The sequence below is a fragment of the Euleptes europaea genome, chromosome 1 (genome assembly GCF_029931775.1).
Source record: "Euleptes europaea isolate rEulEur1 chromosome 1, rEulEur1.hap1, whole genome shotgun sequence".
NCBI lineage: Eukaryota > Metazoa > Chordata > Lepidosauria > Squamata > Sphaerodactylidae > Euleptes > Euleptes europaea.
The window spans coordinates 27196158-27266339 of NC_079312.1; the positions used below are offsets into that span (position 1 = coordinate 27196158).

The 70182-nt window shown below is 46.4% G+C and overlaps 3 protein-coding genes, 6 non-coding genes and 2 pseudogenes across 10 annotated transcripts in view; 9 read left to right on the forward strand and 2 right to left on the reverse strand.

Annotated features, from left to right (window-relative positions):
- Positions 1–15438: 15438 nt before the first annotated feature.
- Positions 15439–23830, reverse strand: PPP1R11 (protein phosphatase 1 regulatory inhibitor subunit 11). Of its 2 annotated transcripts, none has more exons than XM_056864311.1 (3): positions 23743–23830; positions 20233–20341; positions 15439–15696 (listed from the first exon to the last, which is right to left on the reverse strand). In XM_056864311.1, exons 1-3 carry the CDS (start codon positions 23794–23796, stop codon positions 15476–15478), a joined length of 384 nt encoding a protein of 127 aa, XP_056720289.1. In that variant the 5' UTR covers positions 23797–23830; the 3' UTR covers positions 15439–15475. The 2 variants fall into 2 exon arrangements, with proteins under 2 accessions (XP_056720289.1, XP_056720281.1); XM_056864303.1 differs by having other exon boundaries at positions 23731–23830.
- A 1629-nt stretch (positions 23831–25459) lies between these two features.
- LOC130493607 (5S ribosomal RNA) lies at positions 25460–25578 on the forward strand. Its single transcript, XR_008933986.1, has one exon. It is a non-coding gene; the product is annotated as a 5S ribosomal RNA (ribosomal RNA).
- Positions 25579–26480: 902 nt separating this feature from the next.
- On the forward strand, positions 26481–26599 carry LOC130493598 (5S ribosomal RNA). Its single transcript, XR_008933982.1, has one exon. It is a non-coding gene; the product is annotated as a 5S ribosomal RNA (ribosomal RNA).
- A 1249-nt stretch (positions 26600–27848) lies between these two features.
- On the forward strand, positions 27849–27967 carry LOC130493597 (5S ribosomal RNA). Its single transcript, XR_008933981.1, has one exon. It is a non-coding gene; the product is annotated as a 5S ribosomal RNA (ribosomal RNA).
- Positions 27968–28906: 939 nt separating this feature from the next.
- Positions 28907–29025, forward strand: LOC130493605 (5S ribosomal RNA). Its single transcript, XR_008933984.1, has one exon. It is a non-coding gene; the product is annotated as a 5S ribosomal RNA (ribosomal RNA).
- Positions 29026–29955: 930 nt separating this feature from the next.
- On the forward strand, positions 29956–30074 carry LOC130493602 (5S ribosomal RNA; annotated as a pseudogene).
- Positions 30075–34728: 4654 nt separating this feature from the next.
- Positions 34729–34847, forward strand: LOC130493595 (5S ribosomal RNA). Its single transcript, XR_008933979.1, has one exon. It is a non-coding gene; the product is annotated as a 5S ribosomal RNA (ribosomal RNA).
- A 2284-nt stretch (positions 34848–37131) lies between these two features.
- On the forward strand, positions 37132–37250 carry LOC130493608 (5S ribosomal RNA). The gene has a single exon (XR_008933987.1). It is a non-coding gene; the product is annotated as a 5S ribosomal RNA (ribosomal RNA).
- A 917-nt stretch (positions 37251–38167) lies between these two features.
- LOC130493600 (5S ribosomal RNA) lies at positions 38168–38276 on the forward strand (annotated as a pseudogene).
- A 9486-nt stretch (positions 38277–47762) lies between these two features.
- On the reverse strand, positions 47763–52926 carry POLR1H (RNA polymerase I subunit H). The gene is made up of 4 exons (XM_056866413.1): positions 52797–52926; positions 51419–51519; positions 50351–50460; positions 47763–47807 (listed from the first exon to the last, which is right to left on the reverse strand). The coding sequence occupies exons 1-4, from the start codon at positions 52924–52926 to the stop codon at positions 47783–47785; spliced, it is 366 nt and encodes a 121-aa protein (XP_056722391.1). The 3' UTR covers positions 47763–47782.
- A 10341-nt stretch (positions 52927–63267) lies between these two features.
- LOC130482099 (olfactory receptor 2G3-like) overlaps positions 63268–70182 on the forward strand; it is a 10495-nt gene continuing 3580 nt past the window's right edge. The window contains exons 1-2 of the mRNA XM_056854918.1: positions 63268–63283; positions 65347–65358. Coding sequence (XP_056710896.1) covers positions 63268–63283; positions 65347–65358 — 28 coding nt within the window. The remainder of the gene's footprint in view (positions 63284–65346; positions 65359–70182) is intronic.

The window sequence follows — 70182 nt, forward strand, 5'->3', positions numbered from 1 at the left end:
TCTTCCGCGACTGAATCCTGACACTGAAAACAGACTCCAGGTCTTGACTTAGCCTGAATTTAAGCCCGGCCTCCATGAATGGTCAGAACAGACTTTGGTCGGACTAGATCAGGGAAGAGTGACTGGTTTGGCATAAGGCCAAAACCTTCAGATCAGTTGCACAGCATCCTGGGAAAATCTTATCTTGGTACCCTACAAGATGTCAAGTACAAGAGATGACCTGCATTGGCAAGCAGCTGCCAGGCCTTGGAGAGGAACTGCTGATATCCGGCTAATACTGCTCAGTCTACATAGTGAGCTGGTTAAGTCAATGTCTCCTGTGTCTGTGGTATGATTTTGCGACAGTGTATGAAGGGAGGTCAGTCTTAATTACTCTGCTTGTGATCCCTGCGATTCATTTACCAATCATGAGCCACAAGGGAAAGGCGATATAGATATACAGATTTTAATAAATGTAATGAATAAAAAAATCTCTGATACCGTTTGCTCATGTGTCTTAAAAGACATCTTGACAAGAATCGTATTGCTTCTGTGGCCTTCACGGTGTCTGGTGTACTCTTAGCACTGTTTTAAATGTTGGAAGGCAATAACGAAAGTGGCTCTTAAATATAAATTAGTGTTCACTGAATAGCACGGCACAATTATTCCTTAAATGCTCAGTGCCATTTTTCATTTACCTCTTTTGGCTAATGGTATACCTTTAGGCTGGGGTTAGGGTTGCCAACCTCCAGGTAGTAGCTGGAGATCTGCTATTGCTACTGATCTTCAGCCGATAGAGATCAGTTCACCTGGAGAAAATGGCCACTTTGGCAATTGGACTCTATGGCATTGAAGTCCCTCCCCTCCACAAACCCCGCCTTTCTCAGGCTCCGCCCCAAAAACCTCCCACCGGTGCTGAAGAGGGACCTGGCAACTCTTGCTGGGGTGGATGCTAAGATGGCAAAGAAAAGCCTCATCTGTCGTGGATGCCAGTCAGTCTCTAAACTTGAGTGAGGCACCACTTGAGGAAGAAACGGGAAGTCTCCTTCTCTTGCCCTCATATGGAGTTCCCAGCGTCCTGGAGGAAAAGTGTCCTGACCCTTTAAGAGAGGCTTAATGGGATGTTGTTTACTGTGTGTGTAAAGTGCGGTCAAGTCACAGCCGACTTATGGTGACCCCTTTTGGGGTTTTCATGGCAAGAGACTAACAGAGGTGGTTTGCCAGTGCCTTCCTCTGCAGGGCAACCCTGGACTTCCTTGGTGGTCTCCCATCCAAATACTAACTTGGGCCAACCCTGCTTAGCTTCTGAGATCTGATGAGATCAGGCTAGCCTGGGCCATTCAGGTCTAGGTGGTGCTATTTACCTCTGGGCCATGAAAAGCTTCCACTTTTCATTTCCACACATTAAGCCTTTATTGAAGAAAAGGACGGAGCATTTCCCCCCATGCCTGCATAGAAACATTATTAATGTGTTTTCTTTTCCTGAAGCCCCTCTTCTCAATGTACTATGTACTACATTAAGATGCAGTTAAAATCCAGCGTATTTTTTATTTGTGGTGTACCAAGTATCAATTTTAGATTTTTTGTGTATGCATAGCTACTGCAGTCCTTCACTACAATGGACTCACAGGTGTAGAACTCCAGGTGAATAAAAACAGTATTGCAAAGGAAATCAGATTTGTTTCTCTTTGAAAGGGGAGCTGGTTTCACAGCCAGCAAAGACTGAGGACCGTCCCAGTGTAACATCATGTATATAATGTTCCTTCCCACCCAGCAATAATTCATACAATTGAATTTTAAAGTACTAATTTTAGAGCACATTAATTTAGCAGGTCCAGAACATGGTTGCCAACTGGTCAGGGAGGAAAAAACACACGCATACATCTAGTTGGACTTTTTTCTGTCTCTTGAACGGAAGCATCTGGTACAGAATTCAGCTGGTTAAGTTGTGTTTTTTTCCTGAGCACACAGCCAAACATCACTGTTGGCTAATTGTTGGTAATTAAATTTAGGCCTTTTATGCAGGGACATTTCCCCGCAGTCACCCCGCCGACTGCTTCGGGGCTTCCTTTTGATTATGTGTGCCTTTTCTGCCTCGCTCTCCCCATGTGCTTTGCCCCCATTTGCCAAATTTTGGCTAAAACAGCATCTGGAAAACACGGGCAAAATGAGGAGACCTCTGACAGGTGGAAAAGGCATGTATAAGCAAAAGGAAGCCCCGAAGCAGTGGGCGGGGAAAATGCCCCTGCATAAAAGGCCTTAGATGAGGTTGTGGGTCAGTGGCAGAGCATCTGCTTGGCATGTAGAAGGTCCCATCCCGGTCCCCTGCATCGCCTGTTAAAAACATCAGGTGGGAGACGATGTGAAAGACCTCTGCCTGAGACCATGGAGAGCTCCTGCCAATCAGATTAGACAGGACTGGCCATCAACAGACTGAGGGCTTGACTCAGTATGAAGCAGCTTCATGTGTGTTCAAACTGCTATCTAAGGGACAGTTCTTGGAGGAAGGCAGCTTTCTTTCAAATGGCAACCCTAGTTTAGAACCTCAGAATCCTGATCAGGGTTGTTATTAGGGTTCCCAACCTCCAGGTGGCACCTGGAGGTCTCCTGCTATTGCAACTGATCTCCAGATGACCAAGATCAATTCCCCTGGAGCAAATGGCTGCTTCGGAGGGTGGACTCTATGGCATTATACCCGGCTGAGGTCACTTCCCTCCCCAAACGTCACCCTCCTCAGGCTCCACCTCTACAATCTCCAGGTATTTCCCAACCCGGAGCTGGCAACCCGAGTTGTTATCCTTTCTGCTCTCCCAGCAGGGCTCCTGATTCTTTAACAGCAGCCTGATAACGTAAAAATAAAAATGAACAAGTACAGCTTTTCCCACGAGCCCATCCTAAAAAAGGCTCATCAGTTGAATTCCTACCCAATACTGCAACTTTTAAAGGTACATCATCCAAAGAAACGTAAATATGCAAACTAGTACTTTTGATACCATCTCAGAACAAGCAGCTTAGGGAAATGCAGGGGCCAGAACTGACATTTAGGTCTTTCTAATCCAGTTCTGGGGGTAAGGTGTAGACAACTGGGAAAGGCAATGGCAAGCCGCCCCATAAACATGGTCTGCCTAGTAAACGTTGGGATGTCACCCCATGGGTCAGGGGACTACCTTTACCTTTAATCTAGTTCCAGTCTCTAAAGAAAGATCTTCCGGACTACATTTATAACCATATTTAACCCACATCAGTCAGACTGCCATGTAGCAAGGTGGGGAGGGACCATGGTTGAGTATAGGGTTACCAGGTGCCTCCCCTCCTCTGGTGGGAGGCTTATCTTTGTAATCGCACATGCGCACGCCGACGCACGCACAGCACTTCCAGTTTAGAACCGAAAGTGCCTCCTCACAAGGGGCTTTTACCTCTTAGTTTGAGTGGTAAAGCGGCCCTTTACCACTTGAACTAAGAGGTAAAGGCCCCTTGCGAGGCGGAACTTCAGGTTCTAAAGAACTTCCGGCAAAGAAGCCCTCATGGTGGCAAGACGGAGAAGAGGTGCCAGTGTGTGTGAGGAGGTGAGGAAGAAGCAGGAAGGAAGGAAGTGTTCCCTAAGAGTAGCAATCTACACATCAAAGGGATAGTTCAGAGCAGTAAAGATGCCCCAGTGTCTAGTCTAGGGCTGCCAACCACCAGATACTAGCTGGCGATCTCATGCTATTACAACTGATCTCCAGCCGATAGAGATCAGTTCCCCTGGAGAAAATGGCCACTTTGGCAATTGGACTCTATGGCACTGAAGTCCCTCCCTCCCCAAACCCCACCCTCCTCAGGCTCCACCTCAAAAATCTCCCGCCGGTGGCGAAGAGGGACCTGGCAACCCTGGTCTTGTCCCTTCTATCTCTCTGACCAACTAGTCTTGTCCCCGCTGGAGTCTGAGGTTAAGAGACAGCGTAAAGTCCTTCACTTCCCACACCTTCTGCACGTTGAATTGCTAATAAAGACACAAGAACGGGACTAGTAAAAACTGGCAAAGTGACATGGAAGCGAGTGCAGCTTTTTGGGATGACTTCATACATCAGAGTTGACGTACCCATGTCCTGGGTCTGATCCCTGGCTTAAATGAAGCTGTTAACTGAAGGCGGCGAAAGACGATCGACCGGCACGATAAGGGAGTGTTGACAATCTCTGTGGGAAGGACAGGTCTGTAAAATCCTCTGCCAGGGATTCCAGAGATGAGCTAGGCCCTATCCTCTCCAAAAGGTTCTCAAGCTGCAGACTTTCAACAACATGCATTCCTGGTTGGACAGCAAATGGCTCTGGCAGAGTTGTGGGCGTGTAGGGGAGGAGACAGGGGACTACACTGATGATATTTCTAGGGTCCTGGTCACTGATGGAGGGCACAGGCCTGGACAAGTCATGTGATTCTCACACAGAGCTTAGGTTGGGTTCAGGTGCTGCTCAGGAGCCCAGTGGGAATCTACCTGGTGATCCCCTAGTGAAACTCCAAGGCTTCAGAGGGAGATACTGGAAGGGCCAGTTGACGTATAAAGGTTACTTCTGGCTGCAGGTGAGGAGTTTGCCTTGGAAAGCTCCCTGCCTGGAAAAGGTCAAGGGTTGCCAACTCCAGATTATGAAATTCCTGGAGATTTGGGGGTGGAGCCTGTGAAGGGCACGGTTGAGGAGGGGAGGGACATTAGCAGTGTATAATGTAGGATTGCCAGCCTCCAGGTACTAGCTGGAGATCTCCTGCTATTACAACTGATCTCCAGCCGATAGAGATCTGGAGAAAATGACCGCTTTCGCTTGGAGAAAATGGCTGCTTTGGCAATTGGACTCTATGGCATTGAAGGCCCTCCCCTCCATAAACCCTGCCCTCCTCAGGATCCACCCAAAAAACCTCCCGCCAGGGGCGAAGAGGGACCTGGCAACCCTAGTATAATGCCATAGAACCCACCCACTGAAGCAGCCATTTCCTCCAGAACTGATCTCTGTATAGGGTTGCCAGGTCTTTCTTCGCCACCGATGGGAGGTTTTGGGGGTGGAGCCTCAGGAGGGTGGGGTTTGGGGAAGGGAGGGATTTCAATGCCATAGAGTCCAATTGCCAACATGGCAATTTTTGTCCAGGTGAACTGATCTCTATCAGCTGGAGATCAGTTATAACAGTAGGAGCGCTCCAGCTAGTACCTGGAGGTTGGCAACCCTATTTCTATAGTCTGCAGATCAGTTTAATTCCAGTATCTCCAAGCCCCAGATGGGGGTTGACAAGCCTAAAAAGTCTCTCAACAACAACAAAAAGCAACATACCTGGGAGAAGGAGTCTGTCAAAGAAGCAGTTTTCCCCATTGGCCCTGTGAACATACATCTTCTCTCATCACGTTTGGAAGCGCATTCTCTCTCCAAGTATGATGCAAAACTCTGATCCCTTCAGGCTGGGTCTTGCCAAGGTAATTAACACCCGCGCTTTGTGAGAATGGTTGAAAACTCAGGGCTGGCGACTGCTCAGAAACACCCACCTGGATTCTTCCGACATCAGGCTGCTCTGCCTTAGCACATGGGGGGGGGGAATGGGATGACGACGACTTATAAGGGAAAAGGGTTGCACAGCCAAGTGTGGGGCCTAGAAAGGATCCCTCTTTTTGCAGATGTTTGTGTGCTAGCTGCCGAGAGAATGCACAACAGGCCCCGAAAACCAGCGCTGTTAAGACGGGAGTTCCTAGTTTTAGCAGCACCTTTAATTAGGATTGCCAGCTCCGGTTCGGGAAATACCTGGAGATTTTGAGGGCAGAGCCCGAGGAGGGCGGGGTTTGGGGAGGGGAGGGATGTCAATGCCATAGAGTCTGATTGCCAAAGCGGGCACTTTCTCCAGGTGAACTAATCTCTGTCAGCTGGAAATCAGATGTAATAGCAGGAGATCTCCAGCTAATACCTGGAGGTTGGCAACTCTACCTTTAATACCTGTGCTACAGGACTGTATATTCATTTCCAAAGCAATGGGAGGGGGGAAACCCCTATTTGTTGCCTTTGCAAATATGACAAAAATGAATAACCAAGTACAATAACAGAACTAACAACAAAACCCCACTGAACATAGAACATGGGGGAAAATGACATACCATTAGTAAAGTGTGCCACCTCAATGCATTACCATGGAAAAAACAAAGGCTTCTCCTTTTTATTTCTACCATACTACTCTTAAAACCACACATGTTCTACCAGAGAGTGCAAACTATTTATAGTGGGTATCAGGCCTAGGGTTGCTACCATTTGAAGCAGCCCCTAAAGCAGCAGTTCCCAAATGTTTTGAGTCATGGAACACTTTCCACAAGAGAAATTCGTCACGGAGCACTACCGTACTTTTCACCTAGCACCTATATATTAAACCGAATGACAGTCGTATTTTTTCCCCCAATCTCTTCATAGAGCGCTAGGAGATGTTTCGCGGAGCACCAAGTGCTCCATGGAGCACAATTTGGGAACCACTGCCCTAAAGCATAAGAAAAGCCCTACCAGATCAGACGAAAAGTCCATCTAGTGCAGCATACTGTTTCTCACTGTTCCTACCCAGGTAACCTAGGAAGTCCATAAACAGGGCCCAGAGGACAAAGCCTCCTGCTGATATTGCCCCCTAGCCACTGGTTTTCAGAGATATACTCCCTCTGAACATGGACTGATAGCCATTGATGGATTCCTGAATTTGTCTAATCCTCTTTCAGAGTTAAACCATCAGCACACCTTGTGGTAGTGAGTCTCACGATCATGCAACAGCAGAAGAAATGCTTTATCTATCCTGAATCTTCTGCCTGTTATTCTCACTGGGTGCCCCTGCAGATGTCCCTTAAAACAGCGGCTTGATCAGCCACAATTCACCAGCAATGAGGTTTCCTTCCATGCCATAAGAAGCTCCCCTTACTGATTTCTGCAGCTGTTAAAAGGGCAGCAGTTGTTTTATCTTCTCCAGGCCAGCTGGAACTTCGAGGGAAGGAACATAGGGTTGCCATGTCCCTCTTCGCCACCGGCGGGAGGTTTTTGGGGCAGAGCCTGAGGAGGGCAGGGTTTGGGGAGGGGAGGGACTTCAATGCCATAGAGTCCAATTGCCAAAGTGGCCATTTTCTCCAGCTGAACTGATGTCTATCGGCTGGAGATCAGTTGTAATAGCAGGATATCTCCAGCTACTACCTGGAGGATGGCAACCCTACAGCCTGAACATAACCGTGTAGTCTTCAAGTGGCTCTTTGGATTAGCTGGTGAATAATGATGATGATGATGATGATGATATTGCAGGATTCATTGAGATAGCAGGAGACTTTGGCATAAAACTTCAGATATCACAACAACAAAAATATTATGAAAATACAAAATGGTTATTATAGCAGTCCTGTAATGCTTCCCTGCTCAATATGAAGCATTGCAGATTTTGGTAAAGGTTCTTCTAATTTTGGAAATTTGAGTTTCTGTTTTTTATTACTGAACTTAATAATACATTATGTAATGCCTTGACCTGGATGACCCCGACTAGCCTGATCTTGTCAGATCTCACAAGCGATATCAGGTCACACCTGGTTAGTATTTGAATGTTTTATTAGTGGGATGGTGCAAGCTACATATGTTAACGTTTTAATTTAATATTTGTTAGCTGTTTTTATGTTGTTTTTAACTCATTTATACTATTTTAATGTTGTAGGTTGCTGCAAGACCTTTTGGGTGGGCAGCGACTAAAATTTTAATAATAAATAAAAAAGGTTTCCATATGCAATATTAAAGCTGTGAATTTATGTACTGTCTTGGGAACCAGGCCTGACTTAAACACAGCGTCAGGGCCTCATTCATTCAGTGCTGTATGCAACTGCTTAAACAGGGCCCTCCCTCAGATGCTATGCATGCATCATTAGCACACTGGCAAACGGCCCATACGGGCCATCAATCCCTGGTGTGCTAATGCCACACAGGTAGGCGAGGCCGCCCCATTTAAATGAGACATAGATATAGGGTTGCCCAGTCCCGGTTGGGCAATTCCCAGAGATTTGGAAGCTGGCTCCTGGAGAAGATGAGGTGTGGGGAAGGGAGGGAACCTCAGCGGGGTTTAATGCCAGTTTACCCTCCAAAAGCAGCAGCACAAGAGTTGGTTTTTATACCCCACTTGTCTCTATCTTTTTAAAAAAGAGAATCAAACTGGCTTACAATCTCCTTCCCCTCCCCAAGACAGACACCTTGTGAGGTAGGTGAGGCCAAGAGAGTTTGGAGAGAACTGTGACTGGCCCAAGGTCACCCAGAAGGCTTCATGTGGAGGTGTGGGGAATTGAACTTGGTTCTCCAGTTTAGAGTCCACCACTCTTAAACACTACACCACACTGGCTCAAGTCATTTTCTCCAGGGTTGCCAGGTCTCTCTTCACCACCGGTGGGAGGTTTTTGGGATGGAGCCTGAGGAGGGCAGGATTTGAGGAGGGGAGGGGCTTCAATGCCATAGGGTCCAATTGCCAAAGCGGCCATTTTCTCCAGGTGAACTGATCTCTATCAGCTGGAGATCAGTTGTGGTAGCAGGAGATCTCCAGGTAGTACCTGGAGGTTGACAACCCTAACCACCGACCACCCACAGGAATAGTGAGGATGTCCAAATGCCACCAAATCCACAAAGCATCATTTGTAAATGCTGCATTTGATCTGTTTTGAAGCTGAATCTATATGAACTGTCAAATTACACAGCCCTGGAAATGCAAAATACAAAAATGTTAAAAAATCATGCCTGGGGCATAATTTGTAAAAACAACAACAGTCTGTCACCTGGTGACAAAGGAGCTGGGAGAAGAAGCAAGGGGTGTGTTTGAGATTTGGAGCACAATACAGTCATTTTATTACAGCAGCCCTGCAGCCCTATAAACTCACACCCTTCAATAAAAGGAAGTGGCTGCCTTGGAAATGCATACCAAAGAAAGCAGGACTGACAACACCCCCCTCCCTGCAACGTTCTCCTCCAGTCCATTCTCAGAGAGCATGTGGAGAGATACAGGATCCTGAGCAACTGGGCACAGGCCTGTCAAACCATCTCGTTTTGTGAGCTGCCTCAAGTCCCCTTGCAGGGAGAAAGGCAGAGAGAGAACTATTTTACAACTCAAAAGATTAACAAGTAGACTGCTTCAGTGAAGCAATCTAGCAATCCATACTATAGATGATGATGATGAAGAAGAGCTGGTCTTTATATGCTGACTTTCTCTACCACTTAAGGGAGACTCAAACCAGTTTACAATCACCTTCCCTCCCCCTCCCCACAACAGACACTCAAAGAGAGCTGTGACTAGCCCAAAGTCATCCAGCTGGCTTCGTGTGTAGGAGTGGGGAAACAAATCCAGTTCACCAGATTAGCCTCTGCCGCTCATGTGGAGGAGTGGGGAATCAACCTTGGTTCTCCAGATCAGAGTCCACCGCTCCAAACCACCGCTCTTAACCGCTACACCACGCTGGCTCAGATGTGCTGCCCTGAACTGAATGGAAGTAACCCACAGGTACAATCTCCTTAGGAAAACCTTTAGATTTAACTTTAGACATGGAATGGAACTATGCGGATGTTCCCCACCCCCCCATGTACCTTCTAAATAGGATGAGAATAAAACCTTTAAAATCACTTTCTTTGCTGACTTGCACAGCATTTGAGATAATACATATTTAAGATGTTTTAAAAGGACCCTGGGCATGTGATTCTGCAAGTGCACAATATACAGCATTAGGCGGAGAAGCCAGCTTCCATTAAAAGATACAGTATGCTTCTAGTCCTTATGAAATGTTTGAAAATGTATAGTGTGGGCATATTTGAATCCAGAAGGTTGCTCATTAAGATTTCCGGTGGCGGTGGTTGATTATATAAGCTCTTTGCCTTCCCCACTAGCTAATCAGAATAATTTATGCAAAACAGTAAAGCTTAACTACAGCATGCTAAATAACTATGCAAAACTGCCTAAATTTATACATCACACGATAAGTCTGTTCTTGGTGCAGAATTTACCTTGCTCGGGCATACATAGGCCTGAATATAAACCATCCGCTCATCAGTGAACAGGGAATCTGGACTTTGCAGCACAGAAGGGCTTCCCTGTGCCCCAGCTCCAGGAAACTGCTCTATGGCGAGCAATCTGTCTTCTTTCAATTGCAGCAGTTCCTTAATGCTTCAGGCTGAAGGATTTCACCACACTATTACTTGATATCCTTTAACCCGAAGGCACTAGGGACGATTCTGGGACTTTTGACGTGGACGGTCTGTTCTCTCCCACTGAGCCACAGCGTAATCTCCCAGTTATGGGGGGACGGGAGACAGAGGATCAGGTTGCTTATGCATGGGAGTTCTACCTGAGGTTCGTTGCTGGCTGGACCCACACTTTCCTGATGGGCATCTATGCACCAGCGGTCTTCAAGCTCGAACCAAATCCCTGCCCCTTTACATGCTGCTTTGTAATTGGCTTACTTGTAGTGCTTACTGTGAGAGAAAATTTCCCCTCACCAAAACCCAATTGCCACATAAAAAAGCATTTTAACAACAACAACATGCTGCTTTGTAACTGGCTGTGAGAGAAACCAAGCTTGCATGTTCCACACTTTGCCTTATGCATGGGGATTTCACCTGGGCTTTGCTCAAGGAAGATGGAAAAGTCAGGTTAACAGAGGAATGGGAAGACCCGGACATTGCGAGGGCTGGGCACGAGGTTATCTCTAACGGATGGAAAACTCATGAATAACTCCAAGGAACAACTGATTCAGACCAGGGGCGAATGTGAGCAAAAGTACCCATGCATAAACGACCCCAGTCTTTCTCCTGATCGGATCAAACAGACTAAGAGGAACTCACACCTCCCTTAGACTTTCTCTGCACCTCCTGCTCTCACCCCCTGGGAATTAGGGTTGCCAGGTCCCCCCGGGCCACCAGCGGGGGATGGAGGGGTAGGGTTCCAGATCCAGGTTGGGAAACTCCTGGATATTTGAGGATGGAGCCTGGGGAGGACAGGGACCTCAGTGGGATACGATGCCATACAATCGACCCTCCAAAACATCTATTTTCTCCAGGGGAACTGATCTCTGTCGTCTGGAGATGAGTTGTAATTCCAGGGGATCCCCAGGTCTCACCTAGACGCTACCTTCCCTACTTGGAATACTGAAGTTCAACAAACCAGCTGTTAAAGGAAATAAAGGGATTAACGTTGCCTCTACTGGAAAGCTTTTTTTCTTTTCCCATCAATTCACAAACAATTTACAGTGACCCCCATAGGGGTTTCAAGGCAAGAGACTAACAGAGGTGGTTTGCTATAGCCTGCCTCTGCACACCCCTAGACTTCCTTGGTGGTGTCCCATCCAAATGCTAACCAGTGCTGATTGATCAGGTTGTCCTGGGCTATTAGAAGGCCTTTCCTTATGGAACTTTCCTGCCCTCTAGCGGCGAGACGGTTTCATCATGTACAGTACTATTTGCTGAATTGACCTTCCCCTCCAGTTTAAAAGAGCATCCAGTTACGGCTCAGACTTCATAATTGCTTGCACATATAAGCAAAGGCCCTGACCTGGATGGCCCAGGCTAGCCTGATCTCGTCAGATCTCAGAAGCTAAGCAGGGTCAGGACCCCTGGTTAGTATTTGGATGGGAGACCACCAAGGAAGTCCAGGGTTGCTGTGCAGAGGAAGGCACTGGCAAACCACCTCTTGCCATGAAAACCCCAAAAGGGGTTGCCATGAGTCGGCTGCGACTTGACCGCACTTTACACACACACACACACACACACACACAAGCAAGGACCTTTCTTGGCTCCATGACCTCTATTCTACTAAGAAATCACATGTAATTTTCAGGGTAAAGTCTATTCATTAGATCAGTGTAGTTTTTTTTTTCATCTACAAAAAGCATATTGCTAGCCCTCGCTGTTGATTTAAGAGAGCATGTTGGCTGTCGAGGAAGAGAGCAGATGTAAGTAGGATTGCAATTTGCTAGCACCTTCTTCATTCTTTGCAGCACCCCGTCATCCGACTTCCCAGCACAGCGGTTCTTTCATATGCTCCATTTCTTCTGCAATTGTGGTATTTTATAGCTAGGACAATCTCACTGGCAGAAGGCCTTAAAACCTTCATCCAGACTACGGCTGAACAAGATCTCATGTCCAAATTCATCGAACTTGACTGATGTATCAGTCAACCTATGCTATTGCGAACATGGTTAACAGGGAAATTGTCTTCAGCAGACAATGGGTTAGATCCGGCACATTTCTGTTTGTGACAGAGCTCTCGTGCAGGTAGAAACGCAAGGAGAAGCCTGCAGTCGCTTTTTGTGCAAAGTTAGACTTCATGTATCACCACCTGCTTTTCAGCTTGCATGAGATTTTGTGCAACTAGTTTCTGGGCACAGAGAGGAAAATGCTGGGTGTTGCACAAGATCTTGTGCAAACAGAACTGCGCAAAGTCCATTTGCGTTTCTGCTTGTGCATCGCTGGATCCAAGCCAATCGCTTTTATTAAAAACAACAACCCAGAGAGGTGTTGAAGCAGTTTCCTTTTACAAGAGCAGACAGAAAATAGCCACGTTACTGGTGAGGTTCTTGTCCAGCATGTTCTTGCTCATCACTGTTATTTGAAGCAGCAACACTTACTGCGGCATGCTAGAGCAGCCTGCCTTTCCCTACCAGCCAGCTGTAAGGCCGTGGTGAAGCTCCATTCCCCAGGTGCTGTCTGGCTTCCCTTTCTCCAGCAGGTGGACAGAAGCAATGTCGTCTTGTCGTCGTCCCCCCCCCCCCCGGAACTGGAGCCTCACTACTTTCTATATTGTGTCCCAGGCACACTAGGATGTCACAAGAAATAAACTGATAACGGCTTTACCATGTTCAAAACATCCATCATAGATGGCTGCCCGCTGCATCAAACACCAAGCAAGAGACACGCTCAGACTGGTGATTCACACAGAAATCCATGGAATGGGCATTACCCTCCAAAACACCAAACCTTTCCTCTTGAAAGTGAGGCACGCCTCCAATTTTAAATTCGGAATAGGAAGAGGGCCTCAGCCAGCAGAAGGGAAACCCTGCGCTGAGGAGTATATGAGTTAGCCCTGAAGTCCATACACAGGCAGCAGTGTTTTGTGAAACCCTCTGCTACAGGTAGATTATCCCTTATCCGGACATCCCGTATCTGGACTGATCCAAAAACTGGACCCTTTGAGCCAGTATGCGGGCAGATCCGTGCTGCCTGCTTTCACGGTTTCCTCTCACCTAAAAAAATAAAATAGTGTACACTGCATCGTAGGTGGAGACTGATATCTTGCTGTCTGTCTGTTTGTTGTTGTTCATTTAACAGCTGATACAGGTATTCTGAGAGGGAAAGAGTCACTAGAAAAGACAGTCATGCTAGGAAAAGTTGAGGGCAGCAGGAAGAGAGGAAGACCCAACAAGAGATGGATGGACTCATTAAGGAAGCCACAGCCCTCAATTTGCAAGACCAGAGCAAGGCTGTCAAAGATAGGACATTTTGGAGGACATTGATTCATAGGGTTGCCATGAGTTGGAAGCGACTTGATGGCACTTAACACACACACACACACAGGTATTCTGGTGAGATAGTTACACCTTTGCTTTCTGATGGTTCAATGTACACAAAATTATTAAAAATATTGTTTAAAATTACATTCAGGCTATGTGTAGAGAGTATATATAAAACATAAATGAATTTGGGTCCCATCCCCAAGATACCTTGTTATGTGTATGCAAAAATTCCACAATATTCCAGTATATGGAACGATCTGAAATACGGACCACTTCTGGTCCCAAGCTGTCCGGATAAGGGATACTCAACCTGTACTAGGCTGTGCTTATTGAGAGTTATGAGCTTTTTAAGGAGACACATGCGGACAGTGGTGCACGGTGATCTGTGGGAAATTCTGAGGATGTACAGACATCCGTTTTCATCATACCATAAGTAGAAAGGACAATTAGGTGATGTGAGCTATGCAAGAGGCAAAACAGCCTCATCCCTGTGTCACGTCTGCCACAAACATTTTGGATCTGCACGCAATTGCAGAAAGCAGCCGTACACAGGAAGAATCTTAAGGAAGGTGCTCAATGCAAGTAGAATGGCATCTGTCCTCTGCTGTAAATTATTTTATGCTGCTGATTTAACCGATCATTGCTTTATCACCGAAATGAGAATTTTAGTACTTGGAACTTCTTGAATGGCCTCGAACTCGTCATTTACTTTCAAATGTGTTTTTATTGGTTTTATCTTTGTTAGCCAGCCCCGAGTCCGATTTTGGAGAGGCAGGATAAAAAATATTCTAAATAAATAAGAGTGACAGCATGACCTCCATCTTGCCGTTCAAGACGATCGATGGTTTCTGTTATGGCTCCTAGACCCGGCATCTCATTTTGTCTTGCCTTGCGATGCAAACCTCAAATTCCACAGGGGTATAGAATTGTTCACACCTCCTTCCCCAGCTTACTGGACCATACACATCACCAAGAAACACTGACATTCTCTACAAGCCCAGTCCCATCACATCCAGTGGACCCCGTTCATCTTCCAGATTCCCCTTTACTTCCATCCTCCCAAAGACGACAATCTCTTACAGGCTTCTACAGCATAACAGGGAGGAAAGCACTACCAAAACAAAAACAAAAACAGGGAAATGGTATCCTCTTAGAAAGACACACTTGTAAACAACAAAGGTATCCAGGTAGCAACAAGGCAGTGGAATCAAGGCTTATATTTCTGGGTTGTGGGAAAATTTAGGGCAGTAGGGGGAATTGAAGGCTACCCCCAAGTAGGCAGTTGTGTGTCACTCTGAACTCCAAAGCTGTGACTGAGCAGCAAGAGGGAGGAGAAAGGGGGGAGAGACCAGGAAAGGGATACTGATGGAGGCAGTGGGGCTCATACCCAGAGGGGTCTTCACAGCTGAGGCACAGAAAGAGAGAGAACACAAAAGTGGGGTGTGGAAGGACAGAGAGGCACAAAAGGAGCCGGGTGATCTAGAGGTCTGTTGGCAGAAACCCGAGGCATGGAGGACGGGGCTCCGAGACAGGGACCGGGGAGAAGGGACAGGGGCTGCCTGCGCCAGCAAAAAGGGGAGCTCCGTCACCGCCCTTCCCAAAGCAGCACCCCTTTCCCACCTGGTTCGTCTCGAATTCAAATTTTTAATTGAGAGGCAGACAAAAAAATAATAATAATTCAGCCAAGGAACCCGGATGGCTCTGTCGATACATTCCACGTGGGGGGCGGGACAGACAGCACCAGACGGACTCACCAGCCACAGATAAGACGACAACAGCAGCAGCACTGGCACGAGACAGACAGGGAGCGGGGTGCATGTGCCCTCCCTTCCCTCCCCCCCCCCAGAGTTGGCGTGGCGTGAGCACCGGCACAAGACAGATGGGGGAGGCTGGATGCGTGTGCCCTGCCTTGCCCTCCCCTCCCTCCCCCCTTTGCCCCAAAGCTGGAGTGGCATCAGTCCCTGGTCAGAGTCGGGGCTCTCCTCCCCGTTGGGGCAGGGTGGGGCTCAGTGCTGCATGGCCCCAGCGTGGTTTTGGTCAGGCGGCTCTGACTTCCGCGGGGTGCCCTTCGAGGGGCCGGCGTCTCCCGCTTTATCTTGCGCTTTCCCCTGCTGGCCTTTCTTGTGGCCCCGGATGCAGTGAGCGTTGCCACAGCCTTCATCATCCTCGTCTTCGCTTTCCGTCGAGCTCTCGCCGAAAGCCCGCGGCTTCTCATAGATGCAGCAGCCTGCGATGGGGCGGGGAGAGAACAGCAGGAAGGGAGAGTTGGGAGGCAGAGCCGCAGCAGGGGCCGCGGGGGGTGGGGGGAACAAAAGGAGATGAGGAGATGGAGGAGAGGGCGGATCGTTGTCACATAGAAGGATGAATGGGTGCGTGTGAGGAGCAGCATGTTTGTTTTTTTAAACGAGTGGTGGGATGAAAAGAAAATCCCATAGACGGGAGAGGGGAGAGAAATTGCAAGAGAGAAGGTGAATATGAAGCAGTGTAGGAGGGTAAGCAGGAGGGAGAAAAGAGACAGAGAAAATCAGAACACGCCATCTGCCAACCATTCACGTCCCAGGGGGAACATCAGCTACATTATCCCTCTCTTGTACAGGACCCCTCTCGCTCGGGGAGGAGAGGAAAATGTGGGCCTTTCCCTCTAGAATGGTTCTCGCCGTGTGACGCCAGCTCTGAGAATACACAAAAGTCTGGCACAAGCATCCTCACCCTCTGCAGCGTACGAGTTCTGGCATTCATGAGAAGCAGCCTGTTATGACCCAGTTGCCATATGAGGCAGCCGTCAGACAACAACAAAGATGCCTGGCCTTCTTTGATCTTCTTCCCTTCCTTCAGGTCCGTCTAGAGATGGGAATGCCTGGGGGGGAAATGGGGGGGGGGTTCTGAGGTCTTTTTTTGGGGGGAGCACTAAAAAACCCCCTCTGAAATATGTTTCCCATTTAGAATGAGCGAGATGCTTTTAAAGACAAGGTGGGCATGCTCTTAAATCCAAGATGCATTTCTGCACCTAGAAGGATACCGAATTTTCACGAGGGGAGCATGCAGGGCTTTCATCCCTTCTCAACTGTAACTTGCTTTCTGTTGTCTTTTTAACTTGACTCTTCCCTTGCGGTTGACGTTTGCACCCTTCCTTCAAATCTGCCCTACCTCACTGGAGATTTTTTTTTATTTTAAAAAAAAAGATTATAAGGAGGTGGGACAGAAACTACACCAAAGCCTCAAAGGAAAACTCTGAAAGTTTCGTCGAGAACTGAGCTCTCTCTAACCATATAGCAAGGCCGTATTTTGGTCATTTTATGTACTGACATCAACTACATATGTGCTGGCAATTGTAAACATTTCTGTGCTTTTTAGGAAGGCTTATTTTAGGCCCTGTGTTTTTAAATAGAATTGTGCACAATGTATAATAAAATAAATGATTTTTTGTTATAATAGTGTCTAGCTCAGCCCCTTTGGTTTCCTCCCTCTCCTCCTGCTTTCAAGCCCTGCAGCTCCCCCCAGTTTATCTCCCTCCAATGTAGTCTCCCTGCATCTAATGCTCAGGCATTAGATGCTCAGGCTTTGACTTGCTCTCAGGTACACTGAGCGTTATCCTTTCTTTACTGACCCCCGCCCCCCGTGCTTCTTGCCATCCCTCCCTTCTTTCATCAATTCAGCTGCAGCTAAAATAGCCACTCTCTCCCCACCCCTATCCCGTTACAACTATCATGTGATGTGCTCTCTTCAAGCTTTTAGCCAGAATTGCTGAGTGCCCAAGATGCCTTGAACAGATGCCAATTACCAGCAGGAAATAGATTCTGAAGGGCCTCAGCAATCTTCTCTCCCTACAGAGGATCTCAATTCCAACCCAAGTTCTGCCCTTGGGTTTTTATACAGTGAAGTTATAGCAGGAGACAGACACAGGGACTTTTCTTTCTAGTTAGCTATCAGCTTTGGTCTGGCGGGATGCTAGGGGCTGCCGATGAGATTGGTCCAAAATTACACAGGAGCTTCCTGCACACCCCATACAAATTCCCACCAGGGATTCCCCCCCCCCATCTATAGAAATCAGCAAATCTCTAGACACAGAACCCAGGAATCTGAACTCACAGCTACCTTCCTTCCCAAGCCCCACACTCCAATCTGATACACCAGAGCAGGGTCAGCCAACTTCTGTACTTGTGGAGGCTACTCTATGATAGAGGTCAATAAAATGATGCATGGTATGGAGAGAGTGGACGGGGAGAGGCTTTTCTCACTCTCTCATAATACATGTGATGGAAAAGTCTGATATTAAGGTCTAATCTATACCCATACTCCAGTATCTATGTTTGTACCCAGAATGCTCTGTGTGAACCAAAGAATATCTCCATGACTATTTTAAGCTGTAACAATCCTCATAAGGATATCCTTGTTGGAACAATTATGAAAACATTTCTGGGAAATGTACTTGGCAGTACTGGCCAGAGCTAAGGGCCTGCCAAGAGGTCAACTTGACATTCAGGCTGCTAACTATTTCTAATAATAGTATATACAGATGAAATTTAATAATGGAACGTGTTTATCTATCTCTATAAGAAGCAAAGCTCTCTGTCATTGGGTAGAGAGATGGGGAACTGTTTTAGACTTGTTTGGGATCTGTTCTGCTTCTCTCCCACCTGCAGGTGTGTGTGTAAGTTGCATGTTAACTGTGATGTCTTTTCTGGATATGCATTGTTTCTTTATTAAATCTGTTATGCCTAGTTCTCTGAGTCCGTTCGTAAATTATATTCAGCCTGGAGAATTCCACTACACAGGAACGCGGGGTCATCTGCTGAAGCTGGAGGGTGACAGATTCAAAACCGATACAAGGAAGTATTTCTTCACACAACGCGTCGTTAAATTGTGGGACTCCCTGCCTCAGGATGTGGTGATGGCTGCCAACTTGGAAGGATTTAAGAAGGGAGTGGTCATGTTCATGGAGGGGTATTCATGGGTGCTAGTAAAAATGGATACTAGTCATGATGCATACCTACTCTCTCCAGGATCAGAGGAGCATGCCTAATATATTAGGTACTGTGGAACACAGGCAGGATAATGCTGCTGCAGTTGTCTTGTTTGTGGCACCTGGTTGGCCACTGTTATGAACAGACTACTGGACTTGATGGAACTTGGTCTGATCTAGCAGATCCTTTCTTACGTTCTTATGTTGATCAACATGGTGGCCCAAGAACCAGAAGGATATGTTGCCTTCACACACCGCCAGATGCCATAATAAAACTGATGCCATCCAGCAGCAACTGCTTCCCAGCTGTGGCACACTTATGCCCAGGTATGACATTTAACGTCAATGCACATATGTGTATGTAACATACATGTTTAAATTGTATACAACAAAGTGTGAAATATTTTCTGCAGCTTGGAAACAGTTTTTTGTTTTGTTTTTTTTACAAATTAAACCAGGGACTGATTTGGTGGAGTTCTGTGAAGTCCCTTGCTTTTAAGAAACATGCCTTCACAGTTTTTAAGGCCATCATATATACAGGGCCTTTGTTTGAAGGACATTGCCTCTGCTTTGTCATTTTGCCTTCTCCATTTCTGACACAGCCAGAGGGGAAAAGAAAGTTCATGCTGATTTATGGAGCAGTCTGTTCTAAATAAGTCTTGCCTCTGCGTCAAGGAAAAACCACTTGAAAGGAAAATGAATTGACTTGAGTGGGACTGTACAACAAATAGGGGAAATGACTTATTAGTATTACTGTAAGCAACGTCTGCCTAGTAAACGTCAGGATGTGACATCACCCCATGGGTCAGGAATGACCAGCTACTTGCACAGGAGACCTTTTACATTGTTTTTTTTTCTTTCCCAAGGGCTTGTGGTGGGTGACAGCATGTGATACATACATATATCAAAATCAATTCACAGTTGGTTGCACTGACTCCGAAATATGAAGATCATAAGAACATAAGAAAGACCATGCTGGATCAGACCAAGGCCCTTTGACCATCAAAAAGGCTATGCTGGAGATCACAGGACCTGCACGGACAAAAGCCATGTTGGACACAGGCTGTCCAGGAAGGAAATTACACAAGACTGAACAAAAAAATCCATCTGGATCTAACTGCTGTCCTCAGTTTTAAGAGTTTATTTCCCCACATTATGGGGAATTTCCTGGATTAGCTTTGACATCACCAGTCTTGATTTATGCATGACACAGAATTTGTTAACCATTCCATATATTCTGATTGAGTGGTTAAATAGTTAATAGCATGCCTGGTTCTTTTCAAAGGGGCTTTGTTTCTCTCAGTCTAGGACTAAAATGTTTCTTAAAGTTCATCCAGGTTTGAGAGCCTGGGAGAAAAACAAAGTTAATAAAAGAGCTGCTAGGGGCTGAATAAAATAGCCTGTGGGCTGGGATTCAGCCCGTGGCCTACCAGTGCACTAGACTCTACTTCCATGCAACAGCTGAGAAATACATCCCAGAAATCCTACCTTTCCTTAACCAGCATTAAGCCCAGTCATCTGTCAACCAAACTAACGAGTGACGAACCCTCGACCTCCGCAACTGGTCCTTTAGCTATCTACCTTTTCTATGCTTCTATTATCCACTTGCCACATTTCCTTAGGAGTCTATGAACGTACACCCTCCCACCCAGACTATCAGAAGGAATCAGGGTAGAGGAAGCTGTTAACCACTGGGACCAAAAAGGTGTATGCCTCACACGCCCGTGGGTCATTTAACTGATCAACCCAGAAGATGGAGGCTTACGTTACGGGGCACCCGTGAGTGTGCTTGCCACTTACATTTGGAAGATCGACGTCCCAAGTGTTCGTTGTCCACTGTGTCACTTGACCACTCCACCTTCTTGGCCGGCTTTCGTTTCCTCAGCTTGATGGTGAGACTGCGATTCTCCTGTGAGGGCACGGGTGAAGGCGGGAGGAGAAAGAGGAGAGTTTTCAATTGTGGCTCAGACGAAAAGGACGCGCTCCTTCCTCATGAACGTACAAGAGGCCAAATCTTTTCCACGCTAGCTCGTCTGCTGAGAGAATCGGCACGCTGCCCACAGAACCCACGGGCACTGCAGAAGATTCTGGGAGCACGTTCAAGGCCTGCTGAGTCTTGCCTCCTCACCTCAGAAAGTATCCAAAACTAAATGGGGAAAAGCATCATCAGTGATGGGCAAACTATCTTTCAGAAAAAGTTCTCTGCCATCACTGAGAGCCATCATGGTATAGTTGTTAAGAGCGGTGGTTTGGAGCAGTGATCTGAAGAACCAGGTTTGATTCCCCACTCCTCCACATGAGCGCAGAGGCTAATCTGGTGACTGTAATCTGGAGAACTGGGTTTGATTCCCCACTCCTCCATTTGAATGGTGGACGCTAATCTGGTGAACCGGGTTGGTTTCCCCACTCTTACACATGAAGCCTGCTGGGTGACCTTGGGCTAGTCACAGTGCTCTCCGAACTCTCTCAGCCCCACCTACCTCCCAGGATGTCTGTTGTGGGGAAGGGAAGGTGATTGTAAGCCGGTTTGATTCTTCCTTAAGTGGTAGAGGACGTCGGCATATAAAAACCAACTCTTCTTCTCAACCTCAGTAGCTTCTGAGGAACTGCCAGCATGCCCTATACAGAGTCAGAAGCGGTCTTAAATTGAGTTAGAGCACTGGCCAACCTAGCTCAGAGCTGTCTGCTCAGACTGCCAGCTACTTTCCTGGGTCTCAGGCAGAGAAAGGCTTTTATCCAAATATCTTTTAGCAGAAGATGTCAGGGATGGAGTGCGGGATCTTCTACATGAAAAGAAAACGCTCTATCACTGAGCCGTGATCTGTCCCCTTAAAAAAAAGCTCATACTACACCTAAATAAAACCTGGCAACTTGTAAGAGGAAACCTGCAGATCAGGACATTCATTGACTAAAGGGCTACCCTAAGAGAGAGAACTCCTCCTGCTTTTCTTGTTAAGTTTCACCCATGTGACAGCATCCTCACGCCAAACAAGATGCGATGCTACTGATTTTTCTGACAAAAGATGCTTGGGTGGGGCCAGGCTCAAATGGCTATTTCTGTGGCAATGTGAAACGACAGTGCGGGGTGGGTGGGGCTCTGTGAAGAAAACAGGTGCAGCTACTGCTTCAGCAGTGGAACCCCCACAGGCCACCGATGGCATCACGGAGAACTTCCCACTTAATTGGATGTGTACATTCCAGTATGACATGTCCATTCAGAAACCTCTTAACAAAAGGTTATGAAAGTTTCACAATACTAAAAAGAGCAGGGAGGAAAGCCACACTGGTCTGAGGTTCTGTCCTGTGGAATATGCAGTGGGATGCCCTCCTGTTCAAATCATCCTGCGATACAGGATTGTTGCGGGAGATCAGTAGGCTTGTATTCCCCCCCACTTCAAATTCAGTTTCCCTGCTTTAAAGCTGACACATCTTTGAACGTCTCATTCTCCATCATCTCTGCAAAAAATGGCTCCCGTGGGCTTGCAGATTCAATGGCATCTGCGTCCTGGCTTACTTAGCTTTCAACACCTCTGCTGAGTTGCCATGGTTTCTGTCAAGAAAGAAATACCTTTCTTTCTTATTACAGGATTGTTCAGCTCTCCTACACATAGCAGACAAAGGGTTCCCCCACAGGACTAAAGGCTACTGGCTGCTCCGGTGACTTCAAGTGTACCCACTGACCCTAGTCTGTAACTTAAGCATGGCATTATTTATTTGATGTATAGGCAGCCCTTCCCCGGCCTACTATCATTGTTACTATTACTATCATGCTTCTAGCTTGCCAAAATTAATGCCCCTCCAACAGTTGCTGCCCTAACAGACTTTGAGGTCCTACTACTGCTGTAACTTTCAAGATGCCAAGGGAGAAATTGGCCAACACTGATGGAAGGTTTGATTAATATCTGCTGAGGTAGCCAGATGGATTGCAGGGATTCTGCTCTTCTGCCTCTTGAACTCCTACGGCACTCTCTAATATTTCAGCAATTAGCACTTGCCTGAAATGCTTCTGCATTTACAGAACCTTGCCAAAATCCTGAGGCTGGCTTCCTCGATATGCAATAAGTGCCCCATGGACCAATAAACATGGACCCTATAAACAATGATAGGAGAAACTGGATAGAACTGAACTGCGCCGCCTCTTTGTCTGTAATACAATCAGATATGTACAGAATGTTGATATCCCATCATAACTTGAATTTAGATAAATGTCTCTGCCTCAGTACAATCGGGACTCAGAGATTTCTGCCCATTAGGGCCTCTGAGTCAGCAGCTGCAAATAAACTGTTTTCTTGAAATAACGATTTGGGTCTCTCTCCTTCCCCCCCCCCCGAACCCCTGCTTACCACATCAGCTGGGTTCACCTGCCTTAGCTTCAGCGAGGCGGGTGCGTCATGTACCTTTCAGACCCTGTGTGTGTTAAGTGCCGTCAAGTCGCTTCCGACTCATGGCGACCCTATGAACGAAAGTCCTCCAAAATGTCCTCTCTTTGACAGCCTTGTTCAGATCTCACAAACTGAAGGCTGTGGCTTCCTTCATTGAGTCAGTCAAAAAGGGCAAGAGCCCAGTAGCACCTTAAAGACTAACAAAAATATTTTCTGGTAGGGTATGAGCTTTCGTGAGCCACAGCTCACTTCTTCAGAAACCTCTTAACAAAAGGTAATGAAAGTTTCACAATACTAAAAAGAGCAGGGAGGAAAGCCACAATGGTCTGAGGTTCTGTCCCGTGGGATATGTAGTGGGATGCCCTCCTGTTCAAATCATCCTGCGATACAGGATTGTCCATCTCTTGCTGTGTCTTCCTCTTTTCCCGCTGCCCTCCACTTTTCCTAGCCTGACTGTCTTTTCCAGTGACTCTTGCCGTCTCATGACGTGACCATGAGACCAGTCAGGCCCTACCTGGAGCCAATAAAATGAAACACTGCGCACGTTAAAGGCATCCGAAGCAGGCAGGCCGAGGGAGCCGGTGGCAAGCAAAGGGCAGCTGCAGGAGAACACGCTCATCCCTCCCCCCCACCCGCTCCCGCAGCCAAAAACTGGGCAGCGGCCCCCAGTATCAGCTCAGGTCCTCAGAACCACCCCGAGGTTGCCTGGGCAACCGCGTATCTGCGAGGTCCTCAGAACCACCCCGAGGTTGCCTGGGCAACCGCGTATCTGCGAGGTCCTCAGAACCACCCCGAGGTTGCCTGGGCAACCGCGCGGGGGGACCCGGGCCGCAGCCGCCGGCGTTGCCGTGGCGCCTGCATCCTCCCGGTTGCCATGGCGACCCCCCCCCACCTCCCTCCCCTCCCCTCGGCTCACCGGCTCCGTCACCTCGGTCTCGGTGACGGTGGCTGTGGCTCCCACGCTGGCCGTCGCCTCTGCCATGCTCGGGGCCTTGCTCGCCGTGGCGCCGGTGGCGGGAGGGCAGCTTGGAGAGCCCCGGCACGGAGCTCACCCAAACCCGCCCCGGCTTCAGGGGGGGGGGGGAAGTCTGCCGGCAGGCCCCCCCAGCCGCACCTACCGCCGCCCCCCTTCCCGCTCCTCCCCTCGCCTGGGCCACACGCTCCACCCCAGCCTACTTCCGCCGCCGCTTCTTCCTATTTCCTGTGCATGTGCCTGGCACTAAGGCGTCCCCCGCGCGGAGCCCAGAGTCACTTCCTCCGGATGCGAAAAGACGTTCCCGCAAGGAGCTGCCGGTTCTTGCAACAGAAGAAGAGCCGGGAGTCCGGTAGCCCCTTGGCCATTGACGCAAGAGAGGTTTTGCCTTGGATCTCTCTCTCTCTCTCTCTCTCTCTCTCTCTCTCTCTCTCTCTCTCTCTCTCTCTCTCTCTCTCTCTCTCTCTCTCTCTCGGCACGTTTTCCCCATCTGAGTCCTCAGAACTCTGCATGGGGGCTTATTTTTGAGATCTGAGAAGTTGGATGGGGACAGTGTGCATCTAGAGCAGTGGTTCCCAACCTTTTTTTGACCAGGGACCACTAGGCCTTTTTTGTTCGGTGCAGGGACCCCAAGGTTCAAAATAAAAATTCCGAGGATTTGAAAATAAACTTTAATCATAAGTGTTAGTTCAACATTAAACGTAGAATAATATTTGAATATATATTTTTATAATGGAGAACTTTTAATTGAAAATGTTAATTTATTATGGGTTTATAACTTTGTTTCGCGGACCTTAATTTAGTTCTCGAGCACCCCTGGGGGTCCACGGATCCCTGGTTGGGAACCAATGATCTAGAGAGTGGCAAGTCCAAGCCAAAACCTCCCGTGCGGAAATGGCCAAGCTTGTGTGTGTGCGTGTGAAGTGCCGTCAAGTGGCTTCCGACTCATGGCGACCCTATGAATCAAAGTCCTCCAAAATGTCCTATTTTGACAGCCTTGCAAATTGAGGGGGGCTGTGGCTTCCTTTATGGACTCCATCCATCTCTTGTTGGATTGACTCAATAAAGGAAGCCACGGCCTTCAATTTGCGAGATCTGAACAAGGCTGTCAAAGACAGGACATTTTGGAGGACTTTCATTCATAGGGTCGCCATGAGTCGCAAGCGACTTGACGGCACTTAACACACACACACATCTCTTGTTGGGTCTTCCTCTTTTCCTGCTGCCCTCAGCTTTTCCTAGCATGACTGTCTTTTCTAGTAGCACCTGGGACGTACTAAAACGCATGACAAGCTAGCCCATTAGAAACAATGGGAGAGGCTGCCCAGCCCACTGAAGACAGTGGGCTAGCTTGTCATGCGTTTTAGTACATCCCTGCAATGGGCTGACTTGTCATTCGTTTTAGTACATCCCACTGATTCTGGATGGGAGCAATTGCCCGGAGAATTGGATGTAGCGCCTGGGTAGAGTGCTGCTCGAGGAGGGGGTGGGAGTGGGCGCGTGGGGTTGCCAGGGGCCTTGGGTGCCAAGGTTAGCGCTGTGTAGAAGCGTGGTGGATAGTGCCCCCGTTTCCGGAAAGCTGAGAAAATTATATTCTGGGGTGCTTGGGGGGTGGGTGGCTGGAGGAAAGGCCTGCATCATGTTGAAGTGAGGCAGGCGAGCCAGTGTTGCCGCCTACGGCCATACTACCCTGAACACGCCCGATCTCGTCTGATCTCGGAAGCTAAGCAGGGTCAGGCCTGGTTAGTACTTGGATGGGAGACCGCCTGGGAATACCGGGTGCTGTAGGCATTTCTTTTCTTTTTGGCACCAGCGGGAGGCGCTGTGCCCAGCCCCCTTTCGCCCCCCCTCTCTATTTTCCCCGCTCCCTTGCAGGAGCGCATCAGCCGGCTTTCACCCTTTGCAGACACATTGCCGGAAAGCTTCAGGGACACTTACAAAGCTGCCCAATGAAATGCCAGGACAAGAAGGCAGTCTGCACTTGTGGCACTTGAAGTAGAGAAGTGGCAGAGCACAGGGGTAATAGAACAAGGCACACATACGCCGTCATTGGATTATAGGATTTTGAAAATGTTTATTGAGCGATGGTTGTTCACAATAAAGCAGAATAAAATGAACTTGAGGGATGGTTGTTGACAATAAAGCAAAAAGAAATGGACTTGTTAGAGATTGTATTATTTTGTAGAGAAATTAACTGGCTTCTTTCATCATTTTTGTATTCCAATAAACTGGAATCGCTTTCAGTTGATTCGGAGATGTGAATATTTTGACCGGACAGCAAAGTGTGCATTCCCTCTTCTAGCCAGCTGCAAAGTCCAAACATACCACAACACTACTCTCAACAATAAATTTGAGATGGGTTCAGAAATCCAATCTTATCATGGAGAACTGTTTGAGTTGAAGACAACTATTTTTTTAAAGTTCATTTTTTAAACAGTAATGTAGACACTCCATGATGTACAGTTCAGCAAACCGATCTCTCTACTCTACACAAAGGAAATTACAGCATTTCTGTCATGAAACAAACATTAGACATTCACTTTACATAAAGACAACAACAAAAGTGACCAGAAGAAAAGTATCCAGCCAGTTTTCCGTGATGTTCAAGAATGCAGATTTCCCCATTCATCGAGCATTATAGCTAAGCATGTTTCTGCATCATGTTGAAGTGAGGCAGGAGAGCCACTGTTGCTGCCTACGGCCATACTACCCTGAACATGCCCGATCTCGTCTGATCTCGGAAGCTAAGCAGGGTCAGGCCTGGTTAGTACTTGGATGGGATTCCGCCTGGGAATACCGGGTGCTGTAGGCATTTCCTTTTTTTTTTTGGCACCAGCGGGAGGCGCTGTGGCTCAGCCCCCTTTCGCCCTCTCTTCTCTCTCCCCCCCCCTCTTGCAGGAGTGCATCAGCCGGTCAGGGAAACGTTGCTCACACAAAGCATTCCTTCACCCTTTGCAGACTCATTGCCCGAAAGCTTCACGGACACTTGCAAAGCTGCCCAATGAAATGCCACGACAAGAAGGCAGTCTGCACTTGTGCCACCTGAAGTAGAGAAGTGATTTAAATCTGATTTAAAGTTTAAAAAACATTTTAATTTTTTTTTAAATCGGGTTATTAATTTTTTTAAAAATAATTTTTATCCACCCCAGAGAGGCCCAAGGTCACCTGCCAGGTCCATGACAGAGTGGGGATTTGAACTGGGGTCTCCCAAATGCTTGAAGTGCATTCTAGCCGCTGTCATGGTGGAAAGGCTCTCCACAGCTTGGAGAGGTGGCGAAAGTTGGCCAGTGCCAGCTAGGGTTGCCAACCTCCAGGTAGTAGCTGGAGATCTCCTGCTATTACAACTGATTTCCAGCCGATAGAGATCAGTTCACCTGGAAGAAATGGCCGCTTTGGCCATTGGACTCTATGGCATTGAAGTCCCTCCCCTCTCCAAACCCCATCCTCCTCAGGCTCCACTCACAAAATCTTCAGGTATTCCCCAACCTGGCAATTGGACTCTATGGCATTGAAGTCCCTCCCCAAACCCCGCCCTCCTCAGGCCCCGCCCCCAAGATCTCCCACCGACAGCGAAGAGGGACCTGGCAACCCCAGGGCCAGCAGCAGGTGTGTTTTTCCAAGACGGAAACGGAGCTGCTGAGCCGAGGGATGCTTGCGTGCGCCCCACCCAGTTGGGGAGTTTGCCTTGTTGAAGCCGGGAACCCCCAACCCCTTCTGGACAGATGACTGAAGCAGCTGCCCAAAGAAGTCGATATGGGACCTGGGCAGAGGGCTGCTGGAGGCGGGGTGGGAGGGAGAAGGATGCCCCCCCACCCCCCAACAGCAGGGAGAGGAGAGACTGCGGGTGAGAAAGCCCAGCGTGTGGCTGCTTGGAGGGGATGGACGTGTGTGTCCTGTTGGGGGGGGGGCAGGCGTGGGCATGTGGGGGGCCCAGGCTAGTGCTGTGTGGCAGGGCGGTGGCCCAATTTCCTGAAAGCTAAGAAAATGGAATTGGGGGTGGGTGAGTGGGTGGAGGAAGGGCCTGCATCATGTTGAAGTGAGGCAGGCGAGCTGGTGTTGCTGCCTACGGCCATACTACCCTGAACACGCCCGATCTCGTCTGATCTCGCAAGCTAAGCAGGGTCAGGCCTGGTTAGTACTTGGATGGGAGACCGCCTGGGAATACCGGGTGCTGTAGGCATTTCCTTTTTTTTTTTGGCACCAGCGGGAGGCGCTGTGGCTCAGCCCCCTTTCGCCCCCCCTCCTCTCTTTTTCCCCCCTCTTGCAGGAGCGCATCAGCCGGACAGGGAAACGTTGCTCACTCAAAGCACATCCTTCACCCTTTGCAGACACATTGCCCGAAAGCTTCACAGCCACTTGCAAAGCTGCCAAATGAAATTGCACCTCAAGAAGGCAGTCTGCACTTGTGCCACTTGAAGTAGAGAAGTGGCAGAGCACAGGGGTAATAGATCAAGGCACACATACGCCCTCGTTGGATTATATGATTTTGAAAATGTTTATTGAGCAATGATTGTTCACAATAAAACAGAATAAAATGAACTTGAGGGATGGTTGTTGACAATGATGCAAAAAGAAATGGACTTGTAAGAGATTGTATTATTTTGTAGAGAAACTCACTGGCTTCTTTCAACATTTTTGTATTCCAATAAACTGGAATCGCTTTCAGTTGATTCGGAGATGTGAATATTTTGACCGGACAGCAAAGTGTGCATTCCCTCTTCTAGCCAGCTGCAAAGTCCAAACATATCACAACACTACTCTCAACAATAAATTTGAGATGGGTTCAGAAATCCAATCTTATAATGGAGAACTGTTTGAGTTGAAGAAAACTATTTTTAAAATAGTTCATTTTTAAAACAGTAATGTAGACACTCTATGATATACTGTTAAGCGTACAGATCTCTTTACTCCACCCAAAGGAAATTACAGCATTCTCGTCACGAAAGAAACATTAGACAGTCACTTCACATAAAGACGACAACAAAAAAGGTCAATAGAAGATAAGTATCGAGCCAGCTTTCCATGATGTTGAAGAATGCAGAATTTCCCATTCATCGAGCATTGTAGCTAAGCATGTTTCTGCATCATGTTGAAGTGAGGCAGGCGAGCTATCGTTGCCGCCTACGGCCATACTACCCTGAACACGCCCGATCTCGTCTGATCTCGGAAGCTAAGCAGGGTCAGGCCTGGTTAGTACTTGGATGGGAGACCGCCTGGGAATACCGGGTGCTGTAGGCTTTTGGCACCAGCGGGGGTCGCTGTGGCCAGCCCCTTGTCACTCTTTTTCCCTCCTCTTGCAGGAACGCATCTTGCAGTCCAAACATATCACAACACTACTCTCAACAATAATCAGGGAAACATTACTCACACAAAGCGTTCCTTCACCCTTTGCGGACACATCGCCCGAAAGGTTCAGGGACACTTAACAAAGCTGCCAGATGAAATTGCACCTCAAGAACACAAGCACTTGTGGCACTTGAAGCAGAGAAGTGGCCGAGCAGAGGGGTAATAGAACAAGGCACACATACTCCATCGTTGGATTATAGGATTGAGTGATGGTTGTTCACAGTAAAGCAGAATAAAATGAACTTGAGTGATGGCTGTTGACAATAAAGCAAAAAGAAATGGACTTGTAGGAGATTGTATTATTTTGTAGAGAAACTAACTGGCTTCTTTCAACATTTTTGTATTCCAAGAAACTGGAATCGCTTTCAGTTGATTCGGAGATGTGAATATTTTGACAGGACAGCAAATTGTGCATTCCCTCTTCTAGCCAACTGCAAAGTCCAAACATATCACAACACTACTCTCAACAATAAATGTGAGATGGGTTCAGAAATCCAGTCTTATCATGGAGAACTGTTTGAGTTGAAGACAACTATTTTTTTTAAGTTCATTTTTAAAACAGTAATGTAGACACTCCATGATGTACTGTTCAGCATACAGATCTCTCTTTACTCTACACAAAGGAAATTACAGCATTCCCGTCATGAAACAAACATTAGACGTTCACTTTCCATAAAGACGACATCAAAAAAGTCACCAGAAGAAAAGTATCGAGCCAGTTTTCCGTGACGTTCAAGAATGCAGAATTTCCCATTCATCGAGCATTGCAGCTAAGCATGTTTCTGCATCATGTTGAAGTGAGGCAGGAGAGGTGGTGCTGCTGCCTACGGCCATACTACCCTGAACACGCTCGATCTTGTTTGATCTTGGAAGCAAAGCAAGGTCAGGCCTGGTTAGTACTTGGATGGGAGACCGCCTGGGAATACCGGGTGCTGTAGGCATTTCTTTCTTTCTTTTTTTTTTGGCACCAGCGGGGGTCGCTGTGGCCAGCCCCCTTTCGCCCCCTCTTCTTTTTCCCCCGCTCCCTTGCAGGAGCGCATCAGCCGGCCAGGGAAACGTTGCTCACACAAAGCATCCCTTCACCCTTTGCAGACGCATTGCCCGAAAGCTTCATGGACACTTGCAAAGCTGCCAAATGAAATTGCACCTCAAGAAGGCAGTCTGCACTGCAGTTGAAATAGAGAAGTGGCAGAGCAGAGGGGTAATAGAACAAGGCACACATACTCCACCACTGGATTATATGATTTTGAAAATGTTTATTGAGCGATGATTGTTCACAATAAAACAGAAATAAAATGAACTTGAGGGATGGTTGTTAACAATAAACCCTTTTTCTTTTCTCCTTCCTCCCAGCAGCAGGCAGTGTGCCGGAGAAGCGCATCAGCCGGGCAGGGAGATGTTACTTGGAGAAAGCATTTTTTTTTACCCTTTGCAGAGTGCCAGAAAGCTTCACGGCCACTTAGAAAGCTGCCTGAGGTTTGCTGCTGCCTTGTTCTCCCTGGGCACTGCGCTGGCCCTAAGCCGGCCTGGGCCCTCTGTTGCGGGCCTCTCTGCTGATGACTTGGGGCCTTCTGGGCTTAATAGATCTTGGGAAGGGAAGAAAACATCAGAAACCTCAAAGCATTCCTTTACTTTTTATCTACTTATATATTTCCTTTAAACCGTGCCCTGGTTCTCCAGGGGGACCCCAAGCGCCTTATGTGGTTCTGCTGTCCTCCATGTAGTCTTCACAACACCCCTGTGAAGTAGGTAAGGCTGAGTGTGTGTGAGACTGCCAGGGTGGATTTGATTTAAACCATGATTTAAATCGCTAGTGAGTAAGACTAGAATTAAATCATGGTATTGTATATAAAGACACATTCTTGCTGGTATAATTTTAATACTTACACCCAAATCAAGGTTTCCTTATAGCTTTTCAGATTAATTTGAAAGTTATATAAAAATTTGGTTATAGTATTAGAAATACATAGATCAATAATTATGAAATAATTGTGAGATTAACTATCTCCAGTTTAACAGGTTAATCATTCATGTTTGGACAACTTTTCTGTGTACTTTATTGGAAGGAGAAAAATAATCATTACCTTAATAACCGTTATCTTAATAATAACGATTTAGATAGTTTTATTTAACTGGAACAATAATATTATAACATAGGTATTCTTGTATTTGGTTAAACATCCGTGTTTGTTAACTGATGTGGTTAAACAAAATATCTATTTAAAAACTTAGGCTGACTATCAATCAGGTCCACACATTGCAAAACTTAAAATACTGTCTTTGTAGCTCACTCTTTTTCATCTACCTTTTCCTGTTTGTTCATAATGTGGAGAAGAAAAACAAGCTTCCCTGCTTTATTGGGTCTCAACCTATTTCTCAATTGAGAATGAATGAGTCCAAAGGAATAGGATTTCTTTGTGCCAGCAGAAGAAGCTGCTGCTGCTGTTAAAAGTGAAATCATTACTTCAACAGCTTGTAAATCCAAGTGCTTAATAAGTGACTTTTACCAGTTCACCGGTGTGACTTTCTCTAAAACGTCATTGGCAAATGTATATTTCGTGACTAGTTCCCCCTTAGCCCTGATGTTTATTACAGCTGGCATTACAGCTGTACATTTGTCATAGCTAACTCCTCTTCTTCACACTTCAGGTTTGACTTTAGAAGCAGATATTGACAATATTTGCCAGAAAATGAGCTGGAGGCAATGCTTGTCCCATTCGTTGTTTTAATACTTGTAATTTAATTCTGTCATTGTGTAGTCCTGGTTTTTAAGTGCTCACTCAGTTCCTTTCAAATTTCAACAGCATCAGCAGTAAATCAGCTATTTTTCAGTATTTTGATTAAAGCTTCAGGAATGGGTTTCAAGATGCTCAGCACATGTTCAACATTTCTCTTAAGCACAATGTTTAGGGTTGCGATGTCCCCCTTTGCCGCTGGGTTTCAGGGCGGAGCCTGAGGAGAACGGAGTTTGGGAAGGGGAGGGACTTCAATGCCATAGAGTCCAATTGCCAAAGCGGCCATTTTCTCTAGGTGAACATCTCTATTGGCTGGAGATCAGTTGTAATAGCAGATCTCCAGCTAGTACCTGGAGGTTGATTTCCAAAACAAACCCTATGCTGTAATGAGAGTGGCTCTCAAAAAATAACAGCACGTAGCCCAAATTTAACTCTATTTCACAAAATGAACATACAGTATAATACCATCCCATATAAGCAACAACCTCACTCTAACTAACTAAATACAACAATACAAAAATGAACGGTACAAAAACGAACAAGTCAAACAGCAAAACAAAGCGGCTCTCCACAGCTTGGAAAGGTTGCAAAGGTTTGCTAGGCCAGGCGGAAGGTGTGCTTTTCCAGGGTGGTAGTGGATCATCAACCAAAAGGGAGAGTGCAGCCAAGAAATCAGAAGGAGATTGAGCCTGGGCAGGGCAGCCATGAAGGAGCTGGAAAAGATTCTGAAGTGTAAGGATGTGTCACTGGCCACCAAGATCAGGTTAATTCATGCCATCGCATTCCCTATTACTATGTATGGGTGTGAGAGCTGGACAATGAAGAAAGCTGATAGGAAGAAAGTAGATTCCTTTGAAATGTGGCGTTGGGAGGAGAGTGTTACGGATACCCTGGATGGCAAAAAAACCAAATCAGTGGGTTTTAGATCAAATCAAGTCTGAACTGACCCTAGAAGCGAAAATGACCAAACTGAGGCTATCGTACTTTGGTCACATTATGAGAAGGCAAGAGTCACTAGAAAAGACAATCATGCTAGGAAAAGTTGAAGGCAGCTGGAAAAGAGGAAAACACAACAAGAGATGGATTGACTCTATAAAGGAAGCCACAGCCCTCAATTTGCAAGATCTCAACAAGGCTGTCAAAGATAGGACGTTTCGGAGGACTTTCATTCATAGGGTCGCCATGAGTGGGAGACGACTCGAGGGCACTTAACACACGCAGTGGATCAGGTGAGAGGAGGAATCCTTGTGTGCCTTACCAAATTGAGGAGTTTGCATTTTTGAAGCCATGAACCCCCAACCCATTCTGGAGAGACGACTGAAGCACTTGGCAGAGTGTTTCGATATGGGGCCTGGGCTTGAGGCCGGGTGGAAGTGAAAAGAATCCCCCCCACCCCTAATCGCAGGGAGAGGCGAGATTGTGAGTGTGAAAGGCAAGCATGTGGCTGCTTGGAGAGGATGGATGTGTGTGCCTTGCTTGGGGGGCAGGCCTGGTGGTGCGGGGTTCCAAGGCTAATGCTGTGTGGCAGGGTGGTGGCCCAGTTTCTGGAAAGCTGAGGAAATGTTATTCTGGGGGGGGGGGAGGGAAAGGGACTGCATCATGTTGAAGTGAGGCAGAGGAGGTAATGCTGGGGCCTACAGCCATACTACTCTGAGCATGCCCGATCTCGTGTGATCTCGGAAGGCCCCCTGGGAATGCTGGGTGCTGTAGGCTGTGGCCCACCCTTGGCCCTCTCTCTTTTTCCCCCCTTGTTGGAGCTCATCAACCCGGAAGGGAAGCATTACTCACATGACGCATTCCTTCACCCTTTGCAGGCGCATTGGCAGAAATCTTCGGACACTTGCAAAGCTGCCCAATGAAGTGCCACCACGAGAAGGCAGTCTGCACTTGTGCCACTTGAAGCGGAGAAGTGGCGGAGCAGAGGGGTAGGATCACCCTGCACACATACATACTCCATCATTGGATTATATGGTTTTGAAAATGTGCATTGACTGATGGTTGTTCACAATAAAGCAGAATAAAACGAACTCGGATGGTTGTTGACAATTAAACAAAATTAAATGGACTTTTAAGAGGGAGAGTATTATTTTGTAGAGAAACGAGCTGGCTACTTTTTTGTATTCAAATAAACTGGAATCACTTTGAGAGGATTTGGTGATGTGCATATTTTGGACAGGACAGAAAATTGTGCATTCTTCTAGGTGAAGGTAAAGGTCCCCACCGGGTCATTCCTGACCCAATGGGCGACGTCGCATCGCGACATTTACCAGGCAGACTTGGTTGATGGGGTGGTTTGCCAGCGCCTTCCCCAGTCGTCTTCCCGTGACCCCCAGCAAGCCGTAAAGCCAGCTGTAAAGTCCAAGCATATCACAGTACTACTCTCAACAGTAAATTTGAGATAGGTTCAGAAATCCAGTCTTATTAGTTTCCTTCAAACCCCGCCCTGGGTCGCCAGCGGCTTCCGTGGTTCTGCTGCCCTCCGGGTAACCATCACAACAACCTTGCGAGGTAGGCTAGGCTGAGCGGGTTGTGAGCCCGGACTGCCCGAGGTCCCCCGGCAGAGTGGGGATTCGAGCGGGGGTCTCCCAAATGCTGGAAGCGCCTCCCAGCCGCTTGTCCTGGCGGAAAGGCTCCCCACGGCTTGGAAAGGCGGCGAAGGTTGGCCGGTGGGAGGTGGGTTTTCCCAAGGGGGTCGCGGAGCTGCTGAGCCTCGGGTGCGAAGGTCAGCCCTGCGCAGGAGAGGGGTGGAGAGAGAGAGCCCCCGTTTCCGGAGAGCTGGGGAAATTTATTCTTGGGGTGGGGGGCGGTGGGAGGAAGGGCCTGCATCATGTTGAAGTGAGGCAGGAGAGGCAGTGCTGCTGCCTACGGCCATACTACCCTGAACACGCCCGATCTCGTCTGATCTCGGCTGCTAAGCAGGGTCAGGCCTGGTTAGTACTTGGATGGGAGACCGCCTGGGAATACCGGGTGCTGTAGGCATTCCCTTTTGGCACCAGCGGGGGTCGCTGTGGCTCAGCCCGCTTTCGCCCTCTCTCACTCTTTTTCCCCCCTCTTGCAGGAGCGCATCACCCTGTGCAGAGCGCATTGCCCACCATAAGAAGGCAGTCTGCACTTGTGCCACTTGAAGTAGAGAAGTGGCAGAGCAGAGGGGTAATAGAACAAGGCACACATACTCCATCACTGGATTATATGATTTTGAAAATGTTCATTGAGTGATGGTTGTTCACAGTAAAGCAGAATAAAATGAACTTGAGGGATGGTTGTTGACAATAAAGCAAAATGAAATGGACTTGTAAGATATTGTATTATTTTGTAGAGAAACTAACTGGCTTCTTTCAACATTTTTGTATTCCAAGAAACTGGAATCGCTTTCAGTTGATTCGGAGATGTGAATATTTTGACAGGAGAGAAAAGTGTGCATTCCCTCTTCTAGCCAGCTGCAAAGGCCAAACATCTCACAACACTACTCTCAAAAATAAATGTGAGATGGGTTCAGAAATCCAATCTTATCATGGAGAACTGTTTGAGTTGAAGACAACTGTTTTTTTACAGTTCATTTTTAAAACAGCAAAGTAGACACTCCATGATGTACTGTTCAGCATACAGATCTCTCTTCTCTACTCTACACAAAGGAAATTACAGCATTCCCGTCATGAAACAAACATTAGACATTCACTTTACATAAAGACGACAACAACAAAAGTCACCAGAAGAAAAGTATCCAGCCAGTTTTCCGTGACGTTCAAGAATGCAGAATTTCCCATTCATCGAGCATTGCAGCTAAGCATGTTTCTTGTAGGCCGCTTGAGGGTTTTAGCCTGAAGCTGATGGAAGTATTTTATGTTTGTGTAAAACAGACTTCAGACTTTGCACTGAAATTATCAGTGGTCTGAGCCTGTACCGTTAACAGTTGGCACAAACTCAGTCATACAAGGTGTGTTTTTATAATAGCACTGAATTTTAAAAAGGGGGGGGAGAGAAATAGGACTACCGGAAGCTGCTTGGGATCCAAAGAAATAGATTCAGGGTGGCCCACTGAACCTGGCTCAGTCTGGGCCTTATGAAGAGCACCCCCAGCCCAAGTTGGTTCCACAATTGCATGTCACCTGCAAATCGTCCCGTTGCAATAGAAGAGTCCTGCCAGTCCCACATTTAGATTGCATGCTGGGTGAAACAAGTGAAGTATCGAGCACGTGTGAACGGACAGTCTCCTAGACCCTCCGCTCCAGACAGGCAGGCCGCACGCAGCTCCACGTGTTGGGGTTGTGAAGGGATCTGATCTGGGCGGCGGGTCTTTTGCCTCTGCGGCAAGCAGAGCTGGGCTCCGTGCAAAAGCCTGGCCCACGGATCCTGCGGCTGCTGCTGGGTCTCGCGCTCACGGTGGGGCCCTGCCGGAGTGGCCCCTCGCCCCTCTCTCGCCCCTCCCTCCCTGGGCACTGCGCTGGCCCCAAGGCCCGGGCCCCCTGCTGCCCGCCGGCCGGCCCCTCCCTGCAGAGAGGACTGGGGGCCTCCCGGCCTCGATGGGCCTAATGGGAAGGGAAGGGAAGGGAGGGGAACACCGCACACCGAAAGCGTCCCTTGACCCTTCCTCGGCTGATTCGTTCCCTTCAAACCCCGCCCTGGGCGGCTGACGTGGTTCTGCTGCCCTCCGGGTAACCATCACAACAACCTTGCGAGGTAGGCTGGGCTGAGGGGGTTGTGAGCCCGGACTGCCCGAGGTGCCCAGGCAGCTTCCCCGGCAGAGTGGGGACTCGAACCGGGGTCTCCCAAATGCTGGGAGCGCCGCCCAGCCGCTTGTGGTGGCGGAAAGGCCCCCCACGGCTGGGAAAGGCGGCGAAGGCTGGCCCGTGCCGGTGGGTTTTCCCAAGGAGGTGGCGGAGGGGGTCTTGGGCGCCCCGCCCAGTTGGGAAGGTTTGCCCTGTTAAAGGCGGGGAGCCCCCAGCCCTCCTGGCGAGGGGACTGAAGCAGCTGCCAAAGCAGAGGGCTGCTGGAGGCGGGGTGGGAGGGAGAAGGATGCCCCCCCTCCCCACCCCCCAATCGCAGGGAGAGGCGAGATTGTGGGTGTGAAAGCCCAGCGTGTGGCTGCTTGGAGGGGATGGACGTGTGTGTCCTGTTTGGGGGGGGGCAGGCGTGGGCCAAGGCTAGTGCTGTGTGGCAGGGTGGTGGCCCAACTTCCTGAAAGCTAAGGAAATGTAATTGGGGGTCGGTGGGTGGGAGGAGGGCCTGCATCATGTTGAAGTGAGGCAGGGGAGCAAGGGTTGCTGCCTACGGCCATACTACCCTGAACACGCCCGATCTCGTCTGATCTCGGAAGCTAAGCAGGGTCAGGCCTGGTTAGTACTTGGATGGGAGACCGCCTGGGAATACCGGGTGCTGTAGGCATTTCTTTTCTTTTTGGCACCAGCGGGAGGCGCTGGTCAGCCCCTTGTCACTCTCTTTTTCCCTCCTCTTGCAGGAGCGCATCAGCCGGACAGGGAAACGCTGCTCACACAAAGCATTCCTTGACCCTTTGCAGACGCATTGCCCGAAAGCTTCACGGACACTTAACAAAGCTGCCCAATGAAATGCCACCACAAGACAGCAGTCTGCACTGCACTTGAAGTAGAGAAGTGGCAGAGCAGAGGGGTAATAGAACAAGGCACACATACGCCATCACTGGATTATATGATTTTGAAAATGTTTATTGAGCGATGATTGTTCACAATAAAACAGAATAAAATGAACTTGAGGGATGGTTGTTGACAATAAAGCAAAATGAAATGGACTTGTAAGAGATTGTATTATTTTGTAGAGAAACTCACTGGCTTCTTTCAACATTTTTGTATTCCAAGAAACTGGAATCGCTTTCAGTTGATTCGGAGATGTGAATATTTTGACAGGACAGAAAAGTGTGCATTCCCTCTTCTAGCCAGCTGTAAAGTCCAAACATCTCACAACACTACTGTCAACAATAAATGTGAGATGGGTTCAGAAATCCAATCTTATCATGGAGAACTGTTTGGGTTGAAGACAACTATTTTTTTAAAGTTCATTTTTAAAACAGTAATGTAGACACTCCATGATGTACAGTTCAGCAAACCGATCTCTCTACTCTACACAAAGGAAATTACAGCATTTCTGTCATGAAACAAACATTAGACATTCACTTTACATAAAGACAACAACAAAAGTGACCAGAAGAAAAGTATCCAGCCAGTTTTCCGTGGCGTTCAAGAATGCAGAATTTCCCATTCATTGAGCATTGCAGCTAAGCATATTTCTGCATCATGTTGAAGTGAGGCAGGATAGCAGAAGCGTTTGCCTACGGCCATACTACCCTGAACACGCCCGATCTCGGAAGCTAAGCAGGGTCAGGCCTGGTTAGTACTTGGATGGGAGACCGCCTGGGAATACCGGGTGCTGTAGGCATTTTTTTGTTTGCACCAGCGGGAGGCGCTGTGGCCAGCCCCCTTTTGCCCTCTCTTCTTTTTCCCCCCCTCTTGCAGGAGCGCATCAGCCGGACAGGGAAACGTTGCTCACACAAAGTATTCCTTGACCCTTTGCAGACGCATTGCCCGAAAGCTTCACAGCCACTTACAAAGCTGCCAAATGAAATTGCACCTCAAGAGGACAGTCTGCATTTGTGCCACTTGAAGTAGAGAAGTGACAGCACAGAGGGGTAATCATGCACACATACCCCATAATTTGATTATATGATTTTGAAAATGTTTATTGAGTGATGGTTGTTCACAGTAAAGCAAAATAAGATGAACTTGAGGGATGGTTGTTGACAATAAAACAAAAGTAAATGAACTTGTAAGAGATTGTTTCTCTGTAAAATAATACTAACTGGCTTCTTTTGACTTTTTTGTATTCAAATAAACTGGAATCACTTTCGTGATTTGGTGATGTGAATATTTTGACAGGACAGCAAATTGACAGGACAGCAAATTGCCTCTTCTAGCCAGATGTAAACTCCAAGCATATAACAATACTACCCTCAGCAATAAATTACTACATTTATATTACATACCAGTAAGGCAACGGTATCTGTAAGAAAGATGGAGGTGTCAGGCGACAAGCCAGAACCCAAAAGGTAGAAATCAGGGGAACCATCCTGTCCACTCCACAAGAAGCCACACCGCTTGAACAAATGCAGAGAATTCAGAGGGAAACCGCTAGAAGACGGTAAAGCCCTGCTGAAGGTATATGGGGTATGCTTCAAGCGTTGTGAGTCCAAGGATCACATGGCCAAGGACTGTAATGCTAGTGTCACATGCCAAGAGTGCGGCAGTAACAAACATCCCAGTGCCTTGCATCCTGACTCTGACCAGCCATCATCTCCTACCTCAAACTCTTCTGCCACAGAAGCTTCTGAAGAGGAAAATGACAAGAAGGGCGAATCTGAAGTTGGCAGCACTCACTGTACACAAGCCGGTGAGGATGGACACAGCTGGAAAACCTACCATCAAATATGCCTAGCAAAGGTTTTCCCTGAAGGGCACCCAGAAAGGGCCATAAAGATGTACATAGGGCTGGACGGGCAGAGCAACCGGTCCTTTGCCAAACCAGAGTTCTCCAAGCTTTTTGGACTAAAAGGGAATGAGACACAGTTTACCCTGTCCACATGTGCCAGTGATATGCAAACGGCGGGGAGAAAAGCCTTCAGTTTCCAGATCCAGCCTCTCGCAGGTGGAACCCAGTTCCCTTTGCCACCACTGTTGGAGTGCAGTGCTCTCCCAAACAGACGCGACCAAATTGCCACACCAGAAGCTGCATATAGCTATCCTCATCTGAAACCAATAGTGTAATGCCTGAAATCATTATATGTTATTGAAAATGTATTCTTTCACTGAAGAAATGTATTCATTAACTGAAAATGTATTGGAAACTATTCTCTGATTTGAAATATATTCTTTGTAATCAATAAAGTATAATCTGCACTTATGAATATGCCATACTCAGTGTATAAGAGTTGGCATCTATGATTAAAGTCACACCAAGCACATATATATGTTAAAGGCCTTTAGTATAAGAGGCCCAGCTTTGCTCGTTAGAAGCTAATTAGAGAATCCATAGAAGGCCCAAGTATGTCTTCATAAACTGGCTTATGAGTGGGGACTCATAAGGGCCAGCTAGGAAAACTCCCTTAGACGCATGGGCAGAATGTTCCTGGTTCGCTCCTCTGTTATCCCACAATATTTAATCCCACAATATTTAAGTCTGGATAATCAAACGCATGACGCCAGCCTATCCCACATTAAGTGTGAAACAAGTAGCTGCTGGAGGCTCCCCGTGCGTTTGAACCAACCATATAATGTGGGATAGTTCACAATGCGGGATAGCAGCGGAGTGACATCGCCCAAGGATTGGCTGAGGAGTTATCCAATCAAAGGGCGATTCTCCCCCTTTTTTTTTTCTTGGAACGCCAGCGTTCCGGTATACCATCGTCTCAACCTGTCAATTAAAAAAAGGCGGGACGGGAGACCGGAAGCAGCAATTGCTCGCACAGGAAAGGGGGCGGGACGGGGGATGGGAAGCGGCAATTGCTCGCGCAGGGAAGGGGGCGGGACGGAGGAGACCGGTAAGGAGCATTAGTAGCGAGCTAGCCGAGTAATTACACGCACGTCGGCGTTCCGGTAATGTAGCGGAATTAAAAAAAAGTAGCGGATTAGCACTGAAAAGATCGCTATAAACCAGGGATTGATTAACCCGGGTTTTTTTGCCTTAATTCGCGACTAAGGTGAGTCCGATGCGCATCCCTTGGACAGTCGTGCGTGTGGACCATGGAGATTCGCTACTATTAAGGCACAAAAGCGAGACAAATTGGCCGTGCGTTAAGCCCCTTAGTTAGCCTTGGCAGCAGCCAGGGTCCAAGATAAGAAGAACTGCAGTAATTTAGGATCAAATAGAGAAGCACCTGACCATGAGGGTCTTCACTGCTCATTAGTGAGAATGAGATCACCACTTCTATGTAACGCCTCCAATTCTCTAATAGGGTATTCAAATCCTTAAATATCTATTATTGGTTCTATGTATTGATGCCATGTATTACGTCTTTGTACCTCCCATTACCAAAGATTATATCCGTGCTTGCACTCCTTTGATGTTTGTGTGAATTGTCTTGCACATTTGGGGCAATTTTCACCCGGTGTGTATATTGGGCCTAATAAACAAACTGCTTTGAATCTTCAACCTCCTGCTGAGTTTATTGTCATTGGGAATCGATACAATAATACAGCCATTTCAATAGCCAGCCAGATTCCTGACCTGGATCCCAACTCACAGATCATAATGTTGATGGGAATGGACTGTCCCGAGATGCTGCAGTGTTACGAGCTCCTCAAGGGACCTCCCGGTACCCTTTACGCTCAAAGATTAGAGCTAGGTTGGGTCATCCTAGGGATAGTACATGGAGAAAGCTCTCAGACACCAAGTCTCGTAACATCCTTCGCTACAAGCGTAACGGACAACGGAAACAGCATGTGCCCAAAAACACGCCCAGTGCCCAACGCTCTCAGAAAGAAATACAGGAGCTTGGAGGCAGCAGCATTCCAGACAACCCAAAATGGTAACAAGCCCAGACAACAAGTCTGGCCTATGGGTCTGAAGCACCTGGACGGAAGTGTCGAGAGTCCATCCATCCAGCACGGCCTTCACAGCCCTTCTGGGGTCACCTCATCTAACCCATTGACAGCAACAGCAGTAGCAGTTTGGAGAACTGATGGCGGGGAGTCACCTGAATGCAGACTTCATCCTTGGAAAGATCAAACTACCACCGGGCTGGACAGTCACCAAGGATCCGTCATTCGCCCATGGTCCTCCAACCACCACCACTGCTGAAGTACCAAAGCACATAGATGGTGGAATTCATAGAATTCCAGGCGGGGAGTGTGCTGCCCCCAGGCAGAATTAGTAGCTTTCTAGTATTTGTAGGCTTGCAGTTTATGTTGTATTAATAATATGCTAGGAAATAGTACTTGCCCTTTTAGAAAAGTGCATGCTAGTTATTGTAGTTTTAGGAAACCTCAGGAGTCACATGTCTTTGTATTAGTTTACTGATTGGTCAGGCATAAGGCTCCAACTTGCCCGGGGAAAAAGCACAATTTTTATTGCAAATGAGACTGGAGGAGCAGAGGCATGAGAATTCATTATTCTTTCACAGATAGCTATAACTGGGCTTTCGTCAAGAGAAGAACTACAGATCTCTGCTATTCAGGCATAACACTGAACTGTTTAGATGCTTGTAAACTGTACAATAAAGAGTCATTTGAGACCAAAGTAGCTTCTTGTTGAACACTTATCTCGCAAAGGGCCTTAAGCAACAGCTTCCTGGCAGAGAATACACGTGTTAACAGACAGTCTCCTAGCCCTCCACATCACATAGACTGCACGCAACATGTGTTGGGGTTGAGAAGGGAATGCTGAATGCAGAGCTGAGTTAAATGGAAAAGCTTGCAAATTAATTTTGCTGCTGCTGGACAAAACACCTTCCAGAGTGCATCCTGCAAAGTCAGGTTTGCCAACAGGGCTTCTCTGATCCTGTTGAAATGTACAGAGAACAAGCTCTCGCTCCCCCTCCCAAACATGAAGCTTGCAGATGGGTTTTTCTGCTTTTGCTGGATAACATAAATGGTCTGCAGGCGTTTCAGCTCCGCCTCCTTCCTTGCTGCTGATCTGCTCACTTCAAAAAGGGTGTGGACAGAATGGAGCGGGTGCAGAGGAGAGCGATGAAGATGATCCGGGGCCCCGGAGACCAAGCCCTACAGGAAAGGCTGAGGGAGTTGGGAACGTTTAGTCTGAAGAAGAGGAGGTTGAGGGGAGACATGATTGCTCTCTTTAAGTATTTGAAGAGCTGTCACTTAGAGGAGGGCAGGGAACTTTTCCCGTTGGCAGCAGAGGATAGGACTTGCAATGATGGGTTTAAATTGCAGGCTGAAAAGTACCAGCTGGATATATGGAAAAAAATTTACAGTAAGAGTTGTTCGACAGTGGAATCAGCTACATAGGGTGAGCTCACTGGTAGTCTTTAAGCAGAGGCTGGACAAGCACTTGTCAGGGATGCTCTAGGCTAGGCTGATCCTGCATTAAGCAGGGGGTTGGACTAGATGGCCTGTATGGCCCCTTCCAAATCTAGGAGTCTATGATTCTAATTACACGTTCTGGATCTGAGAAAGCTCCGGCACCAGAAAGCTCCTACTTTGCAAGACAGGCAGGCGAGTGAGTGCTCCTGCGGAAGCCTGCATTGGGAACTAAGTTTTGAAGATTGCTTTTAAGCGGACAGTTTTTTTTTTTATAATAATTTTATTGGTTTTTATAATACAAATTTTCCATGATAGTAAACAACAATAAAAGCAATATGAAATTCAAAATTCTAACTCTATGTTGTTATAGTTTCTTGAATTCATAACAAAAAAAAACAAATTAGAGGAAAATTTATGACTTCCCCATCACCTCTCTCCGCCTCTTAATAAAATATTCATCCCATCGTAATTGGAATGATCTTAACTATCATAAATTCATTTAACTTTCATAAAACATCTTCTATTAATATAAATGATTATAACTCTTAATATTAATTGTGTCCTCTAGATCAGATTAATAAGTATTCTTCCATTTTCCCGTTTTAATTCATATTCACAATATTTCATCCAATCCTCCCATTCCCCTAAAAATCAAACATTGTCTTTTTCATTTAAAATGGCTGTAAGTTTTGCCATTTCCACCAATTCAAACATTTTCCCAATCCAGTCTTTTTTTCTCGGGAATTTCTGCCCCCTTCCATTTTGCTGCATAAAGCAGTCTCGCAGCTGTTGTAGCATAGATCAAAAAAGTTCTTTGTATTAGCAAGTCGTCAGGTATCATACTTAATAGCATCATTTCTGGTGTTTTGGGTATATTTTTTTGTACTATTAGTCTCAGTTCATTGTATATCATATCCCAAAAATCTTTAGCTTTATCACAAGTCCACCACATATGGTAAAAGGAACCAATTTCCTTATTACATTTCCAACATTTAGGGGATGTCACTTTATATATCTTTGCCATCTTCTTAGGTGTTAAATGCCATCTATACATCATTTTATAAATGTTTTCTCGAATTGATTGCGCATTTATTCCTTTCAAATCTTTTGACCAAAGTCTTTCCCATTTATTAAAAGCAATATCATGTCCGATATTTTGAGCCCAGTCAATCATAGTTGGTTTAATTGTCTCCTGCTCACAATATAATGTTAAAAGTAGATTGTACATTTTAGAGATCAGTTTCAAATTGTTCTCTAATAACATCTTGTGGAAAGGGGACTTTTCTTTAGAAAATCCATTTTTCATATCTTGTACAAAAACTGATTTAATCTGACAATATTGCAACCATTGTAAATCCTCTTTGAGAAATTGAAATTCCTTTAATGAACATTTTTTCCCCTCCCAATTAATTAATTCCTGGTAAATTATAAATTTGTCCGGTCTAAGTGGACGTAGTGTTAGCATTTCTTGCGGTGAAATCCACATCGGAGTTGTTGGTTCCAAAATATGTTTATATTTCATCCAGATGCGCAGTAGAGAGGACCTGATTATATGATTCCTAAATGATGCTTGTATCTTAATTTTGTCATACCATAAATAGCCATGCCATCCACTAATATTATTAAAGCCTTCAAGCTCCAGTAAACGTGTATTTGATAAGGTTATCCAGTCTTTTAGCCATGTTAAGGCTACCGCTTCAGCGTAAAGTTGAAAGTTTGGTAGTGCTAAACCTCCTCTAACTTTAAGGTCCACCAAGTATTTATAAGCAATCCTCGGTTTTTTCCCTTGCCAGATGAAGTTTAAAATGTCCTTCCTCCAAGTATCAAAGTATTTAACATGTGATATTATAGGCAAATTTTGGAATAAGAAGAGCATCCTTGGTAACACATTCATTTGAATTGTTGAAATACGTCCCAATAGTGGCAACTTTTTATTTAACCAAATAATCATATCAGTTTTTATTTTACCCCATAATTTAAAGTAGTTGTTAGTTAACAATTCTTTGTTCTTCGCTGAGATCCAGATTCCCAGATATTTAACTTTATTGGCCTTCTCCCAACCTGTAAACGAGATGAATTCCTGTTGTTCTATTTCTGATAAATTCTTGAATATTGTCTTTGTTTTTTCTTGATTAACTTTAAATCCCAATATTTCCCCAAAGTCGTCCAGAGTCTCTTGTAGTAACTTCATTGATTGTGTTGGGTTTTCCAGAATTAACAGGAGGTCATCCGCGAATGCTCTCAATTTAAATTCATGTTTTTTAATTTTTAGACCGCGAATGTCCTCCATACTCCTTAGTTTACAACTTAAGCGGACAGTTTTTAATCTGCAATGGCTGGATGTCAGATGTCATGCTGAGTTCATTCCATGGCTATCATCAGATGCTGGAGACAAATACAAAGGCTATTAAATGCGCTGCAAAACTTTTGAACTAAGTAATACGGGAATTACAGCTGCGTAATCTCACGCACAAGGACCATCACACCAAAAGAAACTGAACATTAAATCAAGGCAACAGTCCATTACAATGTGTTTTGGCTCAAAACCAAGTACAAGTTCAGGTAGTTAAAAGCAACGAGGAGGAAGAGATTACATGTATTGAAGTTCCAACCTCATGTAATTTTTTAGCGAAATGGACGTGTTCAGTTAACCATCCGTGTTTAAAGCAGCTCATATTGAAGCTCTTAACAACTGTTTTTGCATTTCAGTACGGGCGTAGTTCTAAACCGTTTAACAAAAACTTTATTTAATGTAACGGATCCTACGCGTTTTTTTAAAACTAGGGGCTATTTTTGAATGGCGGTCAGGGAAATCGACAAAAAGCTGTCAGGGAAAGAGAAAATAAAATTTCAGTGGCAACTCTGACGGGTCACTTAGCTTGGTAGGTGCAAAGCTGGCTGCACAGCTCCTCCTACTGGCCACCTGCTGTATGTGCAGGCATCTCCAACAGGAATGCAAACTCATCAGCGGCAAAGACGATTAGAGCTGCACTCCCCCCCATGTGTCTGAAATGCATCCCCTAAGCTTTTTCTCACTTTTAAGTAAGGTGCAATTGGCCAGGTTGTTTGCATAGAAAATAGCTGCTAGCGCTGGGAATCTGCTGGATCACTTCTACAACTTGAAACTGCCCAACTTTTAGAGTAAGGCTAAAAGTCTCTGATCTCTCATTCTTTGCAATTAATTTAGATCACTGGTTTCCCAACCAGGGGTCCGTGGACCCCTAGGGGTCCGCGAGAGCTAAATTAAGGCCCACGAAACAAAGTTATAAACCCATAATAAATTAATATTTTCAATTAAAAGTTCTCTATTATAAAAATATATATTCAAATATTATTCTAAGCTTAATGTTTAACAGTTATGATTAAAGTTTATTTTCAAATTCTCGGAATTTTTATTTTGACCCTTGGGGTCCCTGCACCAAACAAAAAAGTCCTTGTGGTCCCTGGTCAAAAAAAGGTTGGGAACCACTGATTTAGATCTTCAAAATCAGCTTAATCACAAACACTTTCAGCTTAGCCTACCCTCCTGATGATAAAACTGGAGAAGGGAGAACCATGTATGCAATGTTGAGTTCTTTGAAGGAAGGGATAAGAAGAGTTGGTTTTCATATGCCAACTTTCTCTACCACTTAAGGAAGAATAAAACTGGCTTACAACCACCTTCCCTTCCCCTCCCCACAACAGACACCCTGTCAGGTAGGTGGGGCTGAGAGATTTCGTAGAGAACTGTGACTAGCCCAAGGTCACCCAGCTGGCTTCATGTGTAGGAGTGGGGAAACAAATCCAGTTCACCAGATTAGCCTTTGCTGCTCATATGGAGGAGTGGGGAATCAAACTCGGTCCTCCAGATCAGAGTCCACCGCTCTTAACCACTACACCATGCTGGCTCATACTGCATAGGAAGATGTATTAGCAAAGGCCATAAAATATTTTATTCTATGAAGCTAAATGACAGGGCAACTCATAATTATTTACAGAATATGAATACAATGGGGGAAGGGAAGGGAGGGATTAAGCATGGACGAGAGATAGTCACACAAACCTTGGAAACCAAAACAACAAACTGCAGTTAGAGGGTCTATGGCACTACACAACCACGGTTCTTGTAGGGCACCACAAACGGCTCTTTGCAATCCTCTGCACATCAGGGCCTCTTTACGGATGACAGGCCAGCAACTTGAGGCCCCAGGACCAAACCTGGCCCATAAAGGCTACCGGTTAGCCCTTCCTCCCTGATTAAACTGCAGCCCCCTCAGAGGAACCAGTGGGTGGAGGGGTGTGAATTAGCCTCCGCTTTGCATCAGGATAAAGGCTGAAAAGGGAAATGCGTGAGTGGCTGCTACGCAAAGCAGCTGCGTGGCTCTCCCACCCCCCTTCTTGGAACAAGCTTCAAACCAGAATGGTCACAGGATGACAATGCAGCAATCAGCAAGAAAAAAGGTCATACGTGCACACCCATACAAGTGCATCAGAAGTTTCCCAACAGTGAAGGAGGAAATGAAGCGCAGGGCACCAGGAGATTGGTGACCACAGCAGTGGCAGCAGGAATGGGAGGATCTGCAAGAGCAGCACACATTCCTGGTGCTCAACTTTGGTTTGGCTCAAGTAGGGTGTTGCTGTTGTCATCAGATGGAAGTCCTAGTCTTTTAGAAGCCCCATCGATTGGGGGACTGAGGAAGACTTCTGACACGCAATTCCCTTCCCATGGCTTTTGTGTTGGCTTCCAGTATGGCTTGCTGCAGGGAAAAAATCGCCATTCATGAACCATCCAGCTGATGCAAGAGGATGTTTCCACAGCACTCATAAGTGCTGTACAGTAAATGCACCCCCACACACACCAAGGACCTAGAGGGATTCTAAATCAAGGAGAGCTTGTTCAGATTTGCCCGTGTGGACGTAGGTGCTTCCTGATCAAGAGTCTTCTTTCTCCTGGAATCTGGAAGTTTTAAAAAAAATAAATTAAAAACCAACCAAAAATCATAAACTATGTCAGTCATGGAATGCATCAATGGTAGATATCAAGCCCATAGAATCCATTAACAAAATGGGTGGGACACAGAAGGTCAGACAGTTAACGTCTGTATCCGGAGGTTTAAGAAGGCCTTTTATGCAGGGATGTTTCCCTATGGTCACCCCCTGACTGCTCCAGATTTTCCTTTTGATTATGTGTGCCTTTTCTGCTCTTCAGAGGTCGCCTCGCTCTCCCTGCATGCTTTGCCCACATTTTCTAGATTCTGGCTAAAACAGCATCTGGAAAACACGGGCAAAACACGCAGGGAGAGCGAGGCGACCTCCAACGGGTAGAAAAGGCATGCATAAGCAAAAGGAAGCCCCAAAGCAGTTGGTGGGGGTGGCTGCAGGGAAACATCCCTGCATAAAAGGTTAAATATTTTCTGCAGTAATAATATTGCTGATTATCTGTTTTGACAAAACAATAAGACAAGAAATCTATCGGGCTGCAACAGAGATGCAGCCACATGGAACTCTAAATCAGAGCCAAAACCTTACTTTTTTCTCATTAAATTCCGACTGTGGCTGCATTTTTCAGAACTGGTGGGGAAACAGGAAGTACACAAAGAGCTGGATTTCCTCCTCCTCCTGTGGTTGCTTAAAACATCTGAATGTGCACATTCACCTTCAGACTTCTTAAACAAGCTTGGGAAGAGGAAGTGTAACCAAGGCAAAGCACAGATATAAAACCTTTCAGCGGAGAGCTCACTGAGGAAGTGTTTGTGAAAAGTGCTGACAAGTCACAGCCGACTTATGGCAACCCAGAAGGGTTTTCATGTCAAGAGACTAACAGAGGTGGTTTGCCATTGCCTTCCTCTGCATAGAGACCGTGGACTTCCTTGGTGGTCTCCCATCCAAGTACTAACCAGGGCCGACCCTGCTTAGCTTCTGAGATCTGACAAGATCAGGCTAGCCAGGGCCTGAGGAAGAACACAGTAGGCAAAGTTCTGGTTGGCTGTGTCAAATCATGAAGTTGAAATCATGAAGATTATTTCCCCTCTCTCACAGCAGAACTGAGCACTGTGCTGGTTGGCTGGCCCTTGAGTTATCCTCACAGCCAATTCTGCTTCCTTTGCTGGAAGCAATTTCAAACAAGTTAGAAAAAATTATTGAAATTATATTCTTATGGGGGTTGGAATATGGCAGGCCCTACTGGGGCAGGTATATAGTGAATTAAATGCACCATCTGATATACGATATAGCTCTTTATTGATTTATGGGGCAGGTTTTAATCTTGGTTTTATTGATTTTACTGTGTTTCATTGTACTATTTGCACCTATGTGAGCTGCCGTGAGCCTGTCATTTTTGCTGGGGAGGGCGGGATACAAGTTTAATTAAATAAATAAATAAGCTATGCCAAATGATGCACTGAACAAGATTTTAATCAGATGACCTTGCAGGTGTTTTGAAAACAAAACAGAAAAGGGAAGCGGCAGCTTGAGTGAAGCACAGGAAAGGAGTCGCCTTTCATTTTGGAATTAGCCATGAGCGTCAGTATGGGAAAAGAGGCAGAAGAAAGCAAAGCTTCCCTTTGAACCTGTTCCCCTTTTAAGACACAGCTATGTGGCCCTCACTTGCTTTCTCCCTGCCTGGGCTGAACCTCTGGAGTCACTGGGCATCTCTCATTCAAAAGGGGAGGACAAAAAAAAGGAAGAAGAAGACTTGGCAAAATTATCCAATGTGTTAAAAGGAGAATCGATGGAAGAATTTCAGAAGAAATTGATGTCTTATTATGAATATGCAAAACTTAATGTGTAATACGGAAAAGTAGAAGTTAGTAGATATCAGTATTTAGATGTATAGTAATATACATATCCTAAATGGTACAAGCTGAAATGATTAGACAACCGACTCACACGAATTAAACAGTAGAAATAGAGAGTACAGCAAAGCCAGAGGGGGGGGGGGAATGAGCTTAATCAAGAATAGCTGTAATAAATATTGCGTAATCTTTAAGTTGAGAATGGGAAAGTAATTGGAATAGTTAGAAATGCAATAATAATAAAAGCAGATATAATAGCAATGGTTATAGAACAGTATATTAAGTAGATTAACTTTTTAAAAAATGATATAAAATGTGAGTTTTTGTAAAGGCAATTGTTTACTGGAACCCCAAGAAGGGTGAAGAAAGACTGTGTGAATGTGTATGTTTGCTATTGTTTCGTTTGTTTTATAATTTTTAAAATAAAATATGGTAAAAAAAGAAGAAGAAGAAGAGTTGGTTTTTATATGCCAGCTTCATGTGTAGGAGTGGGGAAACTAACCCGGTTCACCAGATTAGAGTCAGCAGCTCTTAACCACAACACCATGCCGGCAGTGCAAGTTCCTTAATGCCCAAAATTTCAGCTGCTCATAATGATAACGATTCAGCGGAGAAAAACTGATACATTTCGTAACACACAAACAAGGCGAACAGGGTGTTAAGAGTGGCAACGTGTGGGGCCAGCAGTTAGTGGCCATTTCCTTACTTGCAGCGGGGGCAGGTGTAGAAGACCGTCTGTCCTTCATCTGCTGACCTCATCTGCCGGGTGTGGTACACCATGCCTTCATGCCCACACCGGGGACAGTTCCTGTCAAGCTGAAAAGGGCCAAGTTAAAAGGGCCAAGCAAAGGGGAATGAATCCCTTTTCCACACACCCCACTGACCGGAAAGGAGTGGTGGTGTGGCAGCTTGCTCAGCTGCTGAGCCAAGTTGCTAGGCAACACAAAAGCTCTGTCAGGATTAAATGCCCAGAAATCATAGGCCGATCATTTTCTCTCAGGCTATCCTACCTCATAGGGGTTTTGTAAGGATAAATATGAAACTCATAAGCCCCTTGAAGGATGGGATACTTTGATGAATGAATGGTTTATTATGGCCAAAGACCAGCTCAAAAGTAAAGAATAGATAGATGTAATTTTGCCACATGCCATTGCTCTCTCGCAGGTTCCAATGGTAATTTCTACCCTGGGGATTTTCCTTCTCCCACTGAGGCAAGCAGAGCCAAAACAGACCCTACCTCCACTGCAAATGGATATATTTAGGATTGTGCAAGTTTGGAGCCCTCAGAGTTTGAAGTTCAAGAGCTAAATCTCACCTTTGGGAATAAAAAAAATTCACTCATACATTTTGTTACCCTCATCTCCCATAGAGCACAAAGCATGCTCAGAAGAAATAAGACACAGCAACCTTATTGAAAACAAGCAGGTTTGGGTCTGTGGTCAGTGCCTGGCCTGGAAATCCTAAGCAAGCCACTTGAGTTCCCATGAAGAAGAAAAAAGGTGAGATAGAAACACCACAAATAAATCTCACAGGGAGGATCCAGCACCTGTGGTTAGGGCCCAAGAGTCACATGCAAAATCCTAAATCCAATAATTGGACTGTAAATATCTCACATTTACATCTACAGCCCAAACAGGTTTACTTTTCAACATAAAGTACCACCTTTTGCCAGTGCTCAGCAACTACAAGTATAGTCTGTGAAAAGGGGGGAGGAAGGTCCTAAATTATAAGTACACCCCCCAGCAAGCTCCTCTGAACTTCCCCCAATACTCACCAAAGGTCCCTTGACCTCTTTTCCTTCATCCACTTTCCTCAGAGATGTGGAATCAATCGTATTGAATGTGACAGATGTGTGGATCACCCTCCCTTCAAATTCTGTGCAACAACACATTAAGGCCAATCAAGAATAGAACTCATACATTTAGGCATAGAAGTCCTGCTGCTTCACTAGCTTTCTTTCCAAGCGGGGATCTGAGAGGAATGGCAGGGGGACACAGAGCACTATGAGAGCCAGAGTGGTGTAGTGGTTAAGAGCGATGGTCTGGAGCGGTGGACTCTGATCTGGAGAACCAGGTTTGATTCCCCATTCCTCCACATGAGCAGTGGAGGCTAATCTGGTGAACTGAATTTGTTTCCCCACTCCTACATATGAAGCCAGCTGGGTGACTGACCTTAGGCTAGTCACACTCTCTCAGCCCCACCTATCTCACGAGGTGTCTGTTGTGGGGAGGGGAAGGGAAGGTGATTGTAAGCCGGTTTGATTCTTCCTGAAGTGGTAGAGAAAGTCGGCAAATAAAAACCAACTCTTCTTCTTCTTCCACCTGATCTTGTCTTCCAACATTCAGGGATTTGGGCGGGCCAACTCCTTCACTCTCTCTATTTCTACCCCACTCCAACAACAAACATACATTTAATGGATATTAAACCTCCCTCAACACTCCATGCTTCCTAGAGCTTGCTCAGTAGAAGAGTGTCCCTGCACCACCGTGGGATCAGGAGGCCCAGGTTCATAGAATAGAATCATAGAGTTGGATGGGACCACCAGGGTCATCTAGTCCAACCCCCTGCACAATACAGGAAACTCACAACTACCTCCCCCCTACACCCCCAGTGACCCCCACTCCATGCCCAGAAAATGACCAAGATGTGTTCCCTCTCATCATCTGCCTAAGGTTATAGAATCAGCATTGCTGACAGATGGCTATCCAACCTCTTCTTAAAAACCTCCAGAGGAGCACATACCACCTCCCGAGGAAGCCTGTTTCACTGAGAAACCACTCTAACGGTTAGAAAATTCTTCCTAATGTCTAGATGGAAATTCTTTTGATTTAATTTCAACCCGTTGGTTCTGGTCCGACCTTCTGGGGCAACAGAAAACAACTCAGCACCCTCCTCTATATTCCTTCATCCAAATCACTGTTGTAAGTCACTCTGGATCCCCTTTGGGGAGAAAAGTGGGGTATAAATACCTAAATAAATAAACATGCCCAAGACTTCGTATGGGTCTGAAAAAATCCAGAGGCTACCCCATTTGTTACGAACGTTTAATGTTAGGAGGGCCTGAATTGGACAGAAGGAAGAGGTGCCTTGACTGCATTCCCCTTCTGCCTAGGAGCTCAACCAAATCGTGCAGAAAAGCCCAAAGCACTCACCGTGTACATCAACAGAGAAGGAACAACAGAGACATGTCACTGTATCTTGGACTCCAGGAAGAGGCAGGACAGTACCACATTCAGGGCAGAAATCAATTTCGGACTCAAAGCAAGAGCTACTCTGCTCCATAACTACAAAGTAAATGGGACACTGCAACAAAAGAATAAACAGAAACACAATTATAAAATCGCAATCAGTTGTGGAAAAATCACTTGACATTGCTATAGGAGAGCAAGTACTGGGAACTGCATCTGAGATATTATTTCTCTTGAACCATTTTCAGCCCCTCTGTTCTCAACTGATTCATTGTACCATGACTATTAGAAGATACTAACACATGTTCAAATTGCAAACAGATTTTTTTTTAGGGAAGTCATCATAGCAAGCATTATTAGGAGGTAAAATCAGGATCAACCAGCACAACCCTGCTGTGGTCAGAATGAAGTTATAAAGCACAGCAAGCGGGGGCAAGCCCGCAAACTGAAAACCTGGAATCCAGCGCAATCCCCTCATCTTTTCATACAACATGCCATAACTAGGCCTTGATAGTGGCAGAAGGTCCCAGGTTCAGTCACTGACACCTCCAGTTTAAAAGGATCAGAAAACAGGTTACGTGGAAGACCTCTAGCTAAGACTTTGGCAAGCTGTTGCCCACCAGATTAGACAATACTTACCCTGACAGACAAATGGGCTGACTCAGTACAGGCATATCTCGTTTTATTGTGGGTCGCTTTCTTGCCTCTCGCAGATATTGCATTTTTGAACAAGTCTATTGGTGCCATTTTTTCAACGGCATGTGCTCACTTTGTGTCTCTGTATTACAGTTTGGCAATTATCGCAATATTTCCAACTACTTCATTATTATTACAGTACTTTTTTAAAAAGACATAATGCTATTGCACACTTAATAGACTACACTATAGTGTAAACATAACTGTTATATGCACTGGGAAACCAAAAAATTCATGTGACTCGCTTTATTTCAGTGGTCTGGAACCGAACCTGCAATATCTTTGAGGTATGTTTGTATAAGGCAGCATCGTGTTAACAAGTTTTACTGGCATTTTCCAGAAACATTCAATAACCTTCCAGTCATTCCCCAATTTCATCAATCCCCACAACTCTACATTCTACATGTAGCCTGGCTAAGCAGGATGCTGCTATCCAACTGACACTTAATGCAGAAAGTGTGTGTGGTGGAATCAGGTACACAAAATGATAACTAATTGCAGGATGTTTCATACTTTGTAGGATTGCATACCATTTTCATACCATTGCAGGATCTTTCATACTTTGCATCTTTGGGGATCATTCCAAGTAGGGTTTGGCTAACTGCAACAGTGCTCTAAGCAGGTCTCAGAATGTTTTGGTCATGCTGGAACAGCAGCTTTAAAGTTACATGTCTCATTATTATGAATTTCTTAGGGCCTTGAGTACAACTGTCATTAGGGTTGCCAGGTCCCTCTTTGACACTGGTGGGAGGTTTTGGGGGCGCAGCCTGAGGAGGGCGGGGGTTGGGTAGGGAAGGGACTTCAATGCCATAAGAGCCCCATTGCCCAAGCGGCTATTTTCTCCAGGTGAGCTGATCTCTATTGGCTGGAGATCAGTTGTAATAGCAGATCTCCAGCTACTACCTGGAAGTTAAGCAAAAATACAGCACAGATACCAACAACGAACTGTGGAGAAACACAGAGGCGAGCCTCCCCCGATTCCAGGCTCCATTATTGCTTTCTGTTAATAGAAGAAAGTTGTCAAACAAGTCATTGTACTTACTTTTGCAAACATTTGTCCTCTTCGGGTAGCTTTTAGCTACATATTGTCATTGTGTTATGTTTGTATATGTTCATATTTTTGACGCTTTGCACTTGTAAATAATAGAGCACTTTTTGCATTACTATTGTGAGCTTGATACCTTTGTTTCTCCACACTACCTGGAAGTTGGCAACCCTATCTATCATACAACATCATAAGAACGTAAGAAAGGCCCTGCTGGATCAGACCAAGGCCCATCAAGTCCAGCAGTCTGTTCACAGAGTGGCCAACCAGGTACCTTTAGTATCAGTCCCAATTGTTGCCCGAGGGCAGGCCGCCCTGTCCCAAGCCGGACTGGGATTTTTCAGCCCATCCCTTTAAAAGCGCTGCACAGCGGCTAGTTCTTCCTACCTTCTCAGGGAAAAGGAGGCAGAGCCCTGGCACATTTAAAGGTTGGGCGCAAACATTTCTGCAAGCGCAGTTTTTTTCTGCCACAACACACACGGAGCTGCCTTCTACTGAACCATACCCTTGGTCCATCAAAAGTCAGTATTGTCTACTCAGACCGGCAGCGGCTCTCCAGGGTCTCAGGCGGAGACACTGCAGCCTTACCTTCTCCCTCTCCCAGTAACGTCTCCTATGCAACACGCGCAGTACAGCCCCAAACAGGTTTTCACGTCGGGTTGAAACAGAGCTTTGCTCCCTAAAGATACTGAACATTACATTTTTACAGCCATTTTCCAGCCCCGCGCGTTATCCTCCCGTCCTCCTACCCGCCTGCTTCCCGACTCCAACACTAAAACCCCCACGTGCTTGCATAGAACACTTCCGCACTGCTTGGAGCGACGAGCCTCGGAGGAGCGCGAGTACAGAGCGGCTTCGTGAGCGGTAGGAAAGAAGGAAGCGGAAATAGAACGAGTCCCCCTTGAAAGCGCTCCGCCGGCGCGAGATCCGAGTCCAGATGTTCCTAGCCAGTGTTTGTTGGGAGGATTGAAGCGGCCGTCTGTTTCTGCGAGTTCCTAAAACAAGGCTCGCGGAATACGTGAGCTTCATTTTTGAGTAAACGTGCTTATAATCGGGCTGCGCAGCTGCAGTCCTAAGTGTATGTACCACGTCTTACTTCTGAGTAGTAGAAAAGGGCAAGAGTCCTGTAGCACCTTAAAGACTAACAAGAATATTTTCTGGTAGGGTGTGAGCTTTTGTGAGCCACAGCTCACTTCTTCAGATACAGCTAGAATGTGAATCCATCTGTCTTTAAGTAGAGGAGAGTGGGTTCAGGCAAGCACTAGTAATTCACCTGCTATTCACATTTACATACTGTTAATATTTACATACTAATGCTTGTCTGAATTCACTCTACTTAAAGACAGATGGATTCACATTCTAGCTGTATCTGAAGAAGTGAGCTGCGGCTCACGAAAGCTCCTACCCTGCCAGAAAATATTTTTGTTAGTCTTTAAGGTGCTGCTGGACTCTGGCCCTTTTCTACTACTGCAGACAGACTAGCACGGCGACCCCCACTGTGAATTTACTTCTGAGTGAACGTGCAGAGAATCGGGCTGCCCAGGACTTTCCAGATGATGAACCACCATGACATGATGGGGGGGGGGGGGGAAGAGAGAGAAAGGCTTTTGCCTGGGAGACAGCTGAAACTAACACTGGAGTGCAGCAGGCAGGAAAAAGAGACTGAAGCCGTCATTGCCCAGAGAAGAATTTCCTGTGCGGAAGCTTGAGCAATTCCTTTCTCCCTCGGGAGAATGCTTTACCTGCATTTAAAATGCATTAGACAAGCTAATAATTTGGAATCATTTTCTATAATCTTCTGTGGTTTCATGGAATCGAAACATAGAGCTGAAAGGGACCTCCAGGGTCATCTAGTCCAACCCCCTGCACAATGTAGGACATTCACAACTACTCCCCCACCCTCCACACACACCCAGTGACCCCTGCTCCTTGCCCAGAAGACGGCAAAAAACCAAACCCTCCAGAATCCCTGGCCAATTGGCCTGGAGGAAAATTGCTTCTTGACCCCAAAGTGGCGATCGACATTACCCCAGGCATGTAAGAAAGGGCCATGAAAGCCAAGCACTGACGCAACCCTTCCTGCCGTCCCTCTCATGATCTGCCTAAATTCACGTAATCAGCATTGCTGTCAGATGGACATCTAGCCTCTGCTTAAAAACCTCCAAAGAAGGCGAGCCCACCGCCTCCTGAGGAAGCCTGTTCCATTGAGGAGGAAGAAAAAGAAGAGTTGGTTTTCATATGATGCTTTTCTCTACCTTTTAAGGAGAATCAAACCAGCTTACACTCTTCTTTCTTTCCTCTCCCCACAACAGACACCTTGTGAGATAGGTGAGGCTGAGAAAGCTCAAAGAGAACTGTGACTAGCCCAAGGTCACCCAGCTGGCTTCATGTGGAGGAGTGGGGAAACCAACCCGGTTCACCAGATAAGAGTCCGCCGCTCATGTAGAGGAGTGTGGAATCTAGATTAGCTCTGACAGGAAGTTCTTCCTAATGTTTAGCCGAAAAGTCATTTGATTTGATTTCAACCCATTGGTTCTGGACTGACTTTCTGGGGCAACAGAAAACAACTCAGCACCATCCTTTCTATTACAACCCTTAAAGTACTTGAAGATGGTTATCATATCACCTCTCAGTCATCTCCTCTCCAGGCTAAACATTTCCTCATGAGACTTGGCTCCAGACCCCTCACTATTTTCACTGGCCTCCTCTGGACATGTCCCAGATTGTCTACATCCTTCTTAAATTGTGGTGACCAAAACTGAATGCAATACTCTAGGTGAGGTCTAACCAAACCAGAGCAAAATTATACAATCACTTTGTGTGATCTGGACAACATACGTCTGTTGATATAGCCCAAAATCACATTTGCCTTTTTAGCTACTGAATCACACTGAATCACCAAAACTTTCTGGTGATTCCTAGAGTGTCAGACTGTAGTACTTCGTTGCGTTTCTTTCATAAGGAACTTCACTCCAGACGTAGTCGCGAGTTTAAAAGTTTTATTAAGAAAGCCAGCGAGTTCAGTAAGTCCATAGAAACATAAGGCTAGAATACAGACATGAGGAAATACCGGTACATTTATAGGGTACATACAATAGGATTGATTAGGTTCAGGGCATAATACAAAAGGACGAGATGCGGCAGAGTTGCCTTGATGGCTCAGATAAAAGGAAACAATACGGAAGGTAACTGCCTGTAACTACTCATTGGGAAACCCATACATGAAACTAATGCGTGAAATAGCTAGGTGATTTTTCAGAGAGGGAGAGAGCATTTGTGTGTGCCTGCTTCTGCTATATAACAAGCTTGTGCATGAAAAAATGCATCTGTATATGATAATGGAGTAGTAATGGACATGGGTTATAAAATGGGTTGTTTAATAACATGTAGATGCAAGTGCTTAAAAGGGAGGAAAAATAAAGTAGGATAATTTATTGGTTCTTGTAGGTTATCCGGGCTGTGTAACCGTGGTCTTGGAATTTTCTTTCCTGACGTTTCGCCAGCAACTGTGGCAGCATCTTCAGAGTAGTAACACTGAAGGACAGTGTCTCTCAGTGTCAAGTGTGTAGGAAGAGTAATATATAGTCAGAAAGGGGTTGGGTTTGAGCTGAGTACTGTCCTTCAACAGTAATGTGCTAATCATTGTCCTGTAAGTATCAAGATAATGTGCTAATGAGGGTATGGTATGTTAATATGGAACCATTGTATCCTGAAGTGATCTGTTAATGTGTGTAATCCAAAGCTAATCTGCATGGCTATTGTTGAATGTTGTCTTTGTTAGTCTGGAGGTTTTCAGAACAGGAAGCCAAGCCTTATTCATTCTTAAACTCTCCTCTTTTCTGTTAAAGTTGTGCTGATGTTTATGAATTTCAATGGCTTCTCTGTGCAATCTGACAAAATAGTTGGTAGAATTGTCCAGTCTTTCAGTGTCTTGGAATAAGACCCTGTGTCCTGTTTGAGTCAGTCCATGTTCAGCCACTGCTGATTTCTCAGGTTGGCCAAGTCTGCAGTATCTTTCATGTTCTTTTATCCTTGTTTGTATGCTGCGTTTTGTGGTCCCGATGTAAACTTCTCCACAGCTGCAAGGTATACGATATACTCCTGCAGAGGTGAGGGGGTCTCTTTTATCTTTTGCTGATCGTAGCATTTGTTGTATTTTCTTGGTGGGTTTAAACACTGTTTGTAGGTTATGTTTTTTCAAAAGTTTCTCCATCCTATCAGTGACTCCTTTAATAAATGGCAAAAATACCTTTCCTATGGGAGACTGTTTTTCCTGAGTTTTCTGATTTTTGTTTGGTTTAATGGCCCTTCTGATTTCATTCTTGGAGTAGCCGTTTGCTAGCAGTGAGTGATTTAGATGATTAGTTTCTTCCTTGAGAAACTGTGGTTCACACATCCGTCTTGCACGGTCCATTAATGTTTTGATTATTCCTCTTTTCTGTCGGGGGTGGTGGTTGGAGTTTTTGTGTAAGTAGCGATCTGTGTGAGTTGGTTTCCGGTAGACCTTGTGACCTAACTGAAAGTTTGTTTTACGGATGACAAGGGTATCAAGAAATGGGAGTTTACCCTCAATTTCCTTTTCCATGGTAAACTGAATGTTTGGAGGGATATTATTAAGATGGTTTAGAAAGTCCATTATTTTTCTTCACCATGGCTCCAAATAGTAAATGTATCATCTACGAACCTGAACCAGACTGTTTAAAGGAGTCACTGATAGGATGGAGAAACTTTTGAAAAAACATAACCTACAAACAGTGTTTAAACCCACCAAGAAAATACAACAAATGCTACGATCAGCAAAAGACAAAAGAGACCCCCTCATCTCTGCAGAAGTATATCGTATACCTTGCAGCTGTGGAGAAGTTTACATCGGGACCACAAAACGCAGCATACAAACAAGGATAAAAGAACATGAAAGATACTGCAGACTTGGCCAACCTGAGAAATCAGCAGTGGCTGAACATGGACTGACACAAACAGGACACAGGGTCTTATTCCAAGACACTGAAAGACTGGACAATTCTACCAACTATTTTGTCAGATTGCACAGAGAAGCCATTGAAATTCATAAACATCAGCACAACTTTAACAGAAAAGAGGAGAGTTTAAGAATGAATAAGGCTTGGCTTCCTGTTCTGAAAACCTCCAGACTAACAAAGACAACATTCAACAATAGCCATGCAGATTAGCCTTGGATTTCACACATTAACAGATCACTTCAGGACACAATGGTTCCACATCAACATACCACACCCTCATTAGCACATTATCTTGATACTTACAGGACAATGATTAGCACATTACTTTTGAAGGACAGTACTCAGCTCAAACCCAACCCCTTTCTGACTATATATTACTCTTCCTACACACTTGACACTGAGAGACACTGTCCTTCAGTGTTACTACTCTGAAGATGCCTGCCACAGTTGCTGGCGAAACGTCAGGAAAGAAAATTCCAAGACCACGGTTACACAGCCCGGATAACCTACAAGAACCAATAAACTCTGACCGTGAAAGCCTTCGACAATATTAGGATAATTTACTTGCATATTAAGCCAGACTCAGGTCTTTTATGCATGGTTAGTATGCCTCTAGTTCATCCCTCTCTTGTCTCAGACTATTATATCCCGAGATCGGAAAACCTTATGCATGTGTGTTGCTTGTTGTGAAGAAAGTCCTGGGAGTCTCAGGACCACATGCAGAAACCAGGAAGCGTCTGAGTCCCTGCCCTTTTAAACGCTGCATTGTCACTGGCAGTAGTGCTTACTCTGACAAAAATGTTACCCAGCCCCTCCTCCCCTCTCCCTCCCCCCGCCCCATGAATGGCCATTTCCCAAACCATCTCGAAAAATGGAGTAATTAATTGCATACACAAAAGTAAGGGGGGATTCTCCGTTGTACACACATACTGCTGAAACCTACTAGAAGTTCTCCATTTGTCCCTAGCCTGTGAATTGCACAAATGTAAAAGAGGGGGAGGAGATTCTCCGTTGTAAACACACACTTGATGAAACTGACTAAAAAAACAAAAAAAAAGCCTCTGTCAGGACTTTACTGCTTTGTCAGGACTTTACTGCTCTGCAAGTAGGGGTTTGGCAGGTGCAGGCCAGAGGCCTTGTAGTCTTTGAAGTTGAGGTTTGGCAGCCAGCCTCTGTCAAGGCCAGGTTCTGGCTGCTGGTCAAGGTTATGATCTCATGCTGTGAAACCTGTGTATCCTGTGTCTCCTTATTATGGCTTCGATGCTGTGGGAATCATTATCTGTCAGTAACCTTAGTAAACGGTGGTTTCACTGTGTATTGTAGTTTTCGCTTTGAATGTTTTATATTGTAAACCCTTTGTGAGAGTGATGCCAAGAGTCATGCTTATTCATGCTTATTTCTGTTCAAGTGTATCTATTGGTTTTACAGTTCAAGTGTATTGAGTGCTTTTGTTTCTCTGAGATGTTCGAGCTGTCAGGAGTTATGCTGTCCATGGCTCTTGACATGAGTTAGGCCCATGCCTGTTCAAGTGTTAACCTTTGGTTTCGTTTCTCTGAACCGTTCAAGCTGTCCCTGCTCCTCTCCTCCTCCCCTGCTCTGGCCCCCTGCTCTGACCTTGAGTCTCTAGCAGGCAACCTCAGTATTATGGCTTGCTTACTCCCTATTTCCTACCAGGCACCGTTATCTCCTAATTCCCAGGCCGCTTGGTTTTGCACCTGGGATGACTCTATGCTTAAAGTTATGCTTTGTAGTTTGGTTTGCCATTAGCAGCTTTGAACCTGTGGATTGCTTATGCTGTATCCTGCAGCTCCTGAATAAATGTTTACCTGCTTTAGACCTGCCTGTCTGAGCGAGTGACTTTTTGGGATTGCTGAGGTTGGCTGGAGAACCTCACATTAAGCTGCTAATCCTTTCGCTCCGTTCCCCGCTCCCACCCCAACGTGAGGGTGGCTATGGAGGGGAAGGGAGACAACAAAGAGGAGGACAAGACGATGCCTCCGGCCGAGCCCGATCTTGGCTCGCAGGGGGACAAGCCACTGGGTGAGAAACCAAGTGGCACCAGGAAGGGTGTGGTACCCAAGGTTTCTCTTTTTCGATCCTGGATGGATTCTCCCCGACCTTGGATGGGGTCGGGGGCGGACAGTAGACACTGGAGGCCAGCGATCTCTGGGATGCTTGAGGGGTTTGAGGAAGACCCGGTCCGTAGGGAATCGGTCTGGCGGCGCGAGTGGGAAGAGGAATGCCAGCAACTCCGCTTCGAGAAGCAGGAGATGGCGGAAAGGATGGATGCTATGCAAACCTTGATGCAAGAAATGTGGAACAAGTTGAACGACTTGCGGCAACAGCAGCCTCAGCAGCCTCCTGGCAACCAACTGGCGGCTCCTGGTAACCAACTGGTCCTGCCACCGCCTCCTCCGCCTCCGGGGCAGCCGGGTCCAGCGCCTCCAACCCGACGTGAGTTGAAGGTGACGTTTGATGGGTCAAGCGACCTTTTTCTTATTTCCTGATCCAAATGGATATGTTCATGTGGGAACAGGGTGCGACCTTCACCTCGGACGAGAGCCGGGTACAATACGTTGCATCGCTGCTTCAGGGGGAAGCGGCGGCGTGGATGGTGCAACAGTACGAACTGCGCTCTCGAGTTTTGAGAAGTATGGATGACTTCATGATAGCCCTCCATAACCGGTTTGAAGACCCGCACCGGGGGAACGGGCCAAGACGGCTCTTCTGCAGCTGTGCCAAGGGACTAAGTCAGTGGTGCAGTATGCTAGCAAGTTTCAATTGCTCTCGAATAAAATTCTGGACTGGAGCGAGGCCACCTGAGTACAGTATTTTCCCGAATTGCAGCACTGGGCTTTCATGCAAGGAAATCCTCCGGATGTGGAGGGATGGGTGCGGCATGCAGCCGACATCGAATACCGTAGGCAACTGTTGCAACTCTCAAAGCAGCGTACCGGTCGGGAAACCAAGCCCTGTGGAGACAGGCCTGGTGCCCTGAAAGACTTTCGGTCAATGCAAGGAGGGGGTCTGTCAGTGGTGGAACGGAGTAAACGTTTCCAGAGTGGTGCCTGTCTCGTTTGTGGAGGGTTGGGGCATTTTGCCACTCGTTGCCCATCCCGGCCTGAAAGACCGGCTCCAGTCCAGCCAGCCGCTGTTGAGTCGGAGAAGGCACGCACCGAGGGACAGGCCCACCGCAAGAGCATCCCGCCGGGACGACGAGGGACACCCACAGCTTTTCAGCTTCAACTCACCCAAGAACTACTGAAAGCTCATTGGAGCCGCGGATTACAAACCAAGACTCGTCCTCCAGTGAGGGGGATGAGTGGAGCCCGCCGGAAAAAACGTCATCGGTCTGCTGTAAAGGGAGCTCCACAGCAGGCCACTCCGGACCTTGAGCAGGGAGCTCCGGTGATGGTAAGCGATCATGAGGACAATGTGTTCATTAAGGTCGCCCTAGCGTTACCTAGTTGTTATGAGTATCGGCGCTAGTGGATTCAGGCTGTGCTCGGACTTTAATAAATGAAGAGATGGCACGTGAATTACGGGTGAAGAGGGTTGAGTTGCCCGAGCCCATTCAGTTTGCTCAGATGGACGGTAGTGACTAGGGGGGGCGGTCACGCATAGAACAGCCCGGGTTGCCTTGGGAGTTGGGGAACATTGGGAACAGCTCCATTTTACCATAGCCCCCACCATTCAGTACCCCATTGTGTTGGGAATGAACTGGCTACATGGTCATAGTCCTACCATAGACTGGAAAGAACGGACTTGCGTTTTCGCAAGCTCAGTGTGACTGACACAGGAGAGAGGTGGCTTTTAGAGAACAAGTAGCTGCGTTGCAGGAGCAGCCGCCAGCAGAGGCTCTGCCGCCTCAACTCCCCAAGGAATATGCACAGTTTGCAGATGTATTTGATGTGCGCGAGTGTGATGAATTGCCTCCCCACCGAGCCACGGACTATGCAATTGAGGTGGTGGGGGAGGGCAGACTCTCCAAAGGGAAAATCTACCCATGAGCCCTAAGGAAAAGGCGGTGTTAAAAGACTATCTGGACACTAATTTGGCACAGGGGTTCATACGTCCATCTTCGGTGCCTCACTCGGCACCCGCTTTCTTTGTGAAGAAAAAGACTGGTGATTTGCGACTCTGTAGATTTCCGCAGACTCAATGCGGTCACGCAGACTAATGCCTACCCCCTTCCTCTCATTCCAGATCTGCTCGGTCAGTTGAAGGAAGGTCGGATTTTTACTAAACTTGATTTGGTGGAAGCGTACCATCGTATTAGAATCAGAGAAGGAGATGAACACAAGACGGCCTTCTCTAGTTGCTTTGGAATGTTTGAATATTTAGTCATGCCGTTTGGATTGACAGGGGCTCCGAGTGTCTTCATGCAAATAATTAATGAGGTGTTGCATGATTTGTTGTTCAAACGAGTGATTGTTTATTTGGACGATATTTTAATATACACCAAAACCATGGACGAGCATGTGGCTCTAGTGAAAGAAGTGTTGTCGATTGCGTGCCCATAGGTTGTATGCCAAGGTGTCCAAATGTGACTTTCATCAGTCTTCCATAACATTTCTGGGATGTATAGTGTCACAGCAGGGACTCGCTATGGACCCAGAAAAGGTTTGAGCTGTGGTGGAGTGGGAAGTTCCCACTACACGCAAGCAACTGCAGCAATTTCTCGGTTTTGCTAATTTTTACCGCAATTTTATTAGTGACTTTGCACAAGTAGCCTTGCCTCTCACCCCTCTTCTGCGAACGAAAGGAAAGGGGTCTGCAGCCACGCTGCCATCCGCCAGGTTACTTTGGACTCCTGAATGTCAGCAAGCGTTTGATACGCTAAAACGGTTGTTCACGTCCGAACCAGTGTTGAAACACCCTGATTGTGAAAAACCATTCATTGTTCAGGTGGATGCTTCAGATGTTGGGGGGGGGGCACTCTTACAAGTGGGTGAGGGTGGCCAATTGCAACCGTGTGCATATTTTTCTAAGAAATTCTCTCAAGCTGAACTAAACTGGGCTATTTGGAAAAAGGAGGCAGCGGCAGTGAAACATGCCCTTACGGTCTGGAGACATTTTTTGGAAGGGGTTGACGTTCCGTTTGAAGTTTAGACTGATCACAAAAATTTGGAGGCATTAAAAGGGTCTAGAAAATTATTGGCCAAACAGGTTCGTTGGGCACAGTTCTTTGCCAAATTTTGATTTGTGCTAAAACATGTTCCAGGGAAAGAAAATTGTCTGGCTGATGTGTTGTCCTGACTCCCCCAATACCGCTGTCAAATCGACCGCCCCATAGATTCTTTATTCACCCCGGAACAATGGAGGGAGGTGCCAGGATTGGCTGTGGTTACTCGTGCCCAGAGCCAAGCTATGGATTCTGACCCGGCAAGCAGACTCCCGGAGGCTTTCCGCGCGAGGGTGGCCGAAGCCGCACGCCAAGAAGAAGGCCAAAAGCTTCCTCAAGCTCTTACTTGCTGGGGGTGTGTGGTTTCATGGGGCGAAACTGTACGTTCCGGAAACTGTTCGGAGGGAGGTGTTGGAGATGGCTCATGGGGCGAAAACTGCAGGACATTTTGGGTTTGTCAAATCTTTGCATTTATTAAGGTGTCAATTTTGGTGGCCGGGCATGAGAGCTGATGTGGACCTTTTTGTGTGCAGTTGCCCCATTTGCGCAACCTCTAAAACACTTATGGGGAAGCCCCCTGGACTCCTCAAACCCTTGGAAGTCCCGTCCGTTCCCTGGGAGGTTGTTGCCATGGACTTTATTACGGATCTTCCCCCCAGCCGAGGGAAGACAGTGTTGTGGGTGGTGACGGACTTGTTTTCTAAGCAAGTGCATTTTGTTCCTTGTACGGGCTTACCGACAGCCCAGAAGCTGGCACGCGTGTTCGTTACACACGTGATGAAACATCACTTGTTCCCATGCAAGATAATCTCCGACAGGGGCCCCCAGTTCGTGGCAAAGTTCTGGAAAGCCTTTTTAAAACTAATGGGGATAGAACAAGGTTTGTCTTCAGCATACCATCCTTAGACGGATGGACAAACGGAACAAGTCAATTCTGTGTTAGAGTGTTATTTGCGCTGTTATGTGAACTATCACCAGGATGATTGGGTGGATTTACTTCCTTTTGCTGAATATGCTTATAGTAATGCTCCTCATTCGTCTACGGGGTACAGTCCCTTCCAGGTGGTGTACGGCAAGGATTTCGGACCCTTTGGGAACGTAGACCTTCTCCAGGAGGAGGGGATTAAAAGTGAAGTGGGAGATTGGGTGCAGGTGGTCCAGAACACATGGCCTTGGCTCCAGAAAAATCTGGAGCGAGCTAAACGCAAATACAAAGAGCATGCAGATAAACATCGTTCACTGGGGTGGGACTTTCAGGTGGGGGATCAAGTCTACCTTTCCACCAAAAACCTTCGAACTCTACCACTGTGTAAAAAGCTCAGTGACAAGTATGTAGGTCCCTATCCCGTTACAAGAGTGATCAACGAAGTGGCTGTAGAGCTAGCGCTTCCCAAAGCCCTCAGGGGGGTCCATCCGGTGTTTCATATCAGTCTTCTCAAGCCCTGTGTAGCAGCTCCCCAATTTCACCCTGAAACTAAACCTGAGGTACCAACTGTGGTGGGAGGTGAGATGCATCTGGAAGTTTCTAAAATCCTTGATTGCAAACTGAAGAAAGGGAAGTTGTTCTGATACGTTGGAAACATTTGGGACCAGCACATGATGAATGGGTGGCAGCCCCACATGTAGCAGCCCCCCGTCTTGTACGACAATTTCATGACGACTACCCCCAAAAGCCTCGACCTGTCTCGGACCTGGGAGGGGGGGCTTAAGGGGGGCAGAATGTGAAAGTGATGCCAAGAGTCATGCTTATTCATGCTTATTTCTGTTCAAGTGTATCTATTGGTTTTACTGTTCAAGTGTATTGAGTGCTTTTGTTTCTCTGAGATGTTCGAGCTGTCAGGAGTTATGCTGTCCATGGCTCTTGACATGAGTTAGGCCCATGCCTGTTCAAGTGTTAACCTTTGGTTTCGTTTCTCTGAACCGTTCCAGCTGTCCCCGCTCCTCTCCTCCTCCCCTGCTCTGGCCCCCTGCTCAGACCTTGAGTCTCTAGCAGGCAACCTCAGTATTATGGCTTGCTTACTCCCTATTTCCTACCAGGCACCGTTATCTCCTAATTCCCAGGCCGCTTGGTTTTGCACCTGGGATGACTCTATGCTTAAAGTTATGCTTTGTAGTTTGGTTTGCCATTAGCAGCTTTGAACCTGTGGATTGCTTATGCTGTATCCTGCAGCTCCTGAATAAACGTTTACCTGTTTTAGACTTGCCTGTCTGAGCGAGTGACTTTTTGGGATTGCCGAGGTTGGCTGGAGAACCTCACACCCTTCTGCTTTACTTTCATTAACGCCCTCTCCTGCGTGAGAGGCAGTCACTTCTTAAATCTGTCCTTTTGCTCCTAATAAATTAGCATGGCTTAGGTTCACCTACCTGAGCGTCTCTGTTTATGGGAAGCTAGGGATAGACACCTGAGCTGACAGCCTCCTTAAGAACATAAGAAAGGCCCTGATAGATCAGACCAAGGCTCATCAGTTCCAGCAGTCTGTTCACACAGTGGCCAACCAGGTGCCTCTAGGAAGCCCACAAACAAGACAACAGCAGCAGCACCATCCTGCCTGTGCTCCACAGCACCTAATATAATAGGTATGCTCCTCTGATACTAGAGAGAATAGGCATGCAGCATGACTAGTATCCATTTTAACTAATAGTCATGAATAGCCCTTTCCTCCATGAATATGTCCACTCCCCTCTTAAAGTCTTCCAAGTTGGCAGCCATCACCACATCCTGGGGCAGGGAGTGCCACAATTTAACTATACGTTATGTGAAAAAATACTTCCTTTTATCTGTTTTGAATCTCTCACCCTCCAGCTTCAACAGATGACCTCGCGTTCTAGTATTATGGGAGAGGGGGAAAAACGTCTCCCTGTCCACTCTCTCCAAACCATGCATAATTTTATAGACCTCTATCATGTCACCCCTTAGCCACCTTCTTTCCAAGCTAAACAGCCCTAAGCGTCTTAACCGCTCTCCATAGGACAGTTGCTCTAGTCCTTCTCTGGGAGGCCTCTGCAGGGGAAGGGGTTTCTTCTGCTCTGATGGAATATCGATATATCATCAAATCTTCCAAAATACTAATCAAAACCGCAGAGAGAGGCAGTGGAGCCTAAGATCATGCACTCGCTCCCCCACGCAGATGGATAACTGATCACCTAAATGCAGGAGGGGGAAAAGCGAATGCATAATCTTTGCCTCCACTGATGATATATCAATATTCCATCAGAGCAAAGGGAAAAAAACCAAACATGTAGGGCATCCCAAGAAGGAGGCGGCCATGCCAGCCTCCGTCTCCAGTATGGCTTCCTGGGGCATTGCAGAGGGGATGGCTGAAGGCTGGCTGAAGGAGGAGTTGGAGAATGGGGGCATGTTGGGAAATGGGAAGATTGACCCGCGGCTGAACTATGCACCTCCAGGTACCCAAGACTGGCTTGTGACTGTTCTTAATTCCACAATAAAACAGGGTTTGGAAAACCCAGGGGAGTTGTGGGACAAAAGCAAGCTGAGCCCCCAGGAAGGAGAACATCGTGCATAACCTCAACAGAGAACCGAGACAATCACAGGAGAATCATGAGACAAACCAATCATGCATAAGCAACCTCAGTTTAGCTGTGGTTCATACGTATATTCACATTTTGATGTCATTTATTTACTTACTTAGAGATAATGTACTTTAATTTGTGTCATCCAATATCTTCTCAAAGTAGCTACTAACATAATTTTTAAAATTACAATCAAATACTAAATTAAGTAGATGGATGTTTCACAGAGGAAAGGTAAGCAGGCAAGGGAGTGATTTTTTAAATCACATTTTGCTGGTAACTTTTCGTTTGACAAAAAAAAATTCTAAATGGCAGGTGGGCATGGGGAATAGTGAAATTTCATGGGGTGTGTGTGTGTGTTATTTTTGACCCTGAGCACTTTGCAAGGGGGAAGAACCTTCTGGGCTTAGTTACAAGGTGATGCAAAATAATGTTTGACTTCTTAATTGCACAGTTTCCCTCTCTAAACAACTGCATTGCACCTTTCAGAAGCTGCTTGAGAAAGAATAGTGAGCGCTCTCCTGTGTCCTGGAATGATGTCAATAAAAGGAGCCTCTTGCCTCCCACAAGGCTCTTTGGGAGAAGACAGGCCAGGCTGAGATGCCTAGAGATCATAGCCGATACACGCAGATATTAGGGAATGGTCCTGCACCAGAACAGCCAAGATGCCAGGCTGAAGCCGGCTTATTAACCAGGTTTTTTGGGGGGAGTGGATGGACTTCTACCATTATATATTCCTGACTCCTCCTCGTTCCTTTTCCCCTTCTGCCATGGTTGTTTCCCCTTTTTACTCTTCTGCATTCGATTTGTTTCTATCTACTCATATCCTTCTTTCTTTATGTAATGCAGAAATTAAAAGCTTGGGGATCTAACGGTGCAGTCCTGCAAGCACTTTCCCGGGATTAAGCCCCATTGAATAGTCCTGAATAAACCACCTCTGAACATCTCTTGCCTTGAAAACCCTGCTGGGTCACCATAACTCAACTGTGATTTGACTGCACACACACACACACACACACACACACTTCTTAGGATGGCACTGTAATTGCATTCTGTATGACACTAAGCTAGAATCACCCCCTGCTTCTGTCTGCCTGTCAGTCCAATCTTCTTCTCTCCCATTGAATCCCCAAGCCATTCCTCTCCCTACCTGTTGTCTGTTCCTCCTCCTACCTCTGCCTCTCTCCAGCCATCCCCCAGTTTGTGTATTTCTCTGTATGTTTTTCCTGGCTTGGCTCTAGTTCTATTTCTCCTTCTAGGGACCATCTCTCTTCTCCAGTCTCCCCTGCCCATCATATTCTCACCCCTGTCTATAACTCCTGCTGCATCTTGAACATAGTCTCTGCATGGCAGAGGTCCAAGCCCTGTGGATCTGGTGAGAAGTCCTTCAGCCCTGAGATAAGCCACCGGCTCCTTGAACAAAGACACCTGTCTCTCCCATCCATGGACCTCTCTCTCCCTGGCATGCTATAGAGGCCTCAGAGATACCCTTCAGCAGCGAACAGGAAAGGATCTGGAAGAAGCAAAGCTACCTGTTTCTATGCAAGCCAGAGGTGAGGTTGGGAAGTAGAGCATCCAGGGAAGGGCAAGAAAGAGGGCAAACTCTACAGACAGCAGAATAATTGTATGTGAAATGGAGAAATGATTAAATATTTAATATTCATTTTTCCAGACTGAGAAATACCGGTACTCATTTTCTTGATACAAAGGTGATATGTTTGCTTTCTTTCTTCTCCTTTGTACTTTCCACCTATGTTTTGGAACATTATCATTGTGGGTTGTGGAAGTCGTGGGGTTAATTGAAGTAGAAAAGAACCAGTAAGAAAAGCTAAATAACAGTAGGTAGGTTTACCCTGTATGTGTTTAAAAGTGCAAAGATTAACAACTGCTTTGAAAAAAAAACACCCTTATTTTTAGCTATCTTTTAAAATATTTAAACTGAAACCAATGCCTTTCAATTTGCCTTTTAGGGAA

What these genes read in the sequence shown, in the direction of transcription:
- PPP1R11 (XM_056864303.1), bottom strand. Translation starts at nt 23,796, where the DNA reads ATGGCAGAGGCGACGGCCAGCGTGGGAGCCACAGCCACCGTCACCGAG. An exon ending in AGACCGAGGTGACGGAGCCG is followed by an intron (nt 20,342 to 23,730) that starts GTGAGCCGAGGG and finishes GTGCCCTCACAG; the next exon opens with GAGAATCGCAGTCTCACCAT. An exon ending in GGGACGTCGATCTTCCAAAT is followed by an intron (nt 15,697 to 20,232) that starts GTAAGTGGCAAG and finishes GCCCCATCGCAG; the next exon opens with GCTGCTGCATCTATGAGAAG.
- POLR1H (XM_056866413.1), bottom strand. Translation starts at nt 52,926, where the DNA reads ATGGAGCAGAGTAGCTCTTGCTTTGAGTCCGAAATTGATTTCTGCCCT. An exon ending in CTTCTCTGTTGATGTACACG is followed by an intron (nt 51,520 to 52,796) that starts GTGAGTGCTTTG and finishes GTTGTTGCACAG; the next exon opens with AATTTGAAGGGAGGGTGATC. An exon ending in AAGAGGTCAAGGGACCTTTG is followed by an intron (nt 50,461 to 51,418) that starts GTGAGTATTGGG and finishes GGCCCTTTTCAG; the next exon opens with CTTGACAGGAACTGTCCCCG.